A 72089-nucleotide genomic window follows, 5' to 3' on the forward strand; every position below is an offset into this window, starting at 1 on the left:
GAATCCCCAATAACCCCAATACTCCGCCCCTTTAAACAATATGCCTTCCCCTAAGCAACCACAAGGACTCAGAATGGTTAAGAATAAGCCATAATAACTTCATCACAACAGCCATATTCCAAGAAGGAATATGGTGGATTCTAAGACCACCCTCACTACAAGAACACAAATATCCCCCTAGGCAACCTTAGCTCTGTTGGAGTTGATGCCCTAAATCTCGTAAGGTCCTATAGTTTGTAATTGTAATGTACAAACATCTTATTTATTTAATAAAATATATGATGTTTTATTTCAATTTTGTTGCATTAACCACAAACTAATAAACTAAGATCCAAGGTATCTTGTAGCTTAAACATGTATGTAGAGACATACGGGTGGATCATGTTTAAGTGATATCTTAAATGGTCTATAGTAGATGGATAAGGCTAAATACCTTAACCTGGTAACAGACCTGTGTGGCCCGCCTTTGATTTGTATGGGTGAGAGTGACCAGATTGTTGACTCAACAAGCCTACCATTTTGGGGACTCGTCTGATTGGGGAGCTGGGAACACAACTACATAAGAAGAAATTCACTTCTTCCCCAACATCGGGAAGGAATTTGGTCATAGTTGGTCTATGACTTATTGTTCATTAGAGGGATCAGTGGTACTTAAGGAATTAGATTTAACTATAGGAGCAAAATGGTAATTTTTGTCCAGTTGTACTTACGAGCAATTTATGAAGGATCACCATACTGTTCTGGTTATATCCAATAGACACAGAAATATATTTGTAGTGCGAAGTGCAGCTGTTAGTCTTTAGTGGAGTGCCCGACAATTAACGGATGGTGAATAATTTAATTAAAGAGTTTAATTAATTATTCACGTATTGTTGGAACTTCAAGCTATAGGTCCATGAGGTCCCCTCTCAACGGAAATTAACGAGATTCAGTTTTTTGATTAATTTGAATTGTTCAAATTAATTGAGAAAATGAATTATATGTGATATAATTAAGTTAATTTAATTATATATGATATAATTACTATAATGTATTTGATATATTATAATATAAAATTTATTTGAGAGGAAATTGATATTTGAATATGATTCAAATATTAATTATGTGAATTGGATTCATATAATTAAATTTAATATAAATGAGATTTATATAAAATATCGTGGTTGAGAGAATTAAACTATAGTTTATATCGTATTAGACAAATATCAAACTATAGGTTATATGTTATATTCTATATAACAATGATTTAATATATATTATATGATAAAGTAGTTGTTATATATATATATATATTATATATTATATATTAAATTTTTTATTAAATTAATTTTATTTATTATTATTATTATTTTAAAATAATAATAATAATAATAATAATTTTTAGGGAGGGAGTTGTAACTCCCTTCCCTATTTTTCTTTCTATTACATGGGAAGAAGGGGCCTGTAGTTTACTAGTTTTCATCTTCTTCCTTCATCATCCAGAAAAACTTACAGAAGGGTTCTTAAGCTTTTTCCTATGTGTTTTTCCAGGCTCTTGATCTCCTTCTCTAAAATTCTCTACTCTTCTTAAAAGAAAAAAAACCTTATCTTCCAAAATAATCAAAGTCTACAAACCCCTGGGTTCTCATCCAGAGAATACAAAGGTAGCCATCGTGGTTGTGTTCATCGATTCGAATGATTCAATTGAAGAATTATTCTTTAAAGGTAAAGGTTTTCTAACCTATTTTATTTTTCTTATATTTCATTTCGAGCATGCTATATTTTTCTAAATTAAATGCATATTTTCTGTTCTTCTCTGTAAAAACTTTTATTTTGTAGATTTTTGGGATTTTGGTCCGATCTCCACTTTCACTCAAGGACCTTTAATAGGGTTCCTTCAAGCTCTACTATCACTACTCACTTTACCTTTCTATATAAAAGAGCAATGCAACCAATCAAAGTCCTAAGTAACTTTAGAGGCAAAATAAACACACAGGCCTAATAAACTTGAGAGCTCTAGATGACAGACTGAATAAGCTATTAACTGACCAACATAAGACAATGACTTTTTTATTTAGGAAGTGACTTTTTCCAACAAAAGCAAACAATCAATAGACGAAAGACTTGTTGGATTAGTGTCCTAAATCTCTTTTATTCTCGTAGTTTGTAAACATTGTATAAACAAATTGTTATCAATAAAATAATTGTTATTTTATGAGCATACACTCAATCCAATAAACTAAGATTCTAGGTTATTTTATGTAATTTAAACAAGTATATAGAGACATATAAGTGGATCTTGTTTAAAAAATAATCTAAATGATCTGTAGTAGATGGATAAGGCTAGGTACCTTATCCTGTGACACTACGAATACGACATGCTTTGTAGATGTTACAAGTATTGTAAAGTGCTATAAATGATCTGATCATGATCATTCATGTTGAGACATGTGAGTGGGGGTATCCTATAAAAAGAGTTTGTATAAGATCGAACCACAAAATGGTTAATCTCATTATATTACACAGTTAATAATAAAGACTTACATTTCACCAAGATGACCATAAATGACATGACCTGAATCTTGAGTGGGTTATAAACTCCTACTCATAAAGGCGGTCATTTGATTAGTATGGGTAAGAATGGCTAGATTGTCAACTCAATATGCCTTCTATTTTGGGGATTCGTCTGATTGGGGAGTTGGGAACACAGTTACACAAGACAGAATTCACTATTCCTTAATGTCAGGGTAAGTAGATAAATTGCTCCTTTAAAGGTTGATTATGGGGCTTGAACAATGTAGCCACACCCTCTCTTGGCTCGATAAGGATTTGGTCATAGTTGAACTATGACTTATTGTTCATTAGAGAAATTAGTAGTACTTAAAGGAGTTAGATGTAACTACAAGGGCAAAGCAGACTTCACAAAAACTAAAGAGCCAAGATCCCCAGCACTAAAGATTATTAAATCATCAGCAAAAAAAGGTGAGTGGGGTGAATTTGATCACAACAATGATGAAACTGAAAAGCAGGGGCGAGAAAATTCAATAAACGAGACCAACACTTCCATGACAATTACAAAGAGGTACTATGAAAGAAGGTCCCCTTGCCAAAGGCTTCTCCACCCAGAAAAATATCCCTCAAACAAACCATTCGCAGAAATAGAATATATAGGAGACATAATACATGCTCGAATCCAACTACAAATTTACAATGAGTGCTAATGGCGAGCATAGTACCAAACAGGAAATCCCACTGAATCGAGTCATAAACCTTCTAAAGATCAACCTTCAGAACACACCAATCCTTACTAGCATTCTTATAAGTCTCCCACCAATTCCTGACGCAGCAAAATGTTATCCACAATACTATGAACTTTCATAAAGGCCAACTGGTTAGGGCTAATAAAGTAGGGGAACCACATAGAAAGCCATTTTGCAAGAATCTTCTAAATACAATTATAAAGTACATTGAAACAGGAAATAGATCTGAAATCTCCAAGGCCTCCTAGGTTAAGCCATTTGGGCACCAAAGTGATAGAGGTCGCATCACACTTGGAGGGATGGAGGAGGTAGTAAGTGTCAAAGAAATGCAGGAAAACATCACAAAAGTCCTAGCCTATGACACTCCAAGCAGATTTAAAGACAGCCATAGAGTAACTATCAAGCTCAGTTGCTTTCCCACTCCCCAAAGAAAATAACACCAATGAACCTCATCCGGAGTCACCTCATGACAAAGTGCCTCACTACAACCCTCAGACCAAGAGAATTTTACAATATTTGAAACCTCATCAGTGAAGTCTCTATACAAAGAAGGTTGAGAGGCTAACAAACTGGTAAAATAATTGATGATAGTGGTAGAAATAGCAGCATTAGAAGAAACCCTCTGACCCATGCTATCAAACACCAAAGAGATATCCTTCCTAACCACCTGGCCTTTAACCACCCGATGAAAGAAGGCTGGATTCTTATCCTCTAAAGATAACCACTGCACACACGACTTATGACGTAGAGAAGCCTCCTTCTGATGAGTTCAAGCCCAAAACAACTGAATTTGCCTCCTAGAATGAGAATCAACTCGACATGCATCACCTCCATTCTCTACTTGGCTTCACCCACTTGTTTGCTAATCACACTAATATGATACCCAAACTTTTCCCTTAAAACAGGCTTCATGGCTTGGAGATTCTTTTGCAAACTTACTAAGGGAGAGAAACACATACACCCCCCGTACAGGAAAAGTAGAATTCCCCATATCATTCACCAAAACATGATACAGCCGTCTAAGAATTAAATTAGGCCCTGTTAGGTCCTAATGTTAGGGATTTATATTTAACAAAATTGAGTTATCATTACACAACAGTCTACCTAAATTGAGGGGGGAGTGAGAAAAAAATGTCATAAGATCTAAAATGACGTTTTCACACAGGTAAAACAGACATCTAATCTTTTGGTGATAAATTATTTATGTATTTATATAACACAAATTTTGGGCTCAAAATATTATCATCTAAGCCCACTCTTCTTAAAAGTTTGAAGATTTAACCTCCTACCAGTTGATTGAGCATATACTTACATGGCCCAACATCTCTAGCAGAAGCATCATATTTGATTTAGGAGCTAAGACTTCATAATCAGATATTATACGTAAACGACTTTTACTTTATTATAATTATAAATATTTGGATTTTATTAATATTTTTTTGTAAACATTTGTGTTTTACTTCTACCTTGTATTTTTTTTATAGGTATTTTATCTTCTTGGTATATATGTTCGGATTGAATTAATTTATTAAATTGTCACTGTTTGCAAAAACCATGAAAACTTCGCTAGAAGGAGCAAAGGGGAACTCATTCAACTCAATAACAGTTTATATAATTAACTACAATAAATTCTACCTCATTTTAACAATTTTACTGATTTACATTGATAACTGATGATAAAAAAAAAAAAAACTCTGTAAATATAAGTTCTAAACTTATTTTACGCGCCACCGAGATAGCAAATAAAATTATTCGAAAAAGGTAATTATTTTAAATGATAAAAACGGTTGAAAATATTTTCAAATATAATAAAATATAATTGTCCATCAATGATAGACCGTGATAGACTTCTATGACTCATAGCTAGACAGTGACATTTTTTTTATATTTGAAAACAGCTAAAAAAAAACTCCCAGATGTATAGTTGAAGAAACATTACAAAAATTAATTAAAACACAATGCTATGATATTTAGGCTCGGTTACCAATAAGAGCATAGCTAATTGATATAAATATTTATTTTTATTTCAAATCTCACTACCTCACATAATGTTACTTAAAAAAAATCTTGTTTATGACATTCTGTTTTCTTTTTTTTAGAAATATTTGGTTGAAATTCAAATGTCAAGACAATCAAAACCATGATTAAAAAATTATGAGAAAACAAGTATAATTTTTTAAAATCTAAATGATATAATCAGGTAGAGCATTATAGTGTATCAAATCCAACCATGACTGAGTACGACTAAAAATCCCACCTAAATTAAGAATTAAGAAGATCATAAATATTACGTAAATGAATGATGAAATCTCCCATAGCATAAGACTTTTTTAACGTGAAATTAAAGGTAAAGTTACGAGATTGACGTGCATTATGAGAGAATTCGTTGAGTTGATTGTCTTAAACTTTATTGGTTGAAAATTTGGAGCTGACCAAAGACCTTGACGTGAGCTAATTTTAATGTTGAATTTTTCAACTAATGACATTTTACTTTTCTTGAATCCAATTATTGCACTAATTACGTGCTAATTTGAAAGACATTAATTTAAATTTCTCACTAACATAGCGTGTTAGAACTGCCAATATGTGTTGAAAATTTTGGTCTCAGCCTTAGATTATCCCTATAAATTGAGGAACTGATCATATTTGGTTTCTAAGGATTCATAAGCAAAAAGAGTTTTACACTATACTTTACAAGTGAAATATAAATCAAAATGATGAAGTTTATGGTAGTAGTGGTGAGTTTGGTGCTGACACTTTCTTATGTTCATGCAGAAACAGGCACTGCAACTTTTTATACGCCCCCTTATGTTCGTGAGTACATAAATTATTATTCTCTCTTTTTCTTGATCTATCCAAATAGTTTGATATATTCTTATCATATTTATTGGAATGTTTTGAATTATTATCTGATACTTCAAATGACCAAGAATAGGGTTTAAATGATCGAAGACGTAGTCCGACAAGTACTCTCTAATAATGAAATTGTTTTCTCCTTCTACCGATAAACGTAGCTAACACATTGTTAATAAACTACGTAAATCTTTGTGTCAATTCTCTACGGTTTACCCTTTCTATTTATCTTTGATTATCAATTTCATAACAATATTTTGTAATTAAGGATCTATTTTAATTATACACTCTAATTTCTAAAAGGCTTTCTGCATTTTAAAATCTTGAATTTTGAAATTCTTCCAATATTTTTTTTTCATAACCACTTTTCACCAATGTCTTAAAAGACAGTTTTCAAGTTTGTATCTAGTACGTTTGATATATATACTGTTTAAAAAAATTGATTGTTATATTAGAGAAAATTTTATTTTATTTTTAATTAAACACATGAAAGTTTTATTATTTGAAAGGGTTATGAACAAAATAGCGAAAGCAATTTGGAAAAAAAAAAAAAAAAAAAAAAAAAAAAAAAAAAAAAAAACCTTAATTGCACTAGTTTCATGGATTAAGCATGTTAATTCATAAAAAAAATTAGGTTTGAAGAACAACCTTTGTAGCTCAAAATTCTCCCTATTCACTTGATGATTTTGATCACGAACACATCGTGGACCACCGCAAGAATCTTTCTGGCTATTCTATGGCTTTTGAACGGATTGTGGGATCCAAATTTATGATGAATTTTGATAAATTTTGGAGTTTGGGTGTTTGAGAGAGGACACCATCATAAATCTCTCTCAAATTTCATCTTCTTTTCTTCTATTTATAGAAGAAACTAAGAATGATAGGATTAACAATATTATGTGTTAAAGTATGTGTTTAAGGAATGTTTAAGTTAAGAGGTTAGTTAAAACTCCAACCAAATCAACTAACCATAAAAGTAGATTTTTTAAATTCAATTTTTTAAATTAATTTTATTTAAAATAATTTAAATATTTAATTAAATAATATTTAATTTAAACATTTTAACCAAATAATAATTAATTCAACATGTTAATTAATTTTAAATATTTAATTAAACCTTTTAATTAAATAATAATTAATTAAACCTTTTAATTAAATAATAATTAATTAAACATTTTAATCAATTAAAAATTAATTAAACATTTTAATTCATTTAATATCAAATATTAATATTTTCACACTTAATCCCGACTTCTCTAAAAAAAAAATTAAATCGAATTTAAATATTTCGAATGCTCCTTTATTGTTTAATTCATAATTAAATGACTTTTGGTTTAAGTATATTATATATAACTCAACCTTAATTCCTTTAATTGAATTTGACTATTTCAAATTCGCTCATCACACTACTCTAAGGATTAACCCGATATGAGTTAGTAGGGAACTTAATGGACCTATAAATCGTGAGCTCCAACGGTCTGAGTTTAATTGGCTAAACTCTTTAACCTAGTTAATCAACAATCGTTAATTACCGGACACTCCACTAAAGGCCAGTAGCTGCGCTCTCCTTACTATAGATATATTTCTGCCCACTTGATATAACCCTAATCAATAAGTCGATCCTTCACAGGTAGTTCGTAATCACAACTGGGTCAAAATTATCGTTTTACCCCTATAATTACTTTTTGTTCCTTAAGTTCCGCTAATCCTCTAATAAACAACTGGTTTGTGATCTAACTACCAAAACTGAGTCCATCTAAGAGGGTGGGACCTCTTGCTCAAGACCCGGAGTCAACACTTAAGGGAACAACCTTTGGGAACAACCCTTCTACTATGAGTGAATTTCATCTCACACCTTATGTTCCCAACTATCTACCCAGTCTTACCACTAAAATGGGGGGTTTATTGATCGCCGAATTTAGACCACTCTCACCCATGCAGATCTAAAGATAATCCCGAATAGACAGGAGTTCATAGTTAATTCAGGATTTAGATTGAGTTTCCTAGGTCATCGTATTAAAATAGTCAGTCTTAACAGTAAACGTCGTTATAAAGTAAAAGAGACTATTTCGAGGTCCGGTCTTATGCAAACTCATTGCATAAGACATCCCCGCTTACACATCTCCATATGAACGATTTAAGATCACATCGTTTGTATTAAAATACAGAGTAGGTCATATCCAATAGTGTTTCCAAGATAAGATACCCAATCTTATCTCTATACTATAGACCATTTTTAGCTACTTACTTGAACTTGATATATTTTTATGTCTCTACACAAAGTTCAAGTATTCATGATATAGCCAAAGGTCTTTAGTTTATTGAATTTAAGATTAGAAATCACTTAAATCAATAACAATTTTATTAAATGTAGAAAATGTTTTATTGTTTACAAACCACGAGTTTTAAGACATAAAATCCAACATTATTATATCTAATAGATATCAAATATTATGAAAAAATTTTAAATATCAAGTTTAAATTTTATGTATAATAGAACATTTAAGTCTCATTTAGTAACTATTTTGTTGTTTTTTTTTTTGAAAATTAAGCTTATTTCATCTCATTTTCTTATAAGGATGTGCATCTTTTTTAAATACAATAGTTGAATTATTAGTCAAATCCTAAAAACAAAAACATATTTTTTAAATTATTTTTTTCAGTTTTTAAAATTTTTTGTATTGGCTTTTGAAAACATTTATAAACAAAAAACTAAATGGTGTGTATAGACTTAATTTTCAAAAATTATAAACAAAAAACTAAATGATTTACCAAATCGGACCTTGATTTTCTAAAGTTTTGAACGTCTCTATTGCATACAGATTATGAATGTCTTATTGAAAGTTTAATTATGAACTTATTATACACATTTTAAAGTTTAGGGATTATATCGATACAAATCTAAAATTTAAAGAACTTAAACATGTTATTGTTATTTAACCTTATTTGAATGGGTAATTGTTTTAAATAGAAAAACTATTGAAGATATTTATAAATATAACAAAATATCATAATCTAAGTGACATTTTGTTATATTTATAAATAAGTTGACTCATTTACTACATTTGAAAACAATCTCATTTGAATTGTGCCCCCAATATATATATATAGATTCGCCAATGTGTGGAAGGGCAAATAATGGAGAACAATCAAAACATATTCATTGGTTCATATAAGTGTGTGATAACATGATGCAGCATAAAAGATATTTAGATCAAGTCCATGGCCAAGTAAGGAAAATCCATCCTAAAGAGAGAATTTTGTCAAGAACACAAGTTCTATGTTAAAATGGATGATCAAAAAAGCTTCTTCTTACAACTCTAATTTGGCTATTTATGGCCTTATAAAAAAATAGATTAATTAACAAATTAATTCTAAAATACTAATTAATCTAAATTCACAACTAAACAAATATTAAACTTAAATGTAATTCTCCTCATCATAATATATTGGAAACGTATTATTGTAGCGTCTGCATGCTTTGGGTTCGACGATGAAGGGACAATGATAGCAGCAGCAAGCGATGGAATATATAATAATGGAGAGGTTTGTGGAAGAATGTATAGTGTGACATGCACTGGACCAACAAACTTGGGAGTTCCACAGCCATGCACAGGCAATTCTGTCACTGTCAAAGTGGTTGATCGCTGCCCATCTCCTGGTTGCCAGGCCACCATTGATCTCTCTCAGGAAGCTTTCGCCATTATTGCCGACCCTGATGCTGGAAAGATCAACATTGAATTTACTCAGTAACCCCTCTCATCCCAATCTCTAAACTCTAATTCGATGTTTTGGGTTGTCTCATAATTTTTCTATTTATTGTTTCTTGTTTTTTTTTTCCAAAAAACAAATTTAAATGATTTGTTTGTTTGGTAACCCCAATTTTCTATTTCTTGTTATTTTTCCTTTTTATTGAAAAAAAAAACCGAAAACGTACGTATTAGAATTTGAATGTTTTCAATTAAAATTGTAAACTCAACAGACAACAATTTAATATTTATATGTTGAACATCATCTTAGGGTTTTTTTTTTCTTTTTTATAATATCCTAAGTTTATTGGGATGTATCTACTCTCCATAATCATCCTAATTAGTAGAAAATATTACTATTAATACACCTTCAAGTTAGAGATTTGATTTCTCTTCCATATTAAAATTAACAAATAGAAAAAGTTTGTAGTATATGGTCAATTGGCCCTAAAATTAGACAGTTTATTTTATAGAAAAGATGCATTTTTAGTCTTTAGGTTTTGGGTTTAGTTTTCATTTGATCCCTAAGTTAAAAAAATGTACACATTTAAACCCAGTTTGGTAACTATTTGATTTTTTTGTTTTTGTTTTTTTTTTCGAAAATTTAGCTTATAGATACTATTTTTACTTCTAAATTTTTTTTTTTGTTATCTATTTTTTACCAATAGTTTAAAAACCAAGCCAAATTTCGGAAACTAAAAAAAATAGCTTTTGAAAATTTGTTTTTGTTTTTGGAATTTGGTTAAGAATTCAACCATTATACTTAAGAAATATTAAAATCATTGTAAGAAATGAGAGAAAATAGACATAATTTACAAAAACCAAAAACAAAAAATAAAATAGTTTTCAAACGGGGTCTTAGTCTTTAAGTACTTTTGAGTTTGGTTTCAATTTAATCTCTAAATTTTAAGATTTACACTTTTAACATTGATTTTTTCACTAAATATGAACTTTTCTTCTTTAATGTTAATGTCTATTAATTAATTTATACTAGTTAAAAAAATTATAATTAATTAAATTTCACCATTTTTCATCACTATTAAAATTAATTTAAAATTTTTACTTCATCATTACTTTAAATTAATTAATAAACATTGACACTAAAGTGAGTACTTAATGAAAATCTTGAAACATATAAATCAAATTGAAATAAAACTCAAATCATAAGAGTAAAATGTTATAACATTTTGAAACTATTATAGTATGTGAGTAATGATAGTCTGTATTCGGGGTGTAGACTATTTCAGTCTGGAGGGATTTGAAATAATAATACTATAGTTAATTAATTGTATATTATAATAGTTGAAAATACGTATTATTATAATTAGAACCCTAAACATAGAGTGAGCTATAATAGTTCACTCCACCCACTTGAAGTTGGGGGTCTTAACACCTTCATTGACTTAATTAAAACCAAACTCAAAATTGAAAGACTAAACTGTGTGTAACATTTGAAAGTAGAGATCAAATAGAAATCAAAACGTAAAGACCAAAAGGGTATTTCCCCTTATCTTGTCTATGAATAGCCCTCTTATTTGAAGGGTTAACTAATTAAGGTTCAATTTAATTAATATTATAACTCATTTTCCTTTTAAATATGTCAACATAAATATAACTTAACGTTTGAGACAACTTTTTTGTTTTTTTTTTTGAGGTGTCAAATCTCGGCTTCACATTTGTCGAAGTAGAAAGAGAAACAAAAATCATTCGAAACAAATGTTGAAACTTTGTAAATACAATTTGTTGTTGTGTAGATATGTTTTTAATTAATATCTTCTTTCCTTGACTATTTTGCAGGGTCTGAAGAATGTCTCCATATGCCATCTAAATTTCAAATAATAAGCAAGGAAAGAAATTGAACATCATCAATTTGATCTTGTACTTGCCAATAAATTTAAGAAAAATATGTTTCCTGTGTTGCTTAAAAAGATGAAATAAACAGGATCCCTTACAGCAGCCAATATATACACATTTTAATATATATATATATATATATTTGAAATCTTAAGTTGTTTTTTTGGTATATACTACGTAATGGTATGAATTATTCAATATAGAAAAATTACTACACTATGTAACGGTGTATTGCTTAAACACACATGCTCCGATATCCAAATCTGAAATTGAGAAAAATCGTGTAGTAATTTAATTAAATTTTTATATGAGAAAGAGAAAGTTAATTAGGTCGAAATTATAACGGTGTATTTATATGAATATTGATCTATAGTTACCGTATTCTTAGAGCTAACTAAAAAAGTAATACATTTTAAAGATTCATTTTGAAAAATAACAAATATAGATTTTAAAATTAGGAAAATAGGAAAATGACTTTCACAATTATAATTTATTATTATCAAAAGACGAAAATAACCCATGGACACCAAAAACTAATTAATCCGAAAATGCACAAAGACGAAAATACCCCATGGGACAGCATGGTGTTGCCCATTTGGGGTATGCTCAATATGAGCTTTGGGCTTTAAGCTCATGACTACTCTCCCCCATGGTCCAATCAAGCCATAATTTTCAATTGTTATGAATCAAACTGGTGGAGCTTAATTTAGGAGTACAATCTCTATGTTATAGTTGTCCTTATGTGTTTTTTCCATGTTTGATCCTAGAAGGATGATTTCTGAAGTACTTTCAAGCAAAGTTATGTATAAATCACATTACTCTGTCCTCGATCTCATTAGTCTAACTTTAAGCATGTCAAATTTTTAGCCATAATAAGGTCTACCTTCGATTTTCAGGCCAAGGTGATTAATCAAGCTTATTTGACTTTAACTAGCTTGTGAATGCATGTTCTCCACTTTCAAGAGTAGTCAAACACGCAAGTCATATTGTGCTCGACCTCTCAGTAAGTTAGTTTTAACATGTTTAGGGATATTTAGCGTTTGGACGATTGGAATAAAATTAGGTTCGTTGGATTCGACGATCTTGTTTCGTTATAGTCTTCATCGGATATGATATATTGCCTCTTTCCAGTCGCCAAACCTATTTAATAGCATTATTAAATAATATAAAATGATAAGTTGAAACTATGGTATAGTATATTAAAAAGGTTTATTAGTTCTACATGATATGAGAGTGGAAATCTTAACCATAATATATTAGTCGAGAATGTATGTTTTAATCAATTAAACTGTGCCCAATTGATAAGAAAAATATTAAATAGAAATATAATAGATGAAATTCAATATTGTGGAGAAAGTTGAAAAGATTAAAGAGTAACATTGACACAAATTGACATGGACACAAAAAGGTTATCCAAAATTTAGTGGAAATACGAAAGATTAAAGGATAATATTTGGCACATATTTAAACAATAAATTGACACACAGGTTTTTGTTTTTATTTAGGGTAAATGACTTAGCTTTAGACATAAAATTTTAAGTTTGGGTGTTCGAACGATATTAATCTTAAAAAAATATTAAATAGGACGTTGAATTTTCAATTTTGCATCTAATATGTTTAACTATACTATATATAGGGCATGAGAATTTTATATCACCTAAGTTTATCTTATTTTCTAAACAATTTATTGTGATCTTGGGTTGAAAACTAACTTAAAAATTAGACTGTCTGTGATAAATATCACATGTGTTATTTTCATTATTTTGTCGGTGTGTTATTTTCATTATTTTGTCGGTGATCTCTACCACAAAATACAAATTCATTGTAGCTCACGAGACCAAGTAACTTATCTTAGCTAAATTTTACTTGTATTTTTGAAATAAAATGCTAAAAAATTCCATTTAAAAGTGTGTTTTGAAAAATTAGGAGCGTTTTTTTACAGAAAATAGGAAGTTTATGTTTTTTTTTAATTATTATTATTATATTTTAAATTTAGCTTTTGTAATAAACTACAGAGTATTTCTATATTTTATTTTTAGCAACGAAAAAAAAATGAAGAAGAAACCAATTTCCCACAATATCTCAAGGGCCCTATAAATACATCCTCTTTCCCTTCCCGCCGATTCATTTTTTCCTTTCCCGTCTCTCCCAGCCCTAACCGTCACTAGCGGAGTTTTGAGAGGCTACGTTTCCAGGTATTTTCGAAGCTTTCTTCCGTTAATTTCGTGTTATTTTTCTGAGCTCATATCAATTTTAGCAGCCGTGTTGTTGTTATAATCATGGGCAGTTAGTCTCTCGTCTGCTTTTTCATTTGAACTTACTAATCTTGTCGAGTTTTTATCTTCAATTTTCGTTTTCCTTTTATTAATTTTCTACTGAAGATGACTTTTCTTGAATTGTTTTTCTTATTACTGATATGAAATAGCTGTTGAAATCTTTGGTATTTGCCTGCTGCAGCGATTGGTTGTTGAGGGTTGATTAAATTATGTCGAACAAATATGTTCCATCTTGATCGCTTTCATTTGCAGTGCCTCTCATGCTCTATACAATTTACTTGTTCTGGTTTAGGATTTCACACGATTTAACTTTTGCTTTTATCATGTTGAGATTGCTTCTCACAGTCGCTACCCCCTTCCCCCTTCCTCTCCTTTTCCTTGAAAACATTTTATTCCACTCAGCAGAGCTGCAGTTGCAATGTCTTTCTTTGAATCCTATCCTGTACTTCTTGACATTGGTGCTCTGAAAGTTGACTGGCCAATAGTTATCGTATTAATTGTTCTGTTTAGATTTATTCAACCTTTTTATTTTGTTGTGTGATTGTCAGTTCATCAGTAGGGCAGAGATAGAATATTATTCCCATGACATTTAGAATGCTTGGGAGATGTGAAGAAGTTTACCATCTTTTTCTTCCCCCTTTGCTCGTTTAGTTTCTTAGATTTCAATCTTGCTAATGATGGTTGAGTTGCTTTGAACGATGCCAAGCCATTGGCTTGCAAGGTTTATATTGGATGCTTGCTTCACTTAGAATAGGAAATAATTGACGGGGGATGGTAGGTACTTAAGTTGGATAGACCCATCAATTTTTCTGCGATGAAAGATCTTGTTCTCGAAGACTGCTGTGAAATGGGATCAATATGTAAGACTTGACTTAGAAAGGCCAATGTTATTAATTATGGAAGAAGTATACCTTATGGCACCTTTAAGGATAAAATTTTGATTTGTTAAGATCAGTAGAAGTTGAATTGTTCTTGCATTAGAAGATTCAATTTTGTTGGGCTTAGGTTTGAGAATCATAAGTGAACAGACGCATATATGATATATGCTTGAAGATTATTGGGAACTTTGAAATACATGTTTACATATATTGCTTATATACATACATATGCATGGTTCTATTTCCAAAATTGTTTTGGATGGGTTTTCATTATATCTATACCAAATAGTGGAGACTGGAAAGTGGGATCATATGTCATACTTATTTTGGCTCAATGGAAAGTTAGGGAATTCTTGCACTTAGTATCGAAAGGAGACTTGTAAGAAATACACGTTTATGTAGGTTAACAATGGAGTTATGAGGTTCTTCCATAAATTAGTGAATGTAGTAAAACGTAGGAAAACAAATATTAAAATCATAAGATGTATGACAAGTTTTGAAATGGTTCAGTTCCAAGGTGTTGCACTTGCAAAATGCTTCCTCATATTTTTATAATGTGTTTTCTATGAGATATGATTGTGTCGCCGTTTTACTAACACGTGTTGAGATGTTACCGAATCTTTTATACTTTGTCAATGATTTATAGAATGATTTTAATATTTTTCTTTGATGTTTTAGAAGGAGAAAGCTTATGTTCATAATAATTACCACTCATTGGGATTTAGCTCATGCTTTCATTGTTTTATGTTTTTCCCTCAGGTAGCGATCAAGTTCTCGGTGCCCGTTGAGCAGTCAAACGCCACTACTGTTGTTAGACATTTGTTGTATTGTTTGTGCATATATCTGAGAGTATTCAAGGATAGTTAAAACTTGTGAGTTTCATGTCATGGGAGGTTTATTAAAAATAATCTTTATTATTGATCTGGAAATCTTTTTAAACAGTGCAGTGATTTAAACTGAGTTGAGTTCTTAAACTATGTTAATGGATGTAAACTATTTTTGAAAATTGGTTTGGAAGTTTGGATTTGATCTTGGGTTGGGTATAGAATATGTTAAGAGTTGGGATGTTCGATGTCACAGAGAGAAGTGATATTTAACATCTTCACGCGTTGTTCTAGGTTAGAGGAGAAATCTGGAACGGGGTGTGACATGTCTAGACAACCGTCCATTTAGCTTAGGCACAACGCTATCAAATACATCCATCATGCTCGTATGCAAGAGGGGCTTCCGTTCGTGAACATGTTCCGAATATGATGGCTCACTTTTAAAGTGACGGAAATGAATGGGTCTATCATTGATGAAGCCAGTCAAGTTAGGTTCATCCTGAAAACTTTACCTGAAAGTTTCCTCCAGTTCCGTATCAATGCTGTTATGAACAGGATTGATTACAACCTAATCAGATTGCTCAATGATTTGCATAGTTATCAATCATTGATGAAAGTTGAGGAACAAAAAAACATGGGTGAGGCAAATGTTGCTTCATCCTCTAAGAAGTACTATAGAGGTTCGACCTCTAGAACTAAGTCTGCATCTTCTTCTTTCGACACCAAAAAGTGGAAGAAGAAAAAGAGAGACCAGGGGAACGCCAAGGTTGCAAAGGGAACTTGCTTCCATTGCAATCAAGAGAGACATTGGGAGGAATTGTCCCAAATATTTGACAAAAAAGAAGGCTAACAAGGTAAATATGATTTTACTCATGTTGAAAATCTGGTTGGTGAAGGAGATTCAATATGGATAATAGATTCAAACATTATTAATCATGTTTGTTCTTCATTTTGGGGAATTAATTTCTAGTGGCAGTTGGAGACGGGTGAGATGACCATGTGTGTTGGAACTTAATACGTCGTCTCGATTAAGGCAGTGGGAGAACTACTTTTTTTACATAAATTATTTCTTTTGTTAGAAAATATGTAAAATGCTTATTAGAACAAAACCACTCTTTAAATTTGAATGTAAATAAAGTGTCTATTTAAAATAATGGTATACAAATTTGTTATGCATATCTCGAATATAACTTTTATGTGCTAAGGTCGTTAGCAACATCTCTTAAATACTGAATTGTAATTTCTCTTAAGGAGAATGTTTAATTTTGATACATAAGATTACGTCACATAAATCTCAATAGGATTTAGATGTTGGTTAAGAATGGATTAATAATACTTAGAAGAAAGCTTTTTACTACTATGTGAGTCATGCCTTAAAATGACTAAAAAAAATTATTGTAAAAGGTCACAGGACCAATAAAAAAACCTTTGGAATTGGTTTCAAGTATTTTTGTCGATAAATGTTACGTTTTTAGAAGAAGACCGCATTATGGAGCACAAACAATGCAACAAAATATTGAATGAACTTTCCAATGAAATTACTAAACTTTTAATAAGAGTTGTTGAAGAGTAAGTACGTCAACAAGATTGTTGATGTTGGTTCATCTAGTAGATCACATTTACCTCAACGATGTTGGTTCATCTAGTAGGTCACATTCACCTCAATTGTTGAGGGAGCCTCGACATAGTGGGACGGTTTTGAACTTGCCTATTTGTTATATGGGTTTAACAAAAACCCTAACCGTCATATTTGACGACGATGTTTATGGTCCATTGTTTTATGAGAAAGTAATGGAGGATTTAGATGAATGGATCAAAGTTATGGATCTCGAAATAGAGTCTATTTACTTCAATTTAGTGTGAGATCTTGTAGATCAACATGATGGGGTGAAACCAATAGGTTGTAAATGGAAAGAGTTATACCTAGATTGAGGGAGTTGATTATGAAGAGACTTTCTCGTTTGTTGTCATGTTCAAGTCTACCCGGATACTCCTGTTTATTGTCACATAATATGACTATGAGATTTGGAAAATGGATGTCATGACTGACTTTTTGAATGACAACCTTGAAAATGCCATCTATATGCAGCACCAGAAGGATTCGTGACCCAAGGTCAAGACCAAAAAGTTTACAAGTTTTAATCGGTTCATTTATGGATTGAAACAAGCTTCTCGATCTTGGAATATAAGGTTTGATATTATAATCAAATCTTATGGCTTTGGTCAAAATGTTGATGAGTCAGTAGCTTTCTTACTATTATACGTATACAATATCCTACTCATTGGGAATGATGTAGGTTTACTGACTGACAAAAAACACCAGCGGCACAATTCCAAATGAAAGATTTGAAAGATATGCAGTTTATTCTGGGCATCAGATCTTTAGGGATTGAAAGAACAAATCACTGACGTTGTCTCAAGCATCATATATTGACAAGATGCTTATCAAGTATTCGATGCAAAACTCCAAGAAAGGTTTGCTCCCTTTTAGGCATGAAGTTACTTTTTCTAAAGAACATTGTTCTAAGACACTTAAAGAAGTTGAGGAGATGAGACGGATCCCTTATGCATCAGCTGTTGTAGCCTAATGTATGTAATGTTATGTACTAAACCTAACATCTGCTATGCAGTTGTTAGGGTTGATGCCTTAAATCTCGTAGGGTCCTGTAGTTTGTAAACACTTGTATGAACAAACATTTTGTGATTTATAATTTGAGATATTTTACACACTTCAGTCTATGCAATGTGAGATATTTTAGTTGCATTAACCACAAACCAATAAACTAAGATCCCTGATTATCGTTGTAACTTAAGCATGTATGTGGAGACACACAAGTGGATCATGCTTTAAATGTTAACCTCAATGATCTATAGTATATGAATAAAGGAGGGATACCTTATCCTAATGACACTACGAGTGTGACCCACTTTATAGGTGTTACAAATGTTGTAAAGTACTATAAATGATCCGATCCTGATCATTCGTGTATTAGACATGCGAGCGGAGATACTCTATACAAAGGAGCTTGTATAAGACCGGATCATGAAATATTTAGTCTCGTTATATAACGTCATTCATAATTGAGACTTTCATTTCACTAGGATGACCATGGGTAACATGACCTTAATTCTGAGTGAGTTGTGAACAACTGCCTATGAAGGCGGTCATTTGATTTGTATGGTGAGAGTGGCCAGATCGTCGATTCAACAAGCCCACCATTTTGGGGATTCATCTTATTGAGAAGCTGGGAACTCAACTACACAAGATGGAATTCACTTCTTCCCCGAAGCAGGGTTAAGTAGATAAATTACTCCCTTAAGGGCTAATTCCAGGGCTTGAACAATGTGGTGCCACACCTTCTCTTGGCCTGAGAGGGATTTAGTCATAGTGNTCCCCGAAGCAGGGTTAAGTAGATAAATTACTCCCTTAAGGGCTAATTCCAGGGCTTGAACAATGTGGTGCCACACCTTCTCTTGGCTCGAAAAGGATTTAGTCATAGTGAGACTATGATCTATTATTCATTAGAGGAATCAATGGTACTTAAGGAGTTAGTTGTAACTATAGGGGCAAAACAGTAAATTGGTCCAACTGTAGTTACAAGCAATTTGTGAAGGGTCATCGTATTGTCGACTGGTTATATCCAATGGATACAGAAATATATCTATAGTGCGAAGAGTGCAGTTGTCGGTCACGGATGGTAGATATCGTGATTAAAGAGTTTAGTCAGTTATTCATGTACTGTTTGAGCTTCAATCTACAGGTCATAAGGTCCCCTTGGTAGCTCAATAGATTCAAGTTGAGAATCAATTTTTTGGTTAGTTTGAAATGTTCAAATTAACAAAAGGGAATTTGATTATATATGATATAACTAAATTAATTCAATTATATATGATATAATTGTTTTAATGTATTTGATACATTATTATTTTATTTGAGGAATTAATATAAATATGATTTATATTAAATGTCATAAAAGAGAAACAGAATTATGATTTATATGTTGCATATGATGCAATATTAAAATTATAGATCATAAATATAGTATGATAAATTATTTATTATATTTATTTATTAATTATTAATTATGAGATAATTAATTTTCTTTTTCTCTAATAACAACCTTAGTGGGTGGTTTTTAGACCGTTTATGGCAATTGTGGGATAAAGATGAAAAATAGTTTTTCATCATTGATTCCACGCGCAACATGTAATCAGATGATCTATCGAGTAAAAGAAGTTTTACTACACGATAGCCTTAGAGAGTCTAAATGATCGAGGGTCGAGTCTATGCGATAGACTATCTTCTACACGATACTTCTGTTCATCACTCGGATCATTTTTCCTCTTCCATTCCTCCATCCCTCTATTCAAAATCATACAGAGCCCACAACTTTTGGATTCTCACAACGAGAATACTAAGGTAATCTTATGGTGGTGTCGAGTTATGTTCGAGGATGGAGGATCGAGTTTTACTCGCTAGTGATCGAGGATTTTCCAGTTGCTCGTTGCGTTCGTGCTTATTTGCTGAGTTGCTGAACGATTGAGGGAAATATGTGAAGAAAGGGTTCTTCAAAGGTATTGTCAATCGATCCCTTGTATTTATTTAAGAAGCATGTTGTAATATAGTCTATAATGCATAATCGTTTCTGTTTGATTGTAAATATTTATGTTCTTTCACAATGGAGTTTGGAACGATCCGCTTTTGTTCACTGGTCCTCTAGTTTTAGAGTTCCTTCAATTGGTATCAGAGCCAAGTTGTTCTGATTTTTCAAATTCCATTGTTGTATTGAATTTCATTTACAGTCTTTGATGATTTATGCAATGCATTTAAGTGTTAGATGTGTTTGTGGAGTTGTTGATGGATGTTTTCGGGATGATTGCCTCTGTTTAAAGCTTTCTTTACTTTTTCATAAGTTAATTTGTAAGGGCCCTAACGTTTTTTGGCATAATTAACTTGCTATCGAGTCTTTATTCAAGTTTTTGTTTATTTGAGTCGTTCGTGATGAAGCTTCAGACGCAAGGAGTTGTTGTTCACTTCGAGGAAGAAGGTGAATCGTTGGTCGCATCGTGTGACCCAAGCTAAACAATCGTTTAGATTTGGCTATGCGATCATGTAGAAAAGTTCTACTCGATCATGTAGTATTTGCTAAACGATCGCATAGCTAATGTTATGCGATCGAGTAAGAGTTTACTCGATCGTGTTGCGTTGGCTAGTCGATCGCGTAGACGCTCGGGGTAAACGATCGTTGAGTATGTGATACTCGATGCATGGCACGCGATAAATGATCATGTAGGCTAGCATGCTCATTGCATAGTCACTAGCTACTTGATCACTTGGTATACGATACTCGACACTTGCTTCTCGATCGTTTAGACAATCATGCTCATCGAATAGTCGTTGTCTGCACAATCGCATAGCATGCGTTACTTGATGTGTGTTGCACGATCATCTGGCCTTCATGCTCATCGCATAATCCTAAGGCACGCGATCCATGCTACACGATCATTTATACTCGATAGGCATTACTCAACGATCTGAAGGAGATGCTACACGATCAAGTGACGAGGCTTTGCCCGGGTGGTTTAAGACCCAGTTTGTCTATTTGAACCGGTTGACTCAATATTTTTTGTAATAGTTAGTTTTTCTTTTCGATTTTAAGGCCTATTATCCCAGTCCATCAATTTTTATTTAATATACATGTGATGTATGTTTAATTATATGTCATAATGTATGTCATATAGTTTTAAAACCCACCATAGGTTATGCATTTTATTCATGCATCATCTTTATATTATAAGTGTTATAATATAGTAGTTTGCACGATTAAATTACATTAAAGTACGCTCATGTATCATATAATATAAGATTTATAATATATACATGCATCATCTTTATATTATAAGTGTTATAGTATAAGGGTGTATGTTAACATGCATGCTTAGTTCATTACTTGTAAATATAAAAGTTATATTTAGTAACGAATGGACATTGCATGAAGCATGACACTTAGGTTTATTTATAAAAGTTATAAATACCTTGTGAATGTCTAGCTTAGCAATGTGGTTAATTTTAGTTGTTTCATTTTTTATAAGTGTTATAATTAATGAAATTAGAATTAAAATCAATAAAAAAAGACATGCATGCAAACTTAAGCTTTAATCATGTTTTAAAAGAGTTTTAAAATTTGATTGAGATATACATAAGATTACGGTTCTAATAAGATTAGATACCTAAGGTTAATCTTTTAATTCGGTTTAATAGGATTAAATTGACTAATAAAAGATTGAATATGTACCAAATCTATCCATAAGGGACCTTTTGGCTAAGGCTGGTTTTGGCTAGGCTGGGGTACTTAAGTTGATGGAAATGTCGCACTCCTACCTGGAAATCTACCTAGAAAGGTGAATTAGATAGATTTGTTGCATGCATGCAAATTTGATGAAAGTCTGTTAAAGTGTGTAATAAGACTTGAATCAAACTTGTTTAATTATCAAAAGCAAGTGTTGTTTTTTAGCAAATTAAACATCCACTTAGATAAAATCAGTAGCCGGATTTTCTAAGTTAATGAATCCCTAGGCAGAACATTCAGTGGGATGTACTTGGGGTATATGATACTTCACTTTACCTCTACACGTTTCTCCCTAAAAAGTTCACACTATGAGATCTAACCTCGGCCTCGAGGCACCCCGGGAGTGTCCCTTTATAGGATCGCATTTGGGTAGGTCAATACCAAGGTGAATGGAGAGAATGTTCATAGTAAGTGGGAGCGGGATGTGTGACAACATATCCCTCGGTCTCTCTTATTAGGTTGGATAACGTTTTCATGCATCGCCTTAAGGCACCCTGGGAATGTCCCCCTAAAGGATGGTTGTATTTGCATAACTCTTTATCTGATCTCCAGAAATGGATAGGGTTACTTTAGTCTCTTGTCCTAATCTATTTTTCCTTACGGTGAGTGCATTAGAGCAAGACTCTAGGGCCTAAAATGAAGGGTTACACTTACACGAAATTGTTAAGAATGTTAACAAATTCTGGCACGAACAATGGTGACTGTTAGATTCAGTTACAAGAAGTTGTTTCTGTCTAATGGTTGAGATTGTCTCATTCCAGTGAAGGGGCACTTGTTCACCCCAACGATGACTTTTGTCCTGCCTCACTGGGGCATCATTACAAAATAGATGTCACTTAGGATACAGATAGAACTATTTTGCTAAAACTTATTTGGTGTTAAAAGCGGTAATGCAAGTAGACTCATTAAGTTTGTTCTTTTTTCAGCAACTTTCTTATTATGGCTACCGCTACTCTTGTACTTTTAGCCGCTGATAAACTGACTGGCAAGAGCTACGCTAGTTAGAAAAATACGATAAACACAATACTAATCATCGATGACCTGAGGTTCGTCCTTATGAAGGATTGTCCTCCTATTCCACCTCCCAAAGCCGCTTGAAATGTTCGAGAGGCATACGAGAAGTGGAAACGAGCGAACGAGAAGGCCCGAGCGTACATCTTGGCCAGCCTTAACGACGTTTTGGCCAAGAAGCATGAGCCCATGATCACTGCACGTGAGATCATGAAGTCCCTGAGGGGAATATTCAGACAACCATCCGCGCAGCTCAGTGATGACGGGAAATTGGAAGTCAATTTTACTCGACAACCAACTTCCCTTGGACGCGGTATGTGATGCATGTTCCTAAGATATGCGTTGATATTCATGCGTCGATGGTCATGCGTTGGAATGAAAATTGCGTTAACAAATGTATGCGATGACCATGCGTCCTGCCACAAGTTTTCTTGCGCTGGAACCAAGTATAATTCCAACGCAAGTTTCTCGGGTAATCCGAGGTCGAACACAGGGACTTATAGCTATATGTTTGCGGTGATGTGCATGCGGCAGCTTGAATAAAAGAATTGAGGGGATGTTGCTAAGTTAATCCTACTTCTACTCCTATCTAACAGACAACGCATTGAGAATATGCATGAAAAGTAAAGATGCGACAAACCTTGACATGAAATAAATGTGTGGGAAAATAGATAAAATGCGGAGATGATTTCATTGCAACCCTTAAGAGTGACCGCAAGGGCAACCCTAGAAAACGCAAACTAATGCGATCATGCAACACTCATACAATAGTAAACCACCTCTCGGTGTGAATGCTACGGCTTCTAATGCTAAAACGCATGTGATGTATGTGCAGAGGTGTCTATAGGGCCTACACATAAGCCTCTAATTCTTGTCTATGCGATGATACACAAACAACGCGACCACATATCATCATTCCTATTCCTAGGGTGCATGTGATGCAGTGTTGACAAACAAAGCTTATCTCTAAGTCCCTATCTCTTGCTTATGCCGATCTAATCTCGCTCTCTCGAGTCTAGATTTTAACCTAGCTCTCTCGAGTCATTAGGTTCTTTCTTTAAACTCGCTCTCGAGAAGCTCTAAAGGGGTGTTGGGCACAACATAAGACAAGACAAACGCATGAACTTGGTTGACGCAAGATTGTTGCTATCCCTAGTGAATAATGCATACCTTGCCTAATGCATCCAACCACTTACCCTCCCGGGCAGTTGATTGTTGCTGACTTCACTCATAGACAAGCAATGCATTAGCATAGGACAGGCGTTGCGTAGGCTTCACACTAAGCAAATAAGGTTACTCACACACTCGCGCAACGCACACCTTTCGGTGGGTTGCTACATGCTTCATATTCCTAATCCACATGACTAAGTATGCAATACCCAAGTAATCCTACTAAGTGTTGCAATGAAAGTAAAGATGCTAAGCAAATAAGATGGAGATGGAGTCGAGGAACAAAGAAATTCATTGAAAACAGATTGTATTAATTCCTTAATTCCAAAATGTCATACAATACAATGTTGGAAAAAAAGAATGACCGGCTAGAGCAAAGCTTTGCTTCCAGTGGATGTGCATCAAGGCTGCCGGTGGTGCCATGGATGGACGAAGAGCTGACTCTTTTGAGATCTAGCTCTGATTGAGACTCCGGTCGTCACTCGAATGGATGAAGGAGGTGAAGAACTCTCATCATCTTCTCACGCGTTTTGTCTGGATCGCGAGAAAAATTCCTCGATTGAGAATTTCGGATGATTGAATTTCAGCTCTTCGGCCTCTATTTATAGAGCTTGGGTCGCCGACAACATTAATTGGACTGCTCTGAGCTTGGGTCCCCGACAGCATTCGCTTAATACCGCAACTCTACACGATGACCACATTCGCTTGACAAGCGCAACTCCCATGCGATGGACGCATACGGCTGATTACCACAACATCCATACATTGATCGATGCGTTTGCCTTTGCGATGGAGTGTTTATCCGCATGCGGTCGTCTGTGCGTTGGTCTGGTTTCAACGTTTGCATTCATTTCCTGCATTAGCTACAAAAATAGAACATTGAACGCATAATTAACGCAAAGTAACGGGTTAGCTGAGATTCATCATGCTGATCGACGAAAACTCTTTTTCTCGTGAATTCCTTTCATGATCGACGCATATTCTGCCTAACAACCTTCATAATTCTAAGTAAAAGGCCTAAGATAACATGCATTTCTGCATGTCATCACACCTCGGCAACGGCACCAAAAACTTGATGACGGGAAATTGGAAGTCAATTTTACTCGACAACCAACTTCCTTTGGACGTGGTATGCGATGCATGTTCCTAAGATATGCGTTGATAGTCATGCGTCGATGATCATGCGTTGGAATGAAAAATGCGTTAAACGAATGTATGCGATGACCATGCGTCTTGCCACAAGTTTTCTTGCGTTCACGCCAAGTATAACATGGACGCAAGTTTCTCGGATAATCCGAAGTCGAACACAGGGACTTGTAGCTATATGTTTGCGGTGATGTGCATGCGGCGGTTTAAATAAAAGAATGGAGGGGATGTTGCTAAGTTAATCCTACTCCTACTTCTATCTAACAGATAATGCAATGAGAATATGCATGAAAGGTAGAGATGCGACAAACCTTGACATGAAATAAATGTATGAGAAAATAGATAAAATGCAGAGATGTTTTCATTGCAACTTAAGAGTGATCGCAAGGGCAACCCTAGTCAACACAAACTAATGCGATCATGCAACACTCATATAATAGTAAACCACCTCTCGGTGCGAATGCTACGGCGTTCTAATGCTAGAACGCATGCGATGTATGTGCAGAGGTGTCTATAGGGCCTACATATAAGCCTCTAATTCTTGTCTATGCGATGATACACAAACAAGGCGATCACATATCATCATTCCTATTCCTAGGGTGCATGCGATGCAGTGTTGACAAACAGAGTTTATCTCTAAGTCCCTATCTCTTGCTTATGCTGATCTAATCTCGCTCTCTCGAGTCTAGATTCTAACCTAGCTCTCTCGAGTCATTAGGTTCTTTCTTTAGACTCTCTCTCAAATAGCTCTAAAGGGGTGTTGGGCATAACATAAGACAAGACAAACGCATGAACTTGGTTGAGGCAAGATTGTTACTATCCCTAGTGAACAACGCATACCTTGCTTAATGCGTCCAACCACTTAGCCTCCCGGGCAGTTGATTGTTGCTGACTTCATTCATAGACAAGCAATGCGTTAGCCTATAGACAAGCGTTGCAGCAGCCTTCACACTAAGAAAATAAGGTTACTCACACACTTGCGCAACGCACACCTCTCGATGGGTTGCTACATGCTTCATATTCCTAATCCACATGACTAAGTATGCAATACCCAACTAATTCCACTAAATGCTGCAATGAAAGTAAAGATGCTAAGCAAAGAAGATGGAGATGGAGTCCAAGGAACAGAGAAATGCATTGAAAACAGATTGTATTAATTCCTTAATTCCAAAATATCATACAATACAATGTAGGGAAAAGAAAGGAAAAAGAAATGATCAGCTGGAAGCAAAGCTTTGCTTCCAGTGGATGTGCGTCAAGGCTGCCGGTGGTGCCATGGATGGGCGGAGGAGCTGACTCTCTCGATCTAGCTCCGGTCAAAGGCTTCGATCGTCACTCGGAATGGTTGAAGGAGGTGAAGAACTCTCAACCATCTTCTCACGCATTTTGTCTGGATCGCGGGAAAAATCCTCGGTTGAGGGATAATCTCCAAATGATTGAATTTCAACTCTTCGGCCTCTATTTATAGAGCTTGGGTCGCCGACAACATTAATTGGACTGCTCTGAGTCTGACATTCGGCACGTTCGTCCTTTCTAAACCTCTGCCACTAACGGCGTGGTAGGTGAAATGTCAACATCATCTTTGAATTTTCTCGAGGTAGATGCGTTGATACGTTCATTCCACCTACCTTGTGTTGATTCTATTAGTTGCGTTGTCGTGTAGCCGCAATCATTCAATGACCGCATTCGCTTAATATCGCAACTCTACACGATGACCACATTCGCTTGACGAGCGTAACTTCCATGCGATGGATGCAAACGGCTGATTACTGCAACATCCATACGTTGATCGATGCGTTTGCCTTTGCGATGGAGTGTTTCTCCGCATGCGATCGTCTATGCGGTGGTCCGGTTTCCACGTTTGCGTTCATTTCCTGCATTAGCTACAAAAATAGAACATTGAACGCATAATTAACGCAAAGTAACGGGTTAGCTGAGATTCATCATGCTGATCGACGCAAACTCTTTTTCTCATGAATTCCTTTCATGATCGACGCATATTTTGCCTAACAACCTTCATAATTCTAAGTTAAAGGCCTAAGATGACATGCATTTCTGCATGTCATCACTCAGGCACAACACTCTTAAGTTTATCTTCAACTTCAAAATGAAGGAGGGAACATCTATTTATCAACTTGTTCTGAACATGATGGTCTACTTCAACATGGCGGAGATGAATGGGTCGAGCATTGATGAGGCCAGCTGAGTTAGCATAATTCTTGAGTTGTTACCAAAAATCTTCCTTTATTTTATAAACAACGTTGTTCTGAACAAGCTTGACTATAACCTTACAACTCTACTGAATGAGTTGCATACATTTTAATCCTTACTAAAAAGTAAGGAGAAGAATGTTAGTGAGGCAAATGTTGCTTCATCTTCCAAAAAGTTCTGCCGAGGTTTGACCTCAGGAATTAAGTCTGCACCTTCTTCTTCTGGCACCAGCAAGTGGAGAAGAAGAAGGATAGTAAGGGGATGGGGAAAGCGCCTGCTAACCCACAACCTGCTGCTCCGCGAGGTAGGCAACCAACGCCGGTTCACAAGGGAAAATATTTCCACTGCAACTAAGACAGGCACTGAAAGCGGAATTGCCCAAGATATTTGGCTGAGAAGAAGAAGGCCAAACAAGATAAATACGATTTACTGGTTTTAGAGACTTGTTTAGTGGAGAATGATGATTCTGGCTAGATTATTGACTCTGAGGCCACTAACCATGTTTGTTCTTCATTTCAGGGAATTAGTTCCTGGCGGTAGCTTGAGGCTAGTGAGATGACAATGCGAGTTGGAATTGGGCACGTCATCTCAGTTGTGGCAATGAGAGGTCTCCGGTTGACTTTACAAAATAGGTTTATCATTCTGAATGATGTGTATGTAGTTCCCGGGTTAAAGAGGAACTTAATTTTTGTAAAGTTGTTGCTTGAATGTAAATACACCTTGAATTTTTCAGTAAATAAAGTGTTTATTTCAAAAGATGGTATTGATATATGTTCAGCTCAAATGGGAAAAAATTTGTATGTGCTAAGGCCGTTAGCAACAATTCCCTCCATAACATAGAGATGTTTAAAATTGTAGTAACTCAAAACAAACTACTTAAAGTTTCTCCTAAAGAAAATGTCTAACTTTGGCACCTACGTTTAAGGCACATCAATCTCAATAGAACTGAAAGGTTAGTGAAGAATGGACTTCTAAATAAGTTAGAAGAAAATTCTTTACCTGTGTGCAAGTCATGCCTTGAAGGCAAAATGACTAAAAGACCTTTTACTGGAAAAGGTTATAGGGCCAAAGAGCCTCTAGAGTTAGTGCATTCAGACCTTTGTGGTCCGATGAATATGCGAGCCAGGGGAGGCTATGAATACTTCATCATTTTTACTGATGATTATTTGAGGTATGGGTACGTTTATTTAATGCAACATAAGTCTGAGTCCTTTGAAAAGTTCAAAGAGTTCAAGGCTGAAGTTGAAAATGCATTAAGTAAAACAATTTAAACACTTTGATCTGATCGAGATGGAGAGTTTTTGGATTCTGAGTTCCAGAACTATTTGATAGAATATGAAATAGTTTCTCAACTCTCAGCACCTGGTACACCTCAGCAGAATAGTGTATCGGAAAGAAGAAATCGAATCTTGTTGGACATGGTTCGATCGATGATGAGTTGTGCTTCCTTACCGAACTCATTTTGGGGTTTTGCAGTAGAGATTGTAGCTTACATCATGAATTGTGTTCCCTCCAAGAGTGTTGCCAGAACACATTTGGAGTTATGGAACGGGCATAAAGCTAGTTTACGTCACTTTCGCATTTGGGGTTATCCAGTACATATGCTTAAGGTTAATCCTAAGAAATTGGAACCACGTTCGAGGCTATGCCTATTGTAGGCAACCCCAAAGCGACACGATGGGGTCACTTTTATGATCCTAAGGAAAACAAAGTGTTTGTATCAACAAACGCTACTTTTCTTAAGGAGGATCATATAAGGGAGCAATCTTAGAAGCAAAATCGTGTTGAGTGAGCTTTCCAAAGAAACTACTGAAACTTCAACAAAAGTTATTGAATAGCCTACTACCATAATAAGAGTTGTTGATATGAGTTCATCTAGTAGGTCAAATCCACCTCAAAGTGGGAGGGTTGCGAACTCACCTATTCGTTATATGGGTTTAACTAAAATCCTGACTATGGTAGCTGATGGCGAGGTCGAGGATCTGTTATTTTACAAGAAGGAAATGGAGGATGTTGACAAAGATGAATGGGTCAAAGCCATAGATCTCGAGATGGAGTCTATGTACTTCAACTCAGGTTGGGATCTTGTAAATCAACCTGATGGGGTTAAACCTATATGTTGTAAATGGATCTACAAGAGGAAACGGGGTGCTAAAGGGAAGGTGTAAACCTTCAAGGTTAGACTTATGGCAAAAAGTTATACCCAGGTAGAGGGAGTTGACTATGAGGAGACTTTCTCGTCTGTTGCAATGTTAAAGTCTATCCGCATCCTCCTATCTATTGCCTCATATTATGACTATGAGATATGGAAAATGGATGTCAATACTACTTTTCTGAATGATAATCTTGAGGAAACCATTGATATGGTGCAACCCGAGGAACTCATAGCCCAAGGTCAAGAGCAAAAGGTTTACAAGCTGAATCAGTCCATTTATGGATTGAAATAGGCATCTCGATCTTGGAACATAAGGTTTAATACTGCGATCAAATCTTATGGTTTTGACCAAAACGTTGATGAGCCTTGTGTCTACAAGAAAATCATCAACAATTCAGTAGTTTTTCTACTGTTATATGTAAACGATATCCTACTCATTGGGAATGATGTAGGCTTACTGACTTCAGTTAAGAACTAGCTAGTGACCCAATTTCAAATGTTATTGAGCATGTTGAGGTGGCACTTGCTATAGATTTTAGAATAGGGCATATTAGATCTTGATTTTAATGATGCTGATGCTTTTCCTGATGATATTACTTTGTATGCTAAGTGGTTAGGTAGTATTCAAGTATGTAGAACAATGTATAAACCTACCTCTTGTCTCTACACATGTTGTGGATGAAATTGAGAACCCTATTGTAAAGTTAAGACGATTGACTGCTCATCTTAAGTATGCAATTTTGGGTGACACTATTACAAAAATTAGATTATGTGACGTTTTTCCAATATCAAGTAAAGGGTATACCTAACGCTTATAAAAGCGTCGAGTATTCGACTGTCAAGTATAATGTGATAACTTGACTTTGAAAAAACATCAAGACGAATGTTTCTTGATACAATTTCCGTGTCAAGAAAGATAATACATTTGACATTAGTGATATGTCAAGTTTATTAATTATTGACATTGATTATGTATCATATTTGATAACTCTTGACATTTTTTATTTGTCAAGTATATGTCTTTTTATTTTAAATTAAATGCCCCAATTGATATTCTCATTTTCTTCCTTGTATTCCAACAATACAATTACATCAACTAAATAAACATTATACTTTTAAGATCTGTCAACTCAATATATTCACTAAAAATTCCATATGTTCAACTATGACCTTTCATATGAACACTCCTCACAAATTACAACAATATTTCTCTTTCACATGTACATGCACAAAATAAAATTTCAACTATTGATTTTGTATACAAAACTCAATTTCAACAAATACAAAAGTGACAAATTGTTTAATAAGTAACCTCTCAACAAAGTACATTATTTAATCTATACATTGAGCTTTGAAGTCTAAAGATCGAGAACTAAAGGTCACGCAAGTCATGTTTAAGCAAGTTAACCTGTAAAATAAAATAAATGACGATAACATTAAATTTCAAAATATAAAAATAAGTGTTAAGATATAACAATGACAACAAGTCACGCACAAGGAAAAATGTACATGACTGACTTACTTTATGCAATGGAAAAATATCATACTCAAAACTTAAATAATATCTGCAACTTAAAGTTAAGAACTTACTGAAATTTCATTCATTCTCTTTTAACCATATCCAGCCTCAGGAGGAACAATTACCTTTCGCTGCAAAACAAAGGAAGATGAGAGAGATTTGAGAAAATATAATAAAGAAGAAGAAGATTATTAACAAATCAAGCAAATGCTAAAACTTAAAATAGAAGAATGCATATACCTTTTCCCCAACTTTCAAGCGAAAGCGACTTGATACAGTTGTAATCCCTCTATAAAGATTGAACTCCATTTATTTATTGTACTCTCAAAACAATTGCAAGATTTTCTAGACAATAAGAATATAGTTGTAGAGATTAAACTTAGTCCAATGATCTGAACTAAATGTTTGGACAATTTTAAAACACATTAATCTAGTTTGAAAATATATTCAAAGTCCTTAAGGATATGAAGAGCTTAAACAAACTTATCAACCTAAGCAAGTAAGCTCATCAAAACTAATAGAAAGGACTAATAATAGAACCCAAATTCATTTGGTAAAATGCCTAAACATAAAAAAAAAAAAAAAAAAAAAAAAAAAAAAAAAGCTATAAACAAATAGACACATACAAAGTTAATGGAAACTATAAACAATGTTATCAACCTAAACAAGTAAGTCTATCAAAATTAAGAAAAAAGATTAATAGAACTAAATTCACTTGGAAAAAGCATAGACATAAAAAAAAAATTTATAAAAATTAAACAAAAACAACTCAACTTAATTTTAAAAAATGAAGTCAACATGGTACTGAAACTCATGAACGAAGATGAATTATTCAATAAACACCTTAAACAACTCAATGTAAACAACTTATCAAAACTAAAAAAAAAAAAAAAAAAAAAAAAAAAAAAAAAAAAAGATAACTCAATAGAAAACTATTTATCTATCCAAACAAATAAGTCTATCAAACTAAAAAGAAAAACTTACAATAACCATTTTCATTTGGAAAAATATATAAGCATAAACCCAAAAAACTTATAAATGCATACAACTTAATGAAAACCATAAACAAATTATCAACAAATTCACTTGGAAAATACTACCATAACTATATGATAATCAGAGTACTTTAACACGTACTTTAATCTAACACTTTAGAAAAAACTAGAATTTAAAGAAGAATGTCTAAAAAAATATTACCTTTTAAGGAGAACCCATCATTCTGGTTTGAATTCCACGTATTGTACTCCTAAAACAATTGCAAGATTTCCTAGACAACAAGAAATAGTTGTAAATATTAAACTTAGGCCAATAATCTTAATCAAACAACAATAATGTTTAGGAGAGATATTCTTACCTTAACAACAACCTTAATAATTAATTTGAACACTGAACTAGTCTTGCAAATTCCTTTTCTAAATTCATGGCTATCATGTTGCCATAGTGAAACAATAATCTCAACAATTAAACGTCACTCATGAACTAAGCTATAATTACTATAAATTCAAGATAACCATTACACATATACTATATGAAGTTAACATAAATAAATAAATCAAATCAACCTCCATATTTTTTTACATTCAAATTCATTAGTAAGGCCCGAGTGGACACCCACTGCACAAGTCTCAACACATTTTCAACAACAAAACCTACAGAAATCAAGCAAAATTCCTCAAAACTTATCACAAATCAAGGGTAAACAATAGAATCTAATTACCTCAAATTAAGGTGCAAACAGTCGGACATCTCAAGGTAAATCTCTCATCATAAATCACCGTACGTGACAACTTTCTCTAACCTTTTCATTTGGTCTTGAAAGATGAAATCAAGTCTTTGTAATATCTGAAAATCCTTCTTTTGTTTTCTTGTAAAATTTCCCATAATCTAGAGTAAAAGTGGTTTCCTTCAACACAGTGAATAAAATAAAATTTTCAGTACTGTTTTTTCCAAAATTTCTTGCATTCTCCTTATAAAATAATCACAATAGGTACAAATAAAATAGAAATTCTTTAACATGTTCCCCTAATTATTTCTTGAGAACCAAACAACAATATAATCCCCTAATTTCAAAATCAACCACTAGTACCACAATCCTCCCTTTAGTGTTCATAAATTAAAAAAAAAAAAAAAAAAAAAAAAAAAAGGAGAACAATGAATATAAATTTCTCTAATAATATATTGATTTCAACTCAACGAATATCATCAGAATCTCAAAAGAAACTCAAGACTGATGAAAAATCGACAATCGGAAGAAAATAGAGACGAAATAGAAGAAGATATAAAAGGAAAATCTCGAAAGAAACTCAAAACTGCTAGAAAATGGAAAATCTCGAAAGAAACTCAAAACTTCTAGAAAATCTTACCGACACGTTGAAAAGAAGAAACCACACCATCTATTTGAGTTTGTCGGTGTTGTTCTGTTTTCGCAGAAGTTCGTCCGTTCGAGTTTGTCGACATTGTTTTGTTCGTGGGCTACTAAGATGTTCCCTGGTGGTGAGGTTGAGTGAAGAGGAAGGGAAAGAGTGAGGGAAGGTAGAGAGGGACTCGAATGTTCAGGTGGCGCAGGCGAGGGTTGGCGGCGGCGACGTTCTGTGTGAAGGCTGACGGCTAGGGTTGGTTAAACGTGAAGAAGAAAGAGAGGGAAGTGTTTCGCGTGGAGGGATTCAATCTAAGGCACTTAACCCTTTTACTTGTTTAAAATAATAAGTAAATTATTTTTCATATGTTACTTGACATGAAAAACGTGTCAGTAAGAGCTTCTTCTACTTGACACGAAAAACGTGTCAAGTAATGGTTCGCGTGAAAATATCTGAAACAGTCTATCCGCTTTTTTAACCCTTTTACTTGACATTTTCTTTTCTAAAAGGTCATTACTTGACCTTTTTTTCCCCCAAAGAAACGTCAAGTAATTAAAAATTACAAGTGTCAAGTAATGTAGATTTTGTAGTAGTGTGAATCTTTTCATCCCCTGTTATTGTATCTATTGATTTGAGTTCAAGTAAGGAAGACAGGTTATTGAGAGTCTTAAGATAACATAAGTCCGTTATATGGTGGTCTATTGGGAATCTTAAAGGCATTAGTCCATTTGTTTGTATGCACAGAATTTTGATAGATACCTTTACTCCTTCAATGGAATACCAAATGGGGCTTAACCTTGCTATGAAAGAAGTAGTTAAGAAAGAGGTTCTCAAATTTTTGAATGTAGGAATTATATGTGCTATATCTGACAGTTCTTGGGTGAGCATTGTATAGGTAGTACCAAAGAAAAGGGGGATGACTATAATTAAGAATGAGAAAGATGAACTCATATCCATTAGAACTATCTTGGCATGTGTGTATTAATTACAGAAAGTTAAACAAAGCCACTAGAAAATATCATTTCCTTTTTCCTTTTATTGATCAAATGCTTGATAGGCTTGTAGGCTATTCTCATTATTGTTTTCTTGATGGCGATTCAGGGTACAATCATATTGCTATTGCTCTAGAGGATTAGGAAAAAACTACATTTACTTGTCCATATGGGATATTTGCTTTCAGAAGGATGCCTTTTAGGTTATGCAATGCCCCTATTACTTTTTAAAAATGCATGATGGATATTTTTCACGGGCTTATTGAAGAAATCATAGAGGTTTTCATGGATGATTTTTCTGTTTTTGGTTCCTCTTTTGATGTTTGTCTTGTTAACTTTATTCTTGTGTTGCAAATATGCCAAGAATCTAATCTTGTTCTGAATTAGGGGAAATATTATTTCATTGGTAAAGGATGGCATAGTATTGAGCATAAAGTGTCTCAAAAGGGATTGGAGGTGTACAGAACAAAAATTTCTTCTATCGAACAATTACTATCTTCTACTAGTGTGAAGGGTGTTAGAAGTTTCTTAAGACATGTAGAGTTTTACATGATATTTATTAAAGATTTTTCTAAGATTTCTAAACTCTTGAGAAATTTGTTAGAAAAAATGTTAGATTTGTGTTGGATGATGCATGCCTACTAAATTTTAATTATCTGAAAGAAAGATTGATTTTTGCTCCTGGTATTATTGTACCTGGTTGGAGTTAGTCTTTTGAGATTATATGTGATGCTTGTGACTATGCATTAGGTGTTGTCTTAGGTCAACATAGAGATAACATGTTTAGGGCAATTTATTATGCTAGTAAGACCTTGGATAATGCTTAACATAATTACACTACCACAGAAAAGGAATTGCTAGTTGTAGCTTTTGATAAATTTTAGATCATATCTATTTGGCTCTAAGGTAATTGTTCATACTTACCATGTAGCTTTAAAAATACTTGTTTGCTGAGAAGGATATTAAACCTAGATTGATAAGATGAGTCTTCTTATTACAGGAATTTGATTTCAAGGTGAAAGACAAGAAAGAATATGAAAATGTTGTTGCAGACCATCTGTCTGGACTTGAGAATAAAGAGAAGAAAACAAATTTTCCCATTGTTGAGGAGTTTCCTAATGAGAGCTTGTATAAGGTGCAAGACAATTTACCATGTATGCTGACATAATTAATTTTCTTGCAGGAAACCATCTACCACCCAATTAAAACTCCTAATAAAAGAAAAGGTTCTTGCACAATGTTAAATCTTACCTATGAGAAGATCCCCTTCGATTCAAAGTGTGTGCAGACAACATTATCATAAGTATGTTCCCCAAGAAAAGGTAATAAGTATTCTTGACGCTTATCTTTTCTTCACCTTATGGAGGTCACTTTGGATCAATTAGAACAACATCAAAGGTATTGTAGTCAGGTTTTTAATGACCCTCTTTTTTTAGAGACTATTATACTTAAGTCGGATCTTGTGATAGGTGCCAATGTACTGGTAATATTTTCAGGCAACATAAGCTCCTCATAACTCCTATCATGGAGGTTGAGCTTTTTTATGTCTAGGATATTGGCTTTATGGGGCACTTTCCCCCTTCCTCTAATGGTCATTTGTATATCCTAGTTGCAGTTGATTATGTGTCTAAATGGGTAGAGGCTGTAGCTACTAGGACAAATGATGCTTACATTGTCTAAAAATTTTTGTATAAAAATATATTTACACGTTTTTGCACTCCACAAGCTATCATTAATGATGAGGGATCTCACTTTTGCAATAAATTTTTTGAGTTCAGATTATAAATACAATGTTAAACATAAGATTGCCACAACATACCATCCTCAAACTATTAGTCTTGCTGAGATATCTAACACAAAAATCAAGCAAATTCTTAAAAGGATAGTCAAGTCTAACAAGAAGGATTGGACCCTTAAGCTCAATGATGCATCGTGGATTTGTGGCACAGCTTTCAAAACTCCAATTGGTACTTCTCCCTACACATTGGTGTTTGGAAAGGCCTATCACTTACCTGTAAAACTTAAGCATAGAACTTATTGGGCCATAAAGAAGTTGAATATGGATTCAGAAGCAAAGACTTTTGGAACTCAATGAGTTGGAAGAGTTCCATGCTTAAGCTTATGAGAATGTCAAGATCTACAAAGAACACACTACTACATGGCATGATAAATATATCCTTCCAAGGATGTCCCTACCTGGACAACGAGTATTGCTTTTTAACTCACGTTTGATATTGTTTACAGGTAAGCTCAGAACACGATGGTCAAGACCTTTTGTCATCACAAAGGTCTCCCCATATGGAGCAGTGGAGCTATAAGAGGATGATGGATCCACATTCAAATTCAATGGTCAGAGGCTCAAGCACTATTGTGATGATGAAGAAAGAAAGATAAAGAATTAAACTAAACGCTTCTTGGGATTCAATCTAGCTAAAGACGATAAACTAAACGCTTCTTGGGAGGCAACTCAAGTTTTATTGCTTTCTTTTTTTCAGTATTTAATTATAGTTAGTTGGTTTTTTAAAAAAAAAATAATGAAGTCACTCATTTTCTCTCATAATTTTTTAGGATCTATGCCCAACACAAAAAGTACTCTTTCCACTTGCCTGTTTGTTGGAGTCCTACATGCTCTCAGACTTGTATCTCTGTGTTTTATTCTTTTTATGCATTGAGGACAATGTATATTTCTAAGTTTAGGGTGGGAGGTGCCATTCATACTTTTATGTGTTTTCTTATCATGTTATGCATGATAATTAGAATTTATCGATGATATGCATGTTAATTTGTTGATTTGAAAATTTGGAGAAAATTTTTCGATTGAAGAGCTGAGCAGATGATGAGAGTTCCTTACTGTTTGCTTTTGATGTTGATTATCAATGATGAAACTTGAATATGCATGTTGGATAACTTATGGTGGAATAGGATAGCATAATCTTCAGTTATGACCTACTTATGTCCCTCTTTGAGTCTCCCATATCATAAGCACATGGTCACTTTAATTTAGAAACTTTAACTGAAAGAAGAATTGAGTTGAGTATATTTGGTTGTCACCTTGAAATGTCCCACCGGATAGAGAGTTGATATGCATGATTGTTTGTAATATTAGACTAAAGAGAAATAAAAGAACATGTATGCCTTTGGGATAAGTTTACTCACAAAATATTATGAGTATTAAAAGAAAAATTTGTGAAAAAAATTATTCTTGTAAAGTCGTAATGTGTGGATAAAAAGAGCTACCTTTGTTGTGCAGTTAGGACACTTGAGAATTGACTAGGTATGAGTCCTTATGGTGAATGTGTGAAAGCTAGTGCTCCTAGGTAAAAGAATGCAAGTTTAAGGTCCTTTGTGATTGAGAATCAAGGCACTTTAGTGGACATATTACCCTCTTGAAATGTATAGATGCTTGATGATTGGTGCATGAGCTGAAGTAGAGGGAAAATTAGAAAATCTCTTTTAAACCTAATTCCAGTTCTTGTGTTTTGAATTGAATGTGGCTTGTACATACACACATGGAAGGTAATTAAGATTTGACCCTGAATGATTATAATAATAAGACATGCTTGAATGTTTCTACTTAAGTTTCTAATTATTCTTTGAAGCATGAATCACTAGTACACTTGTTGTTTTGTTTTATCTTTGCTCGAGATTTACAAATTTCTAAGTTTAGGGTGGTGAAAAGCACTCCAAACGTGCTTTGATTACTTCTTATTTAGGGATTTTTTTATTAGATTTAATGTGTTTGCAAGTGATTTTTAGGGAATTAGCAAAAACAAAAAAGGGTATTGGAAGCCAAAAGAACCAAATCGAGCCAACTTTGCAAGAAAGAGTGAAGAAAAAAAATCAAATACCCAAAACAGGGTAGCGTCGTGGTGCTAGACCGACATTGCCCTCGATGCAAATACCCGAGAGTATCAAATTTGGGCATGTTGAAGAGTGTCGTGATGCTATGTAGGAGCGTTGCTATGCCTTATTGAGGTGTAGCATTGCGCTTCGACAAGGAGAAGCACCCAGGGGGCCTTCAAGTGGACAACGCCACAGCACAAAGCTTCGTTTTCTAAAAAATTCAACAATTTTGAAAATTTTCTTCTATAAATTCCAGGGTATTTTAGCAGCCTCAAACACGAAATTCCAGAGCTCTAAAGTGTGTTTTTGTTGCAAAAGATAGTAGAAAGTATAAGGGATATTTTTTGGGCGCCGTTCAAGTTTCCAAGGTGAAGATCAAGGCGTTCTTGGATGATTCAAGAAGATGGAGGTTCGATAGTAGTTTTTCTTCAATTCCCTTTTTTCCTTTACTGCTTATGCTTGAAATTATATATGCAAATATATGGCTGAGAGCTACGAGTGACTAAACTTTTAAGTATTATGGTATCAATGATGTTAATTATGAATTTAGGTTAAGTTTTAGTGCCTTCATGGATGATTGTTAAACTCCATGCTTTTCATTGATATTGTGTTTAATTCTTATTGATTGACCTTCAATAAATATTAGGGTGAATGTTTAACTGGCTTTCTATTGTTGCATCATTATTAATCTCTCATGAAAATAGTTAGATTTTAGTAGTGAAAGTTGATTATGACATCGATTAATGCCTTGTTTCTTAATTTGATACCTAGAAATTAGTTATCATTTAAGTTGTATGAGAATAGATTATTTTTTGTAGAAAGTAATCTTGATTGAAGTTTCTAGGCTTAAGCATATTGTTTAAACATAATTCCATGAATTTGTTAAAGTAGACTTAATGAAGTAATTAATGGATTCAATACTCTAGAACACTTAACTCTCCAATTTTCAAAACCATTTTTATTGTTTTATTTTTACTTTAAAATTTCACAAACTCAAACTCGATTTCGATTCCTTAGCTAAAATAGACACAATTCTAAGTAGATAAACGAACATTTTTAAGTTGATGCCTAAGGACGATACTCGACCTCTTATGCCATTTTAATTACTATAACTTGGCCATGTGTGTTTGCATGCTTGCATCAGGCTGTTATGGGCTTCATGTTGTTTTTGGACTTAATGGACTACGTTTAAATGTGTTTGGTCAATGGACAAATCTTTACTAGGTTGATTAGCTTGCTTATTCCTGTTAGATGGATTGTCCAAGATGGACAAAGTTGGAGCAAGGGCTTTTTGGTAATAGGCAGTCGAGCTTTTGGGAGATGGGAAGGAAACTTTTTAAATTTTCTGCTTTTTCATATTATGCTTTGCAATTTAAAATTCCTCCCTATTGTCGAGTAAGGGTTCATTAACTTGCAATTTCATTTTGCCTTTCCTTTTTCTTTCTTCATCAACTTTTTTTATGGAGAACCAGCTTGGCACTTAAATATTATTGTTATGAGGGAGATTTGTAGGAAATACCAAGGTATTTAAATGGGTCTTATTGGGTTTTTGGTGAAATTAAAGGCCCAGTTGCATTCTTGTAATTATGGACAAATGACAATATTTGTAAATAAACCCATCTTCTATTCTTTAGAGCTGAAAAATCATGATCCTTAAGAAAAAAAGAGGGGGTGGAGGGTAGCCGTTTTCGAACAGAACTGGGAGAGAGAGAGGGTCGACGGTAGAAGTGAAGCAACTCTTAACGAAGAGTTTCCATGAATGTGTTCGGATCTTTCCAATTTCATTGTGACTGAAATACTACACACACATTCTAACAAATAGTTATGCAATTTAACACTAATTAACAGCATGCTTTGATAAATAAAATACAAAGAATTTAGTTCACATACCAGTTGAAGAATCTCTTCACTTCGAACTCAACGCAGTGGAAGTAACCTCTACATTCTTTATCACCCAGTAAAACAATCGACTATGGCAGCACGATCGTCTACACGAACGGCAGTAAACGAACAAGCACGAGCAAGCAAAAGCGGGGACGACACCACCACTTAGAGCCCTTGGTATTCTCGGAGTGAGAATCCAAAAAGTGGTCTTTGTTGAATTTGGTAGAGGAAGGAGGAACGGGTTAATCGTGTAGAACGATAAGCAAGTGGGAGAAGACTATCGTATAGAGGATGCTTATCGTTTAGAGAAAGCTACACGATCGTATAGATTTTACTAAGCGATCACCTAGTAATAGGTAAGCGATCGTTTAGAAAACTCGGCACGCTAAGCGATCGTATAAAAAAGCTAAGCAATCGTTTAAAGAAAAGCGTATGATCGTTTAGACGCAGGGTGTGCGATCGTTTAAGCGATAAGGCTCTATCGTATAGGCTCTCAGCTAAGCGTCAAACGTTTTCAACACCTTTTGCGATTTTTTTGAACCAAATGCAAAATGAATCTAATTTTCATTTTATTCTTCAATTACAATAATCGAATAAATTTTTCCCACTAACGCACGATTGAAGAGATATTTAGGTCAATTATCACATAATTAACCAATTTCATTAATAAATGAATATAATAATTTATATTCTTACCCTATAGTTTGATATCATATATCTACTATATTAATTTTCTCCTCCACTTTGATATAAATCATATTTATATCTAATTTCCTCCAAAATAATGTATCTCATACATTTAGTCGATTATATAATATATAATTAACCAGTTCAATTATATCATATATAATCGAACTCCCTCTTGTCAATTTAAACATTTCAATCTAACCAAAAACTGATTCTCGACTTTTATCTAAGCTACCTAGGGACCTTATGGACCTATGGCTCGAACTCCACAGTACATGAATAAGCTAACTAAACTCTTTTAGCCACGAGATCCACCATCCATTAACTGTCAGGCATTCCACTAAAGACCAACAGCTGAACTCTTTTTACCACAGATATATTTTTGTGTCCATCGGATATAACCAATCATAAGTACGATGACTCTTCACAGATACTCGTAAGTACAAACTAGCCAGTTTATCATTTTTTCCTGTAGTTACATCTCACTCTTTAAGTACCACTGATTCCTCAATGAACAATACAACATAGTTCCAATTATGTGTGAATACCTCTCGGCCAAAAGAAGGTGTTGTGGCACCACATCGTTCAAGCCCCTAGAATCAACCCTTAAGGGAGCTATCTATTTATTTGCCCCTGCTTCGGGGAAGGAATGAATTCCATCTTGTGTAGCTGAGTTCCCAGCTCACAAATTAGACAAATCCTCAAAAAGGTAGGTTTGAATCGGCGACCTGACCACTCACATCCATACAAATCAAAGGACCACCCTTAATGGTAGAAGTTCCCAACTCACTCAGGATTGAGGTTATGTTACCTATGGTCATCCTAGTGAAGTGAAGTCTGTGTCATGAATGGTGTTATATAACGAGGCGTTAACACTTCGTGGTCAGGTCTTATACAAACTCTTTGTATAGGACGCTCCCGCTCGCATGTCCCCTACACAAATGATCAGGATCAGACCATCTGTGATAACTCACAACACCTGTGACCATTCCACAAAGCGGATTGCATCCATAGTGTTACCAGGATAAGGTTTCCCTCCTATATCCATATATTACAGACCATTTTGGTTTTCACTTAAGACATGATCCACTTGTATGTCACCACATACATGCTTAAGTTACATATAGATAACCAGGGATTTTATGTTTATTGGTTTGTGGTGAAGCAAATAAAACATACAACTGAGCAAGATCAAGATGTGAAGTGAATATCATATATTATACAATACAAACGTTCGTACAAGTTATTTACAAACTACAGGACACAAGACTTTAAGGCATCAATCCCAACAATCTCCCACTTGTCCTAAAGTGAAGTGGGGTGTACATAAAACTAGTACAAAACAATAAACTAGGACATAAAAGCCCAGTACAAGAAAATCTCCCACTTGCCCTAGTCTAGCCACGAGCGATCCTGTAGACCCATGCTCTGAAGTTGACCCTCAAACACTGTAGCCGTGAGAGCCTTCGTAAACGAGTAAGCAACATTGTGCTCCAATGCGATCTCTGTGACCATCACTCCCCTCGATACACTATCTCGCAGATCAGATGATACTTCTGCTCTATGTGTTTTTCGTGCTTGTGACTCTTCGGCTCCTTGGAGTTTGCCACTGCTCCACTATTATCACAATAAAGGGAAATGGGCCTAGACATATCTGAAATAACTTCCAGTTCTATCAAGAACTTCCTGAGCAGACGGCCTCCTTAGCAGCTTCGCAAGCTGCTACGTACTTCGCCTCCATAGTGGAGTCAGTGATGTACCCCTACTTAGTGCTTTACCACACTACAGCTCCTCCGTTAAGAGTAAAGACTGACCCTGACGTGGACTTGCAAGAGTCCTTATCAGTCTGAAAGTCAGAATTTGTGTATCCAGTAAGGATCAAATCCCTAGATCCATACACGAGCATGTAGTCCCTCGTTCTCCGAAGATACTTGAGGATGTTTTTTACTGTGGTCTAGTGACCCTGGCCTGGGTTAGACTGATACCTACTGACTATGCCCACAACGTAATAAATGTCTGGACGAGTACAGAGCATTGCGTACATCAAACTACCAACGGCAGACGCATATGGAACCTATCTCATCTGCTCAACCTACTGAGGTGTCTTAGAACACATGTCCTTAGACAAAGTGACTCCATGCCTGCATGACAGTAGGCCCCTCTTGGAGTCCTGCATCGAGTACTTGAGCAACATCTTGTCAATGTACGATGCTTGAGACAGTGCTAGCACTTCGTTCTTACGATCTCAAAAGATCTATATACCCACAAACTGAGCCTCTCCCAAATCTTTCATTTGGAATTGGGTCGCTAGCCAATTCTTAACTGCAATCAATAGACCTACATCATTCCCAATGAGTAGTATATCGTCTACATACAACACTAAGAAGACTACTAAAGAGTTGATGATCTTTTTGTAGACACAAGGTTCATCAACGTTCTGGTCAAAGCCATACGACTTAATCGCAGTATCAAACCGTATGTTCCAAGATCGAGATGCCTGTTTCAGCCCGTAAATGGATCGATTCAGCTTGCAAACCTTTTGCTCTTGACCTTGGGCTACGAATCCCTTAGATTGCACCATATAAATGGTCTCCTCAAGATTTCCATTCAGAAAGGCCGTCTTGACGTCCATTTGCCAGATCTCATAATTATAATAAGTTGCAATGGACAGAAGGATGCGGATCAACTTTAGCATGGCAACAGGCGAGAAAGTCTCCTCATAGTCGACTCCCTCTACCTTGGGATATAACCCTTTGCCACAAGTCGAGCCTTGAAGGTCTGTACTTCCCATTAGCACCTCGTTTATGCTTGTAGATCCATTTACAGCCTATAAGTCTTACCCCATTAGGCTGATCTACAAGATCCCATACTTGAATTGAAGTACATTGACTCCATCTCAAGATCCATGGCCTTGGATCCATTCATCCGGTCAACATCCTCCATTGCTTTTGATAAGAACAACAATCCTCAACGTCGCTATCTGCTACCATAGCAAGATTTCCGTGAAACCCAGATAGCGAATGGGCGGTTCGCAACCCTCCCACTACATCAAGTTCCCATCATACTATTGAGGTGGAACCGACCTACTAGATGAACTTCAATCAACAACTCTTGTTGATGTAGCAGACTCTTAACAACTCTTGTTGAAGTTTCAGTAGTTTCATTGGAAAGCTCACGCAACACGATTTACTTCGTGGACTGTGCTCTCTTATATGATCCTCCTCCGAAAATTAAGTTTGTGGAAACAAACACCCTATTTTCCAACGAATCATAAAAAGTACCCCTCGTGTACCTTTGAGTTAGCCTACAAAGAGGCATAACCTCGACCATGGTTCCAACTTCTTGAGATTTGCCTCAAGCACGTGTGTAGGACAACCCCAAATGCGGAAGTGACGTAAACTAGCTTTACGCCTGTTCCACAACTCCAGAGGTGTTCTCGCAACACTCTCAGAGGAAACATAGTTGAGTATGTATACCAAAGTCTCCACTGCAAAACCTCAAAACGAGTCTGGTAAGGAAGCATAACTCATCATCGAACGAACCATGTCCAACAAGGTTCTATTTCTCCTCTCTTCTATACCATTCTGCTGAGGTGTACCCGGTGCTGAGAGTTGGGAACGATTCCATGTTCTATCAAATAGTCCTGGAATCCCGAGTCCAAAAACTCTCTAGCTTAATCCGATCAAAGTGTTGTAATTCGTCTATCCAATGCATTTTCAACTTCAGCCTTGAACTCTTTAAACTTTTCAAGGGATTCAGACTTTCGTTGCATAAGATAAACATATCTTTACCAAGACTAATCATCAGTAAAACTGATAAAATACTTATAGCCACCTCGGGCTCGCATATTCGTAGGATCACAAAGCTTATAATGTATTAACTTAAGAGGTTCTTTGGCTCGATAACCTTTTCCAGTAAAAGGTCGTTTAGTCATCTTACCCTCGAGGCAAGATTCGCATATCGGTAAAGAATTTTCTTCTAACTCACTTAGAAGTCTATTCTTCACCAATCTCTCAATCCTATTGAGATTGATGTGCTCTAACCCAAGATGCCAAAGATGGGCATTTTCTTTTGGAGAAATACATCGATGTTTTGATTGAGTTACGACAGTTTTAAACAATTCTGAGTTATGGAGGGAATTAATGGCTAACAGCCTTAGCACATATAAATTACTTTCCAAATATACTATACAAATAGTAATACCATCTTTATGAATAAACGCTTTATCTACATTAAAACTAACAGTGTATTTACATTGTAACAAGAACTTTACAGAAATAAGGTTCCTCTTAAGTTCGGGCACAATATATACATCATTCAAATATAGAAACCTATTCTGTAAAGCTAACTGAAACCCTCCCACTGCCACAACTGAGATGACGTGCCAAGTGCCTACTCGCATCGTCATCTTACTAGTTTCCAGTTGTCGCCAGGATCTAATTCCCTGAAAAGAAGAACAAACGTGATTAGTGGCGTCCGAATCAATTATCCAGGCAGAATCATCATTCTCCACTAAACAAGTTTCAAGTACAAGTAAATCATACTTACCTTTATCTGCCTTGGCCTTAGCCTTGGCGGCCTTCCTTTCCTTCAGCCAGCGAGGAAAGTTCCTCTTCCAGTGTCCATCCTGGTTGCAGTGGAAACACTTTCCCTTTTCAACCGGTGGTGGATGCCTTCTTGGGGCGACAGGCGGGCAGGTGCCTTCTCTTTTTCTTTACCACCCTTCTTCTTCTTTCCCTTTGCAGAGTTAGAAGTAGAAGGTGCAAACTTCATTCCTGAGGTCGAATCTCTATGGAACGTCCTGGAAGATGAAGCAACATTTGCCTCACCTTTCTTTCTCTCCTTACTTTTCAGTAAAGATTGGTAGGTCTGCAACTCGTTGAGGAGAGTTCTAAGGTTATATTTCACTTTGTTAAGAATCACATTACTGACAAAGTGTAGTAAGCTCTCCAGCAAAGAATACAGGATTATGCTAACCTAGTTGCCCTCATTGATGGTAGACCCATTTAACTCTGCCACATTGAAGTGGACCATCATGTTAAGCACATGTTCACGAACAGAGGTGCCTTCTTCCATTTTGGAGTTGAATATATACTTAAGAGCCTCATGCATAAGCTGTTCAGACGGTTGTTCAAACATCCCCCGCAGGGACATCATGATCTCATGCGCTGAGACCATGGGCTCATGTTTCTTGGCCAAGATTTCAGAAAGACATGCCAAGATCTAGGCTCGGGCCTTCTCATTCATCCGTATCCATCACTCGTATGCCTCCCGAACATTTCGAGCTGCATTTGGAGCTGGAATAGGAGGACAGACCTCCGTAAGGGCGAACATGAGATCCTCGATGATAAGTATCGCCGTGATTATGTGTTTCCATGTCGAAAAGTTATCGCCAGTTAATTTTTCGACGCTAAGCAAAGGTAACGTGGTTATGGCCATTTTGAACAGATTATTGCTAAAAATACGAACAAAAATTTATTAAATTTTTCTAAACCACATTTAACCAATTAATTTTGCAAAACCGTTTCAAGTACCCTAAGTGAAAGACTTCTATTTTGCAATGATGCCCCAGTGAGGCAGGATAAACATCACCGGTGGGGTGATCAGATGCCCCTTCGTTGGGATGAGACATTCTCAATCATTAGGCAGAACCAACTCTTGGAACTAAACCTAACAAAAACCATTTATTCGGTCCAGAACTGTTAACCTTTAACAATTCTGCGTAAGTGTGACCCCTCGCTTTCAGTGCCAGAGTCTTGCCCTAATGAGCCTACCGTAGGGAAGAAACAGATTGAGACAAGAGACTAAGTTACCTTATCCTCTTACAGGAGATCAAATAAAGAAACATGCAAAACTGCCATCCTTTAGGGGGACACTCCCAAGGTGCCTCAAGGCGATGCACAGTAACTTTATTCAATCCAACGAGGGAGACCGAGGGATATGCTTTCGCACTTCCCGCTCCCACTTACTATGAACACTCTCTCCATCACCTGATATTAACCTACCCAAACACCATCCGTTATGGGGACATGCCAAAGGTGCCTTGAGGCCGAGGATAGATCTCACAGTGTGGACTACTTAGGAGAAACGTGAAAGGTTTAAGTGAAGCATCATATGCCCCAAGTACCTCCCACTGAATATTCTACCTAAGGGTTCATTAACCTAGACAATCCGGCTACTGATTTTAGTCTAAGTCATCTTTTTAAAGTCCGCTCATAAAAAAAAATTTGTCTATGAATTATGAAAAAATTGAAGTAGTCTCATTTAAACACTTTAATGGATTGTACTTAACTTGCATGCATGCATCAAATCTATCTAATTCACTTTTCTAGGTAAGTTCCCAGGTAAGGGTGTTACGTTTCCGTCAACTTAAATACCCCAGCCTAGATAGAACCCACCTTAGTCAAAAGGTCCCTTATAGATAGATTTGCTACACTTTAACCTTTTATTAGTCAATTTAATCCTATTAAACCGATTAAAAGATTAAAGTCTTAGGGTTGCTAATCATATTAGAACCGTGATCTTAGGTCTATGTCATCTAAGTTTTAAATATTTTAAAACCATGAATTAAACCTAAGTGAGTATGCATGTCTTTCTTATTGCTTTTAGTTCTAATTTCTGTTTAACTTTTAAAAAGAAACAACTAAAATACATTGTGGTTGTTTATAAAGTAACGTATGTGTCATGCTTCATGCAATATCCGGTCATTACTATACATAACTTTTATATACGCGTAATAACCAAGCAAACATGCTTTCCATTCACCTTTATACTATAACAATTATAATATAAAGATGATGCATGTCAATGCTTTTTATGCCTGCATAAATATAACTATTATATTATATGATGCATGAGCATGCTCTTACATAATTAAATCATGCTTCTCTAAATTATAACATTTACAATAAAGAGATGATGCATGACCAATGCATAACCTAAGGTGGGATTTACTATATGTGCATACCATATGACATATAAAAACATACATCGCATGTAAAAAAACCAAGGATTAATGGACCGGGATGAACCTTTACAAAAAACCAAAATGAAATAACTCTATATATTACATTTTCCATCAAGAAAACCGGTTCACAGGCGAACCAGGTCTTGAACCGCCAAGAGAACTCCATCGTTTAGTAAACGTCGAAGGTAAACGATCGCCCAGCGCACACTAAACGATAGGCGCAAAAGCAAAACAATCGCTTAGATGACAACGAGGCTGAGAAGCCTGATCGTCTAGACGATCGTTAAATGCAACGAAAGGTAAACAATTTACCGTGCGTTGCTAAGCGATTGTTTAGTTAGTTACTAAGCAATGAAGCTTGCTGAGCTAAACGATCGTCTAGTGCGCACGCGTGTTAAATGCTACGCGAGCATCTGAAACTCAGCGATCGCTAACCCCATCGTCTACACAACCCGATCAACCTTTGATCGTCTTCTTCCTCGAAGAACAGCAACCCTTGCTCCGATCTTCTTCACGAACGACTCAAGACTCAAGCTGACTTTGAATTATAGACTCGATAACGATTAATAATGCCCAAAAGCGCAAAGGCCTTTACAATCAACCGAAAATGTAAAAGAATTAAATCAAACCGAGGCATAAATCCCATAAAACTCCATTAATCTACACATCCACAACAATTTAACGATTAAACAGAGTAGATATGCACCCACCAAGAATGTATATGCAATTCGTTGCAACAATAAAATTGGAATATCATAACCTGGCTCTAATACCAATTGAAGGAACTCTTGACGAAGAGTTTCCATGAGCGCGTTCGGATCTTTTCGATTTCATTGTGACCAAAATACCACACACACGCTCTAACAAATAGTTATGCAATTTAACACTAATTAACAGCATGCTTTGATAAATAAAATACAAGGGATTGAGTTCACATACCAGTTGAAGACTCTCTTCACTTCGAACTCAATGCAGCGGAAGCAACCTCTACGTTCTTTATCGCTCAGCAAAATAGTTGGCTACGGTAGCACAATCATCTACACGAACGACAGCAAACGAACAAGCACGAGCAAGCAGGAGCAGGGACGACACCACCACTTAGAGCCCTCGGTATTCTCGGAGTGAGAATCCAAAGAGTGGTCTTTGTTGAATTTAGTAGAGGAAGAAGGAACGGGATGATCGTGTAGAACGATAAACAAGTGGGAGAATGCCATCGTGAAGAGTTTGTTAATAATGTTGAAAATGATGTTGATAATGTCAAATTAGAGTTGGATCATTATTTAGATGAGTCTCTTCTACCACGGTCGGATGACTTTAACATTTTGCAATGGTGGAAGTTGAATGGAGTGAAGTATCCTGTTTTGTATCAAATTACAAAAGATATTCTAGTCGTTCCTATCACTACTGTTGCTTCTGAATCTGCATTTAGTATTGGTGGTAGACATGTAGGTCTACATCATTCTCAAATTCATGAAAATTTATTGGAAGCTTTGATGTGTACTCAAGATTGACCATGGGCGGAATGTATGAATTAGTATTATTGTTTAATTTATTTAATAAACTTTTATTATTTACAATTTGAGATCTAAATTTCCTTTTACATATCTTAAATAGATAAGCATACTCTGATAGATACTAAAGTTTTGGAAAATGTTCTTGAGGATCGAGATCCAGATGATGTAAGTTATAAGTTCGTGTATTATTATTATTATTATTGATTTAATTGATTTATATTAATATGTACAATATTTGTGTTTTTTTTTTCAGGAATCATCCCTTAAAAGTTGGATGAAATTCATTGATGGCAGCTTAGTTTGGCTATGTTATTGTCATGTTGTGTCTTAAACAAATATGTTGTTGTTGTCATGTTGTAACTTTTCTTAAAATAATTATCGATGAATGTTTTTATTATTTAAGTTTAAGTTGAATTTTCACGAGAATAATTGATGGATTATGAATGGATGTTTTTATTATTTAAGTTTACTTGAATTTTAATGAGAATTATTGATGGATTATGAATGGATGTTTTTATTGTTTAAGTTTATGTTGAATTTTTATGAGAATAATTGGTGGATTATGAATAAATATTTTTAATAGAAAAATTGATAATATTCTATTAATTTGCACTAAGAAATGTTTTGTTTCAATAAAAATTTCATTGAAAAGTCTATATTTTATTTTTTTTTTTAAAAAAAAAACAAAGGCGGGGAATCCGATCCTCGCGGATCCCGCCCCGTTCCCCATGGGGACTGAGAATGGTATAGGGGGCGGGGATGGCTTCCCCGTCCCCGCCCCGCCTCGTGGACATCTCTAGTCAGAAAGTGTTTCCTATGTCATAAAGAATGACACTTAAAGAAAAAATGTTCTTTGAATAAGAGAAATGAAGCATCAATTAGCAAGCATGTAGGGGAATCTAATGCAGCAAATGTTACTAATGAGTATGATTCAGCAGAGATCTTGATGGTGTCGAACAGGGATATTCAGGATACTTGGATCATGGATTCAAGGTGCACGTTTCACATGACTCTTAATCATGATTTCTTGATTGACTTTCAGGAAAATGATGGGGGATCAGTTTTGCTTGGTGACAATGGTGCTTGTAATGTAAAAGGAATTGGGTCAATTTGAATTGCAACACATGATGGAATGATCCGAATTCTTACAAATGTAAGGTATGTTTCAGAACTTAAACGAAATCTAATTTCTCTAGGAAAATTAGATAGAGTAGGTTATTCCTATAAATCTAAGAATGAAGTTATGAAGGTTATCAAGGGTTCTTTGGTTAAGCTGGAGGAGACCTTGAGGAATGGCTTTTATGTGTATGAAGGTATTGCAGTTTCAGGTAGTACTATTGTTGCGTCTAGGAAAGAAACAGATGCATCTATGTTATGGCATAAAAGACTAGCTCATGTGAGTGAAAAAGGTCTTCAAGTTCTTTCACAATAAGGTTTTCTTGGAGGACTTAAAGACATTGAACTCCCATTTTGTGAACATTGCATAATGGGAAAGTCTACCAGAGTGAAGTTTGGGAAAGGGAAGCATTATACCAAAGGAATGTTGGATTATGTTCATTCAGATTTGTGGGGTTCATTCAGATTTGTGGGGTTCTATAAAGGTACCTTCTATGGGAGGTTCGAGATACTTCATGTTGATCATCGATGATTTTTTAAAGAAGGTGTGGATATATCCACTGAAACAGAAGGATAAAGCTTTTGGAAAATTTCTTGAATGGAAAAAGCAGGTTGAGAACTAAATAGGCAGAAAGGTAAAGTATTTGAGGACAGACAATGGTTTAGAATTTGTTAATCACAAATTTGGTAAGTTTTGCAAATCTGATGGAATTATGAGGCATTTCACTGTTACGTACACTCCACAGCAGAATGGTTTATCTAAGAGGTTTAACAAAACAATTATGGAGCATACGAGATGTCTCTTGACAAATGCTTCATTACCCTTGAAGTTTTAGGGGGAAGCTGCCCAAACAGCCTGTTATCTCATTAATAGGAGTCTGTCTTCCGCTTTAGGCCTAAAGACTCCTTAGGAGATATGGATAGGAAAAACTCCAAGTTTGGATCATCTCATAGTGTTTGGATGTTCAGCTTATGCTCAAGTTAAAGAAGGAAAGTTGAATAAGAGGGCACTAAAATGTATGTTTATTGGCTATCATCAAGCTGTTACAGGATATAAACTTTGGTGCTTGGAAGAGGGCAGAAATAAATGTATTATCAGTAGAGATGTGACCTTTAATGAAGAAAAGATGAAATGTTGTGTCAAAGAGCAGCAGAAATGGTAAACAGTTGATCAAGTTGAGGCGGAGGTTAGAATTGATTCTAAAGCATGACCATCGATTAGTTCAGATGAATCTAGTGATCAGTCGTTCAGTTTTGATGGTTGACAGCCTCAACTATAGAGGACTTTGATTGATGAGGGAGCTTTCAGTGAAAAAAGTTCAAGTAGTAGTGACCTACAGAACTATCAGCTTACACGTGACAAGCCTCAGTGGGTGAGACAGGCTCCTACAAGGTATGGTTATGCTGATTTAGTTATTTATGCTTTTACTTGTGCAGCTGACAGTATTAAAGCAGAGCCTCTTACTTTTGAGGAGGTAATTGTATCTGATTCGAAGGAACAATGGAAAGATGCTATGGAAGCAGAGTTGTTCTCGTTACAGAAGAACCAGACATGGTCATTGGTTCCAAGGCCTCCTAATCAGAAACTCATTCAGTCAAAGTGGATTTATAAAATCAAGCCAAGTACAAGAGGTAACAGTAAGCCTAGGTATAAATCTAGACTGGTAGCCAAGGGCTACACTCAGAAGGAGGGAGTTGACTTTCATGAGATTTTCTCTCCGGCAGTGAGGCATTCCTCCATTCAATTAATTTTATCTATTGTTGTTCACTTTGATATGTTTGTTGAACAGATGGATGTCACCATAACTTTCCTTCATGGAGAATTGAAGGAAGTGATCTACATGGCTCAACCTAAGGGCTATGAGGTGAAGGGAAAGGAAGACATGGTTTGTCGTCTTCACAAGTCCATCTATGGACAGAAGCAATTACCGAGACAGTGGTATATCAGGTTTGACACATTTATTATGAAGCAAGGGTTACACAAGAGCTCATATGATGCCTGCATGTACTGGAAACTATCTCAGAAAGGTACATATATTTATTCACTTCTATATGTAGATGATATGATCTTGGTGTCTAAAGATTATTCTGAAATCTGTGATCTCAAGAAACAGTTGAGTAGTGAATTTAAGATGAAAGATTTAGGTGAACTGGAAAGGATCCTAAGCATGGATGTGAAAAGAGATAGAGAGAAAGGTTTGTTAAGCATTTTGCAGGAGAGTTATATGCATAAACTGCTTGAGAAATATAATATGTCTGGTTGTAAGGCAGTTTCAACACCCTTAGCATCTCATTTTAGGCTTTCTTCGTCTCAATTTCCTGTTACTGAACAATAAAAGTTAGAGATTTTGTAATAGTTAGCTTTAGTTTTGAGGATTTGAGACAATTTTTGCCGGTTCATCAACGTTTTATTTAATATACATGAGATGTATGTGGTTTATATGGCATAATGTATGACATATAGATTTGAAACCCACCTTAGGTTGTGCAATTATTCATGCATCATGTATTATAAGTGTTATAATATGGCATGATGAAATTACAAGAAAGCATGTGCATGCATCATGAAAATATAAGAGTTATATTTATGCATGCAGTAAGCATATTCATGCATCATCTTTATATTATAAGTGTTATAGTATAAGGGTGAATGGAAGCATGTTTGCTTGGTTCGTTTCTTGTTTCTATAAGTGTTATATAAAAAGTAGCAATGAATGAACAATGCATAGAGCATGACACTTAGGCTATTTGTAAAAGTTATGAATGCCTTGTATGTGTTAGCTTTGCGTTGTGAATGATTTTGGTTATTTCTGTTATGAGATTTATAATAGAAATTAAAACTAAAATCGATAAGAAAGAGTTGCATGCGAACTTAGGCAAACTCATGTTTTAAAAGGGTTTTAAAATTGAATTGAGATAGATCTAAGTTCAAAGGTTCTAATGGGATTTGCAACCTAACTTAATCTTTGTAAATAAGTTTAATAGGATTAAATTGATTGGCATAAAAGATTAAGATTGTATTAAATCTATCTATAAGGGACCTTTTGTCTAAGGTGGATTCTGTCTAGGCTGGGGTACTTAAGCTAACGGAAATAGAACACCCTTACCTGGGAACCTACCTGGAAAGGTGAATTAGATAGATTTTCTGCAAGCATGCGACAATTGGTCAAAGACTTCATTAAAGAGTTTAATAGATGATGATCAAATGTTATTTAACTATCCAAGGTAAAAGTTGCTCTTGAGCAAACCTAAACAGTCACTTAGTTAAAATTCTTCGTTGTGTTTTTTCTAAGTAAACTAAACCATAGATTATAAAATACTCAGTGGGAGGAAGAGATGTATCTGATATGTCAATGATTCCACTCACGTTTCTCCCTAAATGTTCACACTGTGAGATTCATGGTTGGCCTCGTGGTGCCCGTGGAAGCATCCTCCTTAGGATGGTGTTTGCATGAGTCAATATCAAGGTGGACGGAGAGAATGTTTATAGTAAGTGGGTGAAGGGTGTGTGTCAACACGTCCTACAGTCTCTGTCATTGATTCGCACCGTGAGATCATTCTATACTCCCTCATGGCGCCCTGGGAGCGTCCCCCTTCGGATGGGTTTTATGCAGTTAGTCAATATCAAGGTGAACTCTAGAAATGGATAGGGTCACTTTAGTTTTTGCCCCAATCAGATTTTTTCCCTTCGGATTGGCTGTTTGGGGCGGAACTCTAAGGCCTAAAATGGCAGGTCACACTTACGAGAAATTGTTAAGTAAGTTAATGATTTCTTGACCAAATCAATTATGGCCAGTCGTTATAGTAGCATGTTCTGGTATTAATGGCTAGTTGAGAATGTCTCAATTCATATGAGGGATAAATTAACCACCCTTCGGAAGTTTTTGTCCTAAACCTTTGAAGCGTCATTGCGAAACTAGATGTCACTCGGGGTTCATGTTAGTTTTGTTAAACCTTATTAGATGTTGTATGTTTTTTCAACGGGTATTTGCTTAAAACCTAACGTAGGTCAATGTGTTTTTGTTTTCAGCAATATGTTTATATTTCTGTTGAATGCCTCTAATTTGACCAATTACATATAGTGGAAAGATTCTTGTAAAACATATTTCGTGGTAAACGGCCTCATGTCCCAACCCTTAATGCACCACAAAGTGTTTGTAATGCATATGAGGTGTGGATGAAGGCTAATTCATTGGCCCGACTTAACATATCGACTAGCATACCTGATGTTTTAGCCAAAAGAGTTGAGAACATGGTCATTGTACATGAGATCATGGACTCGTTGCAAGATTTGTTGAACGTCAGTTCTTACTTTTCGAGCACAAAGGGATGGATGACAAAACCAGTAGTGTCAGTTCCCAAGTTAAACTCCAGGAAGAAAAAGCAAATGTTGCTAATTCTGTTGACGTTCATAGAAGAGAAGTGTTCTCTGATATGGATCTTGGAGCTTATTTGGGTTCTGATACTGATCACACTACTCTCCAAAAGAGGAGGATGTCTAAAGATAATAGATGTGATTTATTGGTCTTGGATACGTGTTTGGTAGAGAATGATGATTGATAACGGGCAGAAATGCACGTTATCATAGTGCTAAGTTCTTAAATAATGTTGGATTGCGTTGATGAAATATGTTACTTTGCATCCATTAAGTATCAATTTCGTAATATTGCAGTCGCATGCGTTCAGCACATTAGAACAGTTGATCTTTGTATTTTTGTGCAAAATATGCGTTAACGCAATGCAAGAATTGCGATCATAGGAATCATTGGTCGAACGCAACTTCACCGCAAGGCTTTACGTTGATCATGCTCACAAACATTCGCCCAAGAAAGATCATCGCAACTTGGTCAACGCAACATGGTGGGCGCATCTGGGTGAAAGGCCAATTAAGCGCGATGGGACAGAAAGCTGATGATAGTCGAATCCAAATTAAGTTGATAACCGATAACGGTCACAAAGTACATTCAACTTTATCGATGACAATTATTCGGCGCATCAGTCAGGAATTAAAGTTGTCCCATCTGTACAACTAGGAGAGAGAAGCCGCCTTTCACCATGGATGCTCTATAAATCCCAAGGGCATTCTTCAGAGAATGGGTTCACGAGTTTAGCAGTTAGAGATTTCATACTTCAGTTCGCACGTCTTTATTCTTAATTTTCTTTCATTTTAAGGCGGACGCGAGGGAAGAAGTTGTGCCGGCAAATCATTCCGGTAAGCTTGGGAGAGCGCCAAAAGCTTCAAGGACAGAGAGGGGGCCGACGCTTGCGGAAGCGGGAACATTTTTAGAACAGAATAGAGATTTCAGTGTAAAAGCCTCAGTTAGCAAGGAATTGCTACCAGGCTCTCTACCTTTAACTTCCATTGTCATTTTGTACTTAACTCATTTACAAAAATGGAACTTCCTTCTCTATACTTGTTCACTCTCTGTTATTCACACATGAGTAGCTAAATCGGTTGAATGGGTTAAGAAGCATTTAGCTAGCACAACTAGGGAATCTTCATTCTTTGTGATTATCTTGTTTATGTATGCTTCATTCATCCATTAGAGATACTCGGGAAGGTAGTCTAAGGACAGAATCTAGACTTTGGAAGGTCAGGTTAGAATCTAGACTCGGAAGAGCCAGATTAGAACGCATGAATAAGAGATAGGCACTTAGGAATGAGTACTATTTGTTATCAACGCATTGCATGCATCCTAGAGATAGGATATGATTGTATGCGGTCACCTTGCTTTTATGCATTTTGCATCATCGCATAGGACAAGAGTAAAGACTTAGGGATGAGTTCTATGGACATTTTGCATTCAACACATGCATCCTAGATTTAGGAGCATCGCATTTACATTGGAAAATGACTTACTGTGCATGGTTGTAACATGATCGCATAGTCTGACACATTCCCAAGTAACGCTAGCTAAAGATCTTCTCAACCCGTTCATCGCATGCTCATTGCATCTATCAATGCAACTATCTTTTCTCAACTCCGCTGCATTTGTTTATTTCTTTTTTATCAACGCAAATAACAAATCCAACACTTTATTTATTTATTCGGTTACCGCAAAGTTCTTCATAAAAATTACCAATGCAAACTGTTTCCACAAGTCCTTGTGTTCGACCCTGGACTTACCAAGAAACTCAGAGGAATTTATACTTGGATTCCGCTGGGGAAACTTGAGTGCACAACGAAATTCCATCAATGCATATCATCCATATTTCCATTTCATAAAACCAAGCATCAATGATTCTGCCTGGATCCTTGATTCGGGTACTACTAATCACGCCAGTTCCTCTTACCAAGGATTCAGTTCCTAGCAAATATTGCCACAAGAAGAGATGACTCTTCAAGTCGGTACTGGTAAGGTTGTTTCAATTGTTGTTGTAGGCAGGCTGAAGTTATTTTTGGATAAGAAACCTTATCTGATATAGGATAATGTTTTCGTAGTTCCTCATATCAAAAGGAACTTAATCTCGGTTTCTTGTCTCATTGAACAAGGTTATACCGTCTTCTTTTCTGAGAATAAAGTATTTATTTTCAAGAATGAAATGGAGATTGGTTTTGGTTCAATGGAAAGTAACTTATATGTACTAAGGCCGTTAGTCATAAAATCCTTGTTTAATACTGAAATATTCAGTATAACGACAACAGCTAAAAGACCAAAGTTTTCTCCTATGGAAAACGCCCATCTTTGCCATCTAAGATTAGGTCACATCAACCTCAATAGGATTGAGCAATTGGTGAAAAGTGGACTTCTAAAGAGTTTAGAAGAAAACTCCTTGTTGGTGTGTGAATCATGCCTCGAAGGCAACATGACTAAACGACCTTTTACTGGAAAAGGTTACAGAGCCAAGGAAGCCTTGGAGCTTATACATTCTGACCTCTGTGGTCGAATGAGTATTAGAGCTCGAGGTGGGTATGAATATTTCATCTCTTTCATAGATGATTATTCAAGGTATGGGTATCTCTACCTAATGCAACGTAAGTCTGAATCCCTTGACAAGTTCAAGGAGTATAAGGTTGAAGTTGAAAACTTGTTAGGTAAGAAGATAAAAACACTACGATCTGATCGTGGTGGAGAGTATATGAACCTCCAATTATGGAACTATATGATAGAACATGGGATTGTGTCCCAACTCTCGGCCTCAGATACACATCAGCAGAATGGTGTATCAGAAAGGAAAAACAGAACCTTGTTATACATGGTTCGGTCTATGATGAGTTATGTTCATCTTCAAGACTCGTTTTGGGGTTTTGCAGTGGAGATTGCATACTACATTCTGACAATGTTCCCTCGAAAAGTGTTTTTGAAACACCTTTGAGTTGTGGAGAGACCGTAAAGGTAGTTTGCGCTACTTCAGGATTTGGAGGTGTCCAGCCCACGTGTTTATGATTGACCCGAAGAAGTTGGAACCGCGTTCAAAAGTTTGCCTCTTCGTAGGCTACCCCAGGGAAACGAGGGGTGGATACTTCTATGATCCGGGTGAGAACAAAGTGTTTATTTCTACAAATGCTATCTTCTTGAAAGAAGACCACATCCGGGATCATAAGCCGTGAAGTAAGCTTGTTTCACGTGAGATTTCTACTGAGACTAAGACTATTAAGGTTTCAACAAGAGTTGTTGAACAAACTGACAAATCAACAAGAGTTGTTGAGGTCGGTGTATCTAGTCAACCAACTTAAGAATTGAGATTGCCTCGACGTAGTGAGAGGGTTATGAATCCACCGGATCACTACATGGGTTTGAATGAAGCCCATAACGTCATTTCTAATGATGGGGTCGAGGATACATTGTCTTTTAAGAAATCAATGGATGGTGTTAACAAGGATGAATGGATTAAAGCCATGAACCAGGAGATGGAGTCTACGTACTTCAATCAAGTCTGGGAGCTTGTGGATCTACCTGATGAGGTAAGACCTATCGGGTGTAAGTGGATCTATAAGCGAAAGTGAGGTGTAAATGGAAAGGTGCAAACCTTTAAGCTTAGACTCGTGGCAAAGGGTTATACCGAAGTTGAGGGAGTGGAATATGAGGAAACTTTCTCACCTGTTGTCATGCTCAAGTTGATAGCTTGTAGAAATACAAACTATTGTAGCCTTTTACTTCGAATTATGAGTAAGCAGAATACGCGTTAATAATACCACGAATTCATGAGGAAAAGTGAGCTTGTGTCAACCAACACCAAAAATCCTCACAAACCTTATATCATGCATTATTATGCATCGAAGAGTCTATTTTTGTTGCCATTGCAGGAATTAACCGCATGCATCGACCTCAGACTGCCGCAAGTGTAACCGCATGCAAAGGTTCATAAAGACTAGTTCACCGCATGGAATATTACGTCCACATAGTGATAATCTTAATGGAAGATTGATCGCCAAGTGGGTGGAATGCATTGACACTTCAAGAGAAACAAGCTTGAATGCATACCTTGGAAGTATCAACAAGATAAGGTGATGCTAACGTTTCCCATACCACAATAAAGGTAACAGTGAGTCAGAATGCAATCATCAATGCTATCGGCATTTGAGCTCCATAAATAGTGCCTTGGATCTTCACTTCAAATCATCCAAGTTTCTGCCTTAAGACAGATCCTTGCGATCACATATGAGAGCATGAGCAAGACACTCTTTGAGGATTCTTCACCTCCAGCCCCTTCTGAGTGACGACCGGAGTTTTGTCGGAGATAGAACTCGAGAGAGACTTCTCCACCATTCATCCATGGCGCCACCAATAGCCTTAACGCATTTCTGATGAAAAGCAAGAGATTATTTATATCTAGCTCTCTATCTCTCCTTTTATCTTTGTATTGTATTACATTTTGGCTTAAGACATTAATTCATTTTGTAATCAATGCATCTATTACTTCCTTCAGCACCATCTTCATCATCTTCTTCTTCTTTATCATCATCTACATTCGTCATTTAGTTGAATATCAAAGACAGTCGCATACTCAGTCATGCGGTTTAGAGATATGGTGCATGTAGCTACCCAACAGAGGTGTGCGTTGCAGGAGTATAGTGAGTTAATCCTCTTCGTTTGGTATGAGGCTATAGCAATGCTTGTCTATGAGTTGAATAGCTATAGCTAACTGCCCAAGAGGGTAAGTAGTGGAACACACTAAAGCAAAGTAAGCTTTGTTCCTAGAGATATAAACAATCTTATGCTCGACGCAACCATGCATTACAGAGATATAAGCATGCGGCTAGCCACCGAGAGGTGTGCGATGTGTTAGTGTGGTGAGCTGGGATTACTCGAGCGACTAAACATAATGAAGTCACCTTATTATGCGTTAACAATTGTTGCATCTCTACCAATTCTCATAGTTAAACTTTCATTGCTCAATCTGTTTAGTTAGGAGTAGGAGTAGTGCATATTCCATTAACTTTTGTCCTTTTATCGCCTCAAACGCATTGCTTCACAAACATTATTGAGTTACAAGTCCCTCTGTTCGACTTCGGATCATCTCGAGAAACTTAGTGAGAAAGCAAGAAAACTTGTGACAGAAACACATGGTCATTGCATACGTGTTTAAACGCATATCGTATGTTTTCTAGTTCAACACATGACTTTCGACGCACAGAGATTAACGCATAACATAAGACAAGCATATTTTCCTTTCCTCATTTTTCTACCAGCACAAGTCTATCAGGATACTCCTGTCCATATGAGATATGGCAAATGGACGTCAAGACTACCTTTCTTAATGGTAATCTTGAGGAGACCATACATGGCTCAACCAGAGGGGTTCATGGTTCCAGATCAGGAGCAAATAGTTTACAAGCTTAATAGGTCCATTTATGGGTTGAAACAAGCGTCTAGATGATGGAACATTAGGTTTGAAAGTGCGGTCAAATCATTTAGCTTTTATCAAAACATTGATGAGCTTTGTGTTTACAAGAAGATCTTCAATAGCTCAGTAGCTTTCCTGGTACTGTATGTGGATGATATCATATTCATTGGAAATGATGTAGGGTTTCTAACTGACATTAAAAAGTGGCTAGCTGCCGAGTTCCAAATGAAAGATTTGGGTGAGATGCAGTACGTTCTAGGGATCCAGATTATTCGAGATCATAAGAATAGGAGGTTAGCCTTGTCTCAGACATTGTACATCGATCAAATGTTGAAATGTTGATCAGGTAACGGAAGCAAGATTCCAAGAAGGGTTTCCCTTCAGGCATGGAATCGTATTGTCTAAGGATCAATGTCCTAAGACACCTCAAGAGGTTGAAGAGATGAGACGGATCCCTATGCTTTAGCTATTGGAAGCTTAATGTATGCAATGTTGTGGACCAGACCCGACATTTGCTAGGCAGTAGGGATTATCAGTCGTTATCAATCCAATCCAGGATTTGATCATTAGACAATGGTCAAGACGATCCTCAAGTATCTTTGGAGAACGAGGGACTACATGCTCGTGTATGGAGATAAGGATTTGATCCTTATAGGATACACAGACTCTGACTTTCAGACTGATAGAGATTCTCGTAAATCGACATCGGGGTCAGTGTTCACTCTGAATGGAGGGGTTGTAGTGTGGCGAAGCATCAAGTAAGGATGCATCGCTGACTCCACTATGGAAGCCGAATACATAGCCGCTTGTGAAGCAGCTAAGAAGGCTGTTTGGCTTAGAAAATTCCTTACCGATTTGGAAGTTTTCCAAATAGAATTTGTCAATCACTCTCTATTGTGATAACAACGAGGTTGTGGAAAATTCGAAGGAACCTTAGAATCATCGTTGAGGCAAGCATATCGAACGGAAATACCACTTGATCAGGGAGATTGTGCATCGCGGTGATGTGATAGTCACAAAGATTGCATTGAAGCATAACGCTGCTGATCCATTTACAAAGGCTCTCACGGCTAAAGTGTTCGAGGGTCACTTGGAGAATCTGGGTCTGCGTGACATGCAACATCTTGTCTAGGGCAAGTGGGAGATGATACTAGGGTATGCCCTAGTTTATTGTATATTGTATATGTATTTATATTGTATTATACATTAGTCTCCCGAGGCATTAGGACAAGTGGGAGATTATTGGGATTGGTGTCCTAATTTTCTCGGAGTCTCGTAGTTTGTAATCTATACACATTGTTATGAATAAAATAAGAGTTATTTTATTTGGCACTTACTCATATCCAATAAACAAAGCTCCATGGTTATTGTATGTAAACTTAAGCATGTATATGAGATATATAAGTGGATCATGTCTTAAGTGATAACTTAAATAGGTCTGTAGTATAAGGATTAAGGAGGGATACCTGATCCTGGTGACACTATGGATACGATCCACTTTGTAGAGGTTTACAAGTATTGTGAACTCTACAGATGGTAGATCCTAACCATTCATGTGGAGACATGCGAGCGGGGATGTCCTATACAAAGAGTTTGTATAAGACCAGACACGAGATGACTAGTCTCTATATATAACGTCGTTGATATTGGAGACTTACATCTCACCTAAACGACCATAGATGACATGACCTCAATTCTGAGTATTTTGGAAACTCCTACCTTTGAGGGCGATCCTTTGATTAGTATGGGTGAGAGTAGCCAGATTGCCAACTTAATATGTCTATCTTTTTGGGGATTTTTCTGAATTAGGAGTTGGGAACTCAGTTACACAATATGGAATTCATTCCTTCCCTGAATCAGGGGTAAGTAGATAGATTGCTCCCTTAAGGACTAATTTCGGGTTTTGAACATAGTGGCCACAGCTTCTCTTTGGAAGAGAGGACTCAGCTATAGTAGAACTATGATTTATGTACATTAGAGGGATCAGTGGTACTTAAGGAGTTAGATGTAACTACAGGAGCATAAAGGTTATTGGCCCAGCTGTACTTACGAGCGATCTGTGAAGGGTTATCGCACTATTGATTGGTTGATATGGACACATAATATATCTGTAGTAAGGAGAGTTTAGCTATCGGTCTTCAATAGAGTGTCTAGCAGTTAACGGATGGTAGATCTCATGACTAAAGAGTTTAGTCAGTTATTCACATACTGTTAGAGCTTCGAGCTTCAGGTCCATAAGGTCCCCTTGGTAGCTCAATGGATTCAAGTTGAGAATCAGTTCTTGGTATTGATTTGAAATGTTCAAATTGACAAGAGGAAATTCGATTATATATGATATGATCAGTATGATGTATCATATACATCAAGTGGAGGATTAATGTAAATGAGATTTACATTAAGTACCATGAAATAGAAAAAGAACTCTGGTTTACATGTTTCATGAGATGAAATATTAAAACTATAGGTTATAAATATAGTATGGTAAGCTGGTTGTCATATATATTTATAATAATATTAATTATTCGATAATTATATCTTTTTCTTTAATAACCAATTGAATGGGAGGCTATTGATAGTTTCATGGTAACCGTGAGATAAAAGAAAGAATGTTTTCCTAAATTTAGTTGTTGTAAAGAGACTTTCCATTCTCGGAATTACTTACGGAAAGGTTTTCAAGTGGATTAGATTCACTAAACGATAGCTGAAAAGAAACTATACGATCGTAGAGTGACACTACACGATAGTTCACTCAGCTGGCCATTAGCTAAACGATCGCGGAGTTTTTGCTAAATGATCGTAGAGCATTTGTTAAACGATTGCGCGTCCTCTATACAATTGACCTTTGTCATCTCCCACGTGTTCAATATTTTACACGATTGTTCTTCCTCCGGTCTCTTTCTCTAACCAAGTCCACACAAAGTCCACACTTTTGGATTCTCATACCGAGAATACTAAGGTAGCCATTGTGGTGGTGTCATACTCAACTCGATATTGTTCGAGGTTTTTGGAGGCCGTTCGTTGAATTCGTAGTGTTCATGTGGTGGTCGCTGTGATCGTGTTGTATTACGATCGTAGAGTTCGAGCATTTGGGATTGCTATCTTGCTGATTGAACGAGCGCTCGGGATCGAGGGAGTTTGAAGATAAGTCTTCAAAGGTATGTATAATTTTATCCCTTGATCTATTAAAAAAGCATTCTTTCATTACGTACGTATGCATGACCAGTTAGTTTCTGTTTCTTGTACTGGTAATTATGTATGTTCAAATAAGAACGGAATTTGAACGATCATTCCATTGCTCATGGAAATCCTCATTTTCGATTTCCTTCACATAAAATAGTTGAAGAAAAGTAAAAGAACATGAAGAAAACCACTCTCGAAGTAATATCATTCATTGAAGCCCAATAATCTCGTCTCGATTTGCACCTCGGGATCTTGAAAACATTATTCACACCTTTGATTTTCTTATTTTCTCTAGACTAAAAACTCTCTCTAGTACTTAGAATTTGGAATGTGCTAGAATCTATTTGGCACCAAAACCCTAGTACATAATATAGAAGAAGAATTCAAAAATAACCTATTTCAATTAAAGGGAAAGCAGGCGCCGCGGTGCCAAGGCGCTTTATCGTAGCGCCACGATGCTGCCTCTTATCCACACATGTTCAATCATCTATCTGCTGAACGCTGAGCCATCGAGCTATTTGGGTTGAATGGGGTAGTTGTATAGACTGAGCCATCGAGCTGATATGAACGGACCAACTATTAGAAACATAGAAAATTCTCTCTCTAACTCAATTTCTCTCTCAAATTCCATAACTAGGTTTGTATTCTTGTTAATCTTTTTTATTATTGATTTATAATATTTTTCTATATCTGTTTTTTTACCATCACTTATAAAGTTAGGATGAATAACATTGATGTCATCTCTTACAAATTTTTATCAATTTCATTTATATATTGTTGTATTGTAATTTTTTTTCTTTTTTCTTAGGAAAAAAAAAACTTGTGTTGTGACTTTTTGTAATCTAGGATAATTATGGATGTTTTATTATTTAAGTTAAAGACTTTCTTACTTTTAAGACCTTAAATCATGTAATATTTAAGTTTAAAAAATATATATAATGTTGTGATATTTAGCAGCTTGATAGAGTGATTGATATGTTCTTTTGGAAATAAAGAGGGTATTTGGCTCACCAACATGAGTTGAGTTGAGTTGGCATAATAGAACAACTCATTTCTTAGCCCACCAACTTTAAATGTTGGAGGAGTTGGGTTAGTGTATTTTACCAACTCACCCTAACTCTCCCTTCTTCCCATATTTGCAATGGCTCCACTTATCGGTCACTGTCACATTCCGAGAACTAACTTTGGGCTCTGACAATCACCTCTAATGATAACTCTGGTGACCAATTTCGGACTCCGAAAACCATATCCAATGGCAACTCCGACAACCACCTCCATGACAATGCTAGCGACGAAATCCCGACTCCGAAAACCACCTCCTATAACAACTTCGTCAACCAACTCCGAACTCCGATAAACCTCACGCGACCAGCTCCAACAACCACCTCCAGCGACCTAACTCCAACGACCACCTTCACGCTACCAACTCCGACGACCAATTGGCTCCGACAACTACCTTCGTAGGCTCAGACAACCATCTCCAATTACAAACTCCGATGAAAATCATCTTCGATAATCACCTTTGAGCGAGCAACTTTGACGACCAACTTGAGGCTTCGATAACTACCTTCGACGACGAAGTCTGACAACCAACTCTAATACCACCTTCATGCGACTAACCTTGGGTTCCTACAGTCACCTCCGACTACAATCTCCACGGAAAATCATATTCAATGATCAACTTCGACGACCACCTTCATCCGACCAATTGTGGGATCTAAAAACCACCTCCGATGACAAACTTTGACAACCAACTCCAATACACCTTCATGTGACCAACTTCAAGCTCCGACAATCACCTCCGGCTACAATCTCCAACAAAAATCATCTTCGATAATCAACTTCGACAACCACTTCCGACTACTATAAGACTGATGAATGTTAAAGTATGCTGTAAGGTTGATTATATAAAAAAATATATTATTTTGTCTTCATTAAGTGCAATATTTATACGTAATGAATTCACATATCAAATGAGTGTTAAGAATATTTAGACAAAAAGTATGTATGTAATTGAAAAATATGTAACATATAACAAAAAAAAAACTATAAAATGAAAATTTTTCTAACAAGAATTAGTCAAAAACAAAGATTTTTTCTCTAATGAACCTCCAAATTTAGAGGAAATGAAAGTGAAACGGTTGAAGAAATGTGGTGACATTCCATTGGTTGTTACAATGATGGGGGAGATTTAGTTAAAAATACATGACATAGTAAAAATATAGAGCAACAATAGAAAGAAAAGAAAAGGAAGAAAATTTTAATGAAATTCATGGAAAAAAAATTGGCTAGAAAGTTTTGATTTCGTTTTAATTTCTCATTTTATTTAACCATATTTCTACAAGAAATGTAATGGGTTAATTGTTCTTCATTACCCAAAAAAGAAAGAAAAAAAGAAAAGTTCTAAAAATTAAAAGAAAAAAATTGCAATCCATATTTTATTCAAACAAAGATGGGTATAATTATTGAATAAAAATGTTTCAAAACAAAAATAATAATTATAAAAACATATTATTTATGGTTCAAAAAACTGCATCAGATACCCAGACATATAAACTCAACTCTGCACCTCAAACACATACATATAAACTCAGACTAAATAACTCTACCCCAAATACAGACATATAAACTTCATAGATATATGGACTCCACAGACATATGAACTCCAGACATCCCAAATACAGACATATAAAAGGACATGGGGTTTAGCTCCAGGCCCATCTTTTTCTTTTTTCCTTTTCTATAATTTCTAAAAACATTAAACATTAATATTCAATCAATCACCATGCCAAAATGTTAAAGAAAATTGCATTCCCCGAACCTTGAAGAGACCATTTTTATTTACTTTAATAGATTTAGTGATTTCTCCATCTCAGGAAAAGATGAATCTTTTATTTATTTTTAAAATCTCTAGAGACAACTATCTTTAATTAAAAAGATTGACTTCAATTCTTCAAGAGACAATAATCAATAAAACTATAATATTAAAATAATAAGTTTCAAAACAACTATATTTTCTTATTAATTAAGTTTCAATAATTACCATATTAATGAATAATTTTTTTTAAAAAAAAACTCATATATATGTGGTTAATGCAAATTTAGATTATTAAGAACACAATACAAGGTTCTAAAGATTTTGTCATAGCACTACTTCCTCAAATCATATTAAAATTCTTGTAATTCGTGAGGTTAGTCGAAAATGTATATGGCTAAGATCAATGACTCAGCACATTCGTGAAATATGTAACTTGTCTTCTAATAAAAATCTTCCAACAATATTATACAAAGATAACACAGATTGCATAGCCTAAATCAAAGAATCTATATATTAAAGGAGATAGAACAAAGCATATTTCACCGAACCTTTTCTACACTCATGATTTTAAAGAAAATGGCGACATCATTGTACAACAAATTTGTTCGAAGGATAACCTGGTAGACTTATTTATAAAGACATTATCAACTGCAACTTTTAAAAAATTGGTGCACAACATTGGAATGCGGCGACTTAGAGATCTTAAGTGATGTTTTCGTGAGAGAGTAAATATATTGTTTTACTTTAAGAGTATATATTATATAAAATATGTACTCTTTTTCCTTCACTAGGGTTTTTTCCCATTGGGTTTTTCCTAGTAAGGTTTTAACGAGATATATTTTATATATATATATGGGTATCTAATGAGGGGTATTATAAATATTATAAAAATAAATAGATGTTCGTTACTTAGTGCCCTAAAAGTCAGGTGTCAATCTTTATGTTGTCTGTGTCTTGTAGTTATTCATACTTGGTGTTCATATAAGAGCACATCCTACTTGCCACTTTGCCTATAAATATTAATATTTAGTGGATCTTAAAATCACACACATTGGTGAGAAATTCACTTCAAATTTTTACTAAATTTTCGTAATTTTAGTTATTTTATTTATTTATTTATTATAATATTTATATATTATTATATTATATTTTTTCTTTATCCGTTGTGCTATGTTGTACTCCTCAATTTCACAATAATTATATTGTTTTGAAACCTTCAGCTGCTTTTCGATATATACTATATAATGGTATGAACTATTCAATACAGAAAAATTACTATGCATAATAGTATGAGAACCGTTGTTACAGCTTATAACTTATAGGAGACATAAATGGGACTTTTCTATTCATTTCATTGCGCTTTATTGACAAATTATTTTTATTGACGCACAAATTTAGATAGGGAAAAATCACCTGATTTTGCATGCATTTGATTTGGCGACACGGTAATATGTAAAATAAACATTACTATAGAGCAGTAGAGTGCTTAAACACATACCAAAGTCATAAATTGAGAATAATAATGTAGCAATTTATATAAAGTTATGAAAATCAGAAAGAAAAAGTTAATTAGGTTGAAGTTATAACGATATATTTATGTGAAGATTGATCTATAGTTATCGTATTCTCAGAGCTAACTAGAGAAGTAACACATTTTAAAGATTCATTTTGAAAAATAGCAAATATAGATTTCAAAATTAGGAAAATTCTACCTAGTTTGATTTTAGTCTCCAAAGGGGCCAATACAAGCAAACTAAAATCAAACTAGGTAGAATTTTTACAAAGAAACTAAATACAACAAGGTATTGATATGAGTAACTACATTATAACAAGTTTTGTCACATATCAAATGTCAATCACTTGCTTGGTAGCTTCACCACTTTAATGGATTCGTACAAGACCTAGTAAAAACACAACATTAAATCTTAATTCAACATTGTGAATCAGTCCCAAACTATAACAAAGAGTTTCCAAGAGTTATAAACTAGATTCAACATTTAGAAAGAGTTTGAAATGATCTAAGTGAAGCTTGAGCACCAAAAATTATCAAAACAGTCTTAAACCTAATTCAAACACTCTGAATCAATCTTGAACTACAAAGAGAGGGGAAGAGTTGAATATCATACAAGATTTTGCACCGTGATCAAAATTTTCAGGACCATAAGTCCTGAAAATTAAACACAGAAAGTCAATTCTAAATAAATTAGTCTTTATAAAAAGTAAAACAAAACAAAGAATAAGCATATAACACAGTGCAAAGAAACCAAGTACAAAGATATTTCAAGCTCATAGGATAGAAGGAGTCAAAAGAATAATAATAAGAAAAACAACAACAAAACAAGTACTCATAGCTCAGCTATTTGTAGGGAGTTAACGTGGAATCATTCAAAATAGTAAACAAGAAGATTCCCAATTTCTTGCCCAGAAGTCTCCTTATAGTTCTTAAGAAGAAATTCCCTAATCGAATTTGAAATCTACTAATTGCTAAATAAATATTTACTTTTAGTAAATGTGAAAGAAAAACTCAATCATTGTTAAATAGGTAATTGTTTGAGAAGTTTTTTTTTTTTCCTCACCGGGGTTACATTTGGATACATAAAAGTGAAAGAAAGAGTCAATCTTTTATGATATTTTTTTCTCTCTCCAACTTTAATTTTGACTGATCCTTGTTGTTGGGGTAATTGATGTCTTAAATCTCGTAGTTTCGTAGTTTGTATTTCATTTGTGTAAATAGAATATTTATTTAACAAAATAAGTTATTATTTTATTTGACATTTAGTTGCATTAACTCAATCAATAAACTAAGATTCAAGGTTATTTGATGAAGCTTAAACATGCATGTGGAGACATATAGGTGGATTATGTTTAAATAATAACTTGAATGGTCTGTAGTAAATGGATAAGACTGGGTACCTTATCCTGGTGACACCATGTAACGGCCCCCTTTGTAATTGTTACAATTGTTGTAAAGTGTTACAAGTGATCTAATCCTCATCATTCAGATGGAGACATGTGAGTGAGGTTATTCTATACAAAGAGTTTGTTTAAGATCCGACCACAAAATGATTAGTCTCTCTTTATAACACCGTCACTTGAAGAGACTTACATTTCACTAGGAAGACTATAGGTGACTTGACCTTAATCCTGAGGGAGTTGTGAACTCCTCCTGCCTATGAGGACGGTCTTTTGATCTGCATAGATAAGAGTGACCATATTTGCTTATTCAATATGCCTACCATTTTGGGGATTCGGTCGATTGGGGAGTTGGGAACACAGCTACACAAGATGAAATTTACTCATTCTCATTGTCAGGGTAAGTAGATAAATTTCTCCATTAAAGGCTGATTGTGGATCTTGAATAATGAGGCATCTCACCCTCTCACTGGCCAGAGAGAAGTCTAGTTATAGTTGGACTATGACTAGTTGTTCATTAGAGGGATCAGTGGTACTTAAGAAGTTAAATGTAACTACGAGGGTAAAATAATAATTTTGACCCAGGTGTACTTACGAGCAAATTGTTATTAATAAAATATTGTTAGATGTAACCACAGAAATATTGTTAGATTGGTGTCCTAAATCTCTTGTATTCTCATAGTTTGTAAACTTTGTATAAACAAATTGTTATTAATAAAACTATTGTTATTTTATGAGAAAATCCAATAAACTAAGATCCTAGGTTATTTTTTAAGGAACTCGTTTTACAGAGAACCTATGAGCGGAAGCGGATCGTCCAAATCACATTTTGATTGAAAATAAACATTTACAGAAAAACATTCAGATTATGCATCTTAACTAAAATTACAGCATGCTTTTGAAACTAGAAAAGGAGTTCAAGTGATTATACCTTTAAAGAACTCTTCTTCGTGTAAATCCCTCGAACTATCACGAACTCTTCGAACACTCATGAACCCCTCGAACAGTAAGAAAAACTTGAACCAAAGAGAGACGACACTACCACTTGATGACCTCGGTATTCACAGGGTGAGAACCCAGGAATGGTGGGCTCTGACTATTTTGGTTAGAAAGGAGTTTTTATGAGTTTGGAGGAGGAAGACGATTGAAGAAGAACACACTATCGTATAGAGAAGTTCTTCAATCGTGTAGTTCTAAAGCTCTATCGTATAGGCTCTCAATCTATTGTATAGATTCTGATGCATTAGTTTTTAGAAAAATAAAATCCTATTTTATTTATTCCACTTTGCCATAAAAATCAACTAACCTCCCACTAAGGTGGTTAGAGAGAAAAAAAGGGATGAATTATCCAAATAATTAATAATATAAATAAATATGGTAACCAACTCATCATATTATATTTATAACCTATAGTTTTAAGATTGCATCACATACAATATAAACTGTAGTTCTTTTTCTTTATTTTATGGTATTTAATATAAATCATATTTCTATTAAATTTAACAACTATGAATCTCATTCATAGAAAATATATTTGAATCACATTCAAATATTTATTCCTCCAATTAAACAATAATGCATCAAATACATTATGTCAATTATATCATATATAATTGAATCAATTTAATTATATCATATATAATTAAATTTCCTCTTATTAATTTGAACAATTCAAATTAACCCAAAAACTGATTCTCAACTAAATCATTTTAAGTTACCAAGGGGACCTTATAGACGTGTAGTTTGAAGCTCCAATGGTACGTAAATAATTAATTAAATTCTATAATTACATTATCCACCATCCGCTAACTGTCAGGTATTCCACTAAAAATCGACAGGTGCCCTCTTCGCACTACAGATATATTTTTATGTCCATTCGATATAACCAATCAACAATACAATGACCCTTCACAAATTGCTCGTAAGTACAGCTGGGCTAAATTACCATTTTGCCCCTGTAGTTACCTCTAACTTCTTAAGTACCATTGATTCCTCTAATGAACAATAGACCATAGTCCGACTATGAATGGGTCTCGGATCGATGAGGGCAACCAGGTTAACATTATCCTACATTCGTTGCCGGATAGCTTCCTTCACTTTGTTAGTAATGTGATTCTTAACAAAGTGGATTATACCCTTACAACTCTCCTCAACAAGTTGCAGACTTTCCAATCCCTACTAAAAAGTAAGGAGAAGAGAGAAGGTGAGGCAAATGTTACTTCATCTTCAAAGACAGTTCCATCGAGGTTCGACCTCAGGACGTAGTCTGCACCTTCTACTCCTTTCACTAGAAAGTGGAAGAAGAAGAATGGTGGTAAGGGGAAGGGGAAGGCACCTGCTAACCCACAGTCTGTTGCCCAGCGGGGTAGGCGTCCAGCTCCGGTTAATAAGAAAAAGTGTTTCCACTGCAACCAGGACGGGTACTAGAAGAGGAATTGTCCTCCTTGGTTAAAGAAGAAGAAGGCGGCCAGGGCTAAGGCCAAGGCTAAATCAACACAAGGTAAATATGATTTACTAGTTTTGGAAACTTGCTTAGTGGAGAATGATGATTCAGCCTGGATTATTGATTCGGGTGCCACTAATCATGTTTGTTCTTTTTTTCAGGGGACTAAATCCTTGCGACATCTGGAGGCTAGTAAGATGACGTTGCGAGTAGGCATCAGGCACGTCATCTTAGTTGTGGCAATGGGAGGAGTCCAGTTGACTTTAATGAAGAAATTTCTTGTTTTACATGATGTATTTGTAGTTCCTGAGTTGAAAAGGAACTTAATTTGTGTAAAGTGCTTGTTGCAGT

General features: G+C 35.2%; 1 protein-coding gene and 1 long non-coding RNA gene across 3 annotated transcripts; both read left to right on the forward strand.

The window, feature by feature from the left end:
- The first annotated feature begins 5906 nt into the window (after window positions 1–5906).
- LOC120068384 (EG45-like domain containing protein) lies at window positions 5907–11827 on the forward strand. Its single transcript, XM_039020138.1, has 3 exons — window positions 5907–6053; window positions 9562–9841; window positions 11639–11827. Exons 1-3 carry the CDS (start codon window positions 5954–5956, stop codon window positions 11643–11645), a joined length of 387 nt encoding a protein of 128 aa, XP_038876066.1. The 5' UTR covers window positions 5907–5953; the 3' UTR covers window positions 11646–11827.
- A 1929-nt stretch (window positions 11828–13756) lies between these two features.
- On the forward strand, window positions 13757–39105 carry LOC120081434. Of its 2 annotated transcripts, XR_005482818.1 has the most exons (4): window positions 13757–13890; window positions 15609–15721; window positions 35585–35906; window positions 36829–39105. It is a non-coding gene; the product is annotated as an uncharacterized LOC120081434 (long non-coding RNA). The 2 variants fall into 2 exon arrangements; XR_005482817.1 differs by lacking the exons at window positions 35585–35906; window positions 36829–39105 and having other exon boundaries at window positions 15609–16849.
- Window positions 39106–72089: the final 32984 nt, after the last annotated feature.

This window comes from Benincasa hispida, chromosome 1 (assembly GCF_009727055.1).
Source record: "Benincasa hispida cultivar B227 chromosome 1, ASM972705v1, whole genome shotgun sequence".
Classification (NCBI taxonomy): Eukaryota; Viridiplantae; Streptophyta; class Magnoliopsida; order Cucurbitales; family Cucurbitaceae; genus Benincasa; species Benincasa hispida.

Coding starts and splice junctions, on each gene's coding strand:
- LOC120068384 (XM_039020138.1), top strand. CDS start 5,954: ATGATGAAGTTTATGGTAGTAGTGGTGAGTTTGGTGCTGACACTTTCT. Junction 6,054..9,561: donor TTATACGCCCCCTTATGTTC/GTGAGTACATAA, acceptor GTATTATTGTAG/CGTCTGCATGCTTTGGGTTC.